A 69,350-nucleotide genomic window follows, 5' to 3' on the forward strand; every position below is an offset into this window, starting at 1 on the left:
ATCGCAGGGACAGACGCAGGACATTATATGTCCTGCCATAACCCACTGAATGGACTGGGGGAGAGTGTAAACTACAATGTAAACTATAATCCATGCAATGTAGCAGTGCTCCACAATGTATTCATCAAATGCAATGAATGTGCCAGGCTGATGAAAGAGGTGGTTGACGTGGGAGGAGTGGAGGGGTGGGGAGTGCGGTATATGGGAACCTTTTATATATATATATACACACATATTTTTTTTTTTTTGTCTTTTTTCTTTTTCCTTTTAGATACTGGGATCCAAGGATTGGACCTGGGATCTTATATTTTTTAATGTAACATTTTGTGTGGTCTATGTATCTTTAAAAGAAAGACAATAAAAATTTTTCATTTTCAAAACAAAACAAAACAAAAGAATTGCTTGGGGAATCTTGAATACTTCAGATTCCTGGGACCCATTGCTAGGTTTTCTGACTCAGTAAATCGGGGGGAGGGAGAGAGGGGCAGGAATCTGTCTTGCTAGCAAGCAGTTTTCTCAGATGTGTCTGGTTCCCAGGCCACATCTTCCAAAACATTGTCACAGAGTGATGTTTCATGGTTTTGGAGAGCGGAACACTTGGATCCAAGCCCTCCCTTTGGCAGTAAGCCAGTGGGAGTGATGGATGCCATCTCTTTTTAGAAGACCAATGAAGAAGGGCCAGATCCTATTTACCAGCAAAGTTCAATAGAGGCAAAGACCACAGCCAGGGACAGAAGTCCAAGAAAAGAAAAAAAACTTTTGGAGAAAGTACTCCATTAGTACATTGCCAAAAGGCAAGGTTAATGAATCAAAGTAAAACCGACTAGTATTAGGACATATAATAAATTTAAGTTATGGCTCTATTATTTACTAGATGTGAAACATTGACAAACCACTTCACCTCCCTGTGCCTCCAAGTCTGCAAAATGAAGATAATAATACCTAATTTTCAGGCTTACTACCCCATGTAAATGAGACGTTGTAGACAAAAAAATATGCCAGGCACTCAAAGATCTGTCAACTCCAAACTAAAAAATGAGAATTTAAAAAAGGGTTTCAGGCTGTCAAAATATTAGCTCAAAGACTGATGCTTCTGTGTCTCTACAGAAACAAGTTAAAGAAAACAGGAAAGTCAAGAATAATGCAATAAAGGTAAACCTAAGGGCAGTGAAAGATCATACAAGTATATTGTTTATATTCAATGTCTAAGAGATAAACTTCCCTATGAGGAGGAAAAGGGTTCAAAGACTAGGTTATAAAAGAAATATCATCACTCTTTACTGTGACAGTTTGAAGATGTGTGGACCCCAGAAAATCATGTCCTTAGGACTAATCCATTCCTGAGCCTGTAAACCTATTGTAGATGGGAACTTTTGATTAGATTAAGTTAAGGGACTTCCTTTAGATTAGATCACTTCAGTAGGATGACCCAGGGTGGGTCTTAGATTTCTTACTGGAGTCCTTCTTAAATGAAAGAATAAAAAACTGCAGATACAGAAAAATGCCCCAGACATTGAGCAGAACCACGAAGGTGAGCGCAGGCCCAGTTGTTGCCCACAGCTACAGGTCGGGGAGAAAGTGAGCCTGAAGGAGAAGGCAGAGACCAGCAGGTACCCCCATGTGCCTGATGTGAGAGGAATCCAGGACCCCCAGCAACCAGTCCTTGGTAGAAAGGATCTCTATGATGTTTTGATCTGGACACTTTCACAGCTTCACACTGTAAGCTTTTAACCTAATAAGTTCCCATTGGAAAAGCCAACCCACTTCTGGTGTCTTGCTCCCAGCAGTTTTTAGCAAACTAAAACAATTGCCTATAAGAAAAAATAGTTAAAACTAAAAGACTTTATAATAAAGACAAAGTGATAGATATATTTAAAGTTCTCTTAAGAGTGTGTAAAGAACATGGTATAAAAAAAATTAAAACCTGCTGTCTTAAATATGAAAGGTGATAACATACTTGGGGAATGGAAGCCTAACAATTCTCAAGTTTTAGATTCCAAATAATAAAACCATAAAGACACACAAAAGACGGGTAAAAATGAAAGAAAAAATACCTAATTGTATTTGGATTTCTTGGCACTTCATTAACCAGTTAATTTTTATTGTAAAAAGAGAGGAAATGGGGAAAATTAAATCAGGTATGAAAAAGGAAAAGCAATTTTTAAGCATGTAATCATATTTTTATAATTGTGGAAAAGGCAGTTTAATAATTTAATATTATTTAAATATTAAATAATTTTAATATTTATTACTTATTAAAGTTCTAGAATAAGGTGTGGAGATTTTAGAAGAACCAAATTCTTAATCTAAAGAGCCAGTGCAATACTTATTAAAGATGCACGCACAAGTTCTCCCCCTTAAAAGTGGGAGCAGAAAGTTCACCCCACCACGATTCTTTTCAACATGATATTAGAAAACCTGGCAATAGCTATTTGAGAAGGACATAAAAATATAAGGATAAAAAAATATGACTTTTTATAGTTGACATGATTATATGCCTGAAAGTTCCAAGTAAAGCAACCCTTAAATTACTAGAAATAATAAACAAATGCAGCAAAGATGTGAGCCAAAGAAAACCCACATAAAACAATTGCTTTTCTATCTCAGTGATATATAGCAGCCCATTAATAAAAAATTAAAATTTAAAAAGAGAGAAAGAGTCCATTCATAACCACCAACCAAAAATAAATTTACTTGAGGATTTTCCTTGAGCCGCAAGATTCATTCCAAGGAAATTATTATACCATAATGGGCAAAATACAGGAGGATGTGAACAAACGGGAGGCTATACCAGGTCTTTATTGGAAAAACAAAATCCATTCACGGTGATGGTGGAAGTTAATAGATTTACTGCAATTTTAATTTAAGACCTTGCAAAAGAATTATAGATATAGAATCATTGCTATCAATCTTAGAGAATGGGAAAAATTAGGAAAAAATTAAGACTCTCCCACAGAGTTTAAAAAGGCATGTTTATAAAATCTATAGGACCTCAAGTAGGGGAAAAAAAATCAACAGAACTTCATCACTTGGATGTCCAATAGCATCTCAAACTTATCAGGACCAATTCCAAATTCCAAACTTGTTTCTGCCACAGTCTACTTCATCTCAGTAAATGGTGACACCAACCTTCCAATGCTGTGGCCAGATTCCATGGAGTCATCTTTGACCTTCTGTCTTTCATTCCCTGTATCAAGATGTCATCAAATTCTATCCAGGGAAGTGGATTTGGCCCAATGGATAGGGCGTCCGCTTACCACATGGGAAGTCAAGGTTCAAACCCAGGGCCTCCTGTGTGGTGAGCTGGCCCACGCGCAGTGCTGATGCGTGCAAGGAGTGCTGTGCCATGCAGGGGTGTCCCACATGTAGGGGAGCCCCACGCACAAGGAGTGTGTCCTGTAAGGGGTGCCACCATGTGTGAAAAAAGTGCAGCCTGCCTAGGAGTGGTGCTGCACACACGGAGCGCTGACACAGCAAGATGATGCAACAAAAAGAGACACAGATTCCGGGTGCTGCTGCCAAGAATACAAGCGGACACAGAAGAACACACAGCGAATGGACACAGAGAGCAGACAAGTGGGGGAGGGGGAGCGGGGTGGGAAAGGGGAGAGAAATAAAAAAATAAATCTTAAAAAAAAAATTCTATCCAGTCTGCCTTCAAAATCTGTCCATGATTTCCGACTGCTCACCCCCTCTCCTCCACCTGCCTGACCAAACCACCCTCACCTCTTGCCTGTACCACTGCCAGGAGCCTCCTAACAGCTGCCGGCATCCAGTCTTTCTCAGCGCCGCTGCCAGAGTGACCCAGCCAGGTTGTTAAGTGCCTTTTCTTTGCTGTAAACCATCCAGAAGCTTCCCAGCTCACTCTGAGTAAACACCAAAGTCCTTACAGGGCAACTTTTGGTCTGCTTCCCGCTTCCCTGTCTGCCTCCTCCTCTGCTGCAGCCCTTCCCACTCTCTGTTGCATACACCCTGGCTCCTTACCTGCCTTGAACACAACGGGCATCTTCCTTGCCATGGTGCTTTCTACCTGGGACCCTCTTTCCCCCTGCAGTGTCATGGCTGTTCCCTTCCCTTGTTTGGGTCTTTGTTTAAACGTCAACTTCTTATTGAGGCTTTCCCTAAGTTCCCTGTTGAAAACTCCATCTCTCCCCGCCCCCCAACGCCAGGCTGCCTGTTGCCCTTTCCTACCTTACTTGGTATTTACTTATCCACCTATCATTGTCTTCCTTCACTAGAATGTGAGCTCCACGAGGGCAGGGAGGCTTTACTGTTTTGTTCACAGCTGGAGCCTCAGCACCTAGAACAGTGCCTGACACATAGGAGGTGCTCAATAAATATCTGTCGAATGACAAATAGAACAGGAACTCCTGTAGCACAGCTGTCCTATTTTGTGAAATTAATTTACATCAAAGCAGAAGCAACACAACAATGCAGAAAGATATCATTGCTTATCAATTGTTTGGGCAAAGAGACAGTAGAAGGGAAATTAATTACCTGAAAGTAGTACATCATACTCTATAGAAAAATTAATTTCAGATGGATTAGAGTGAAACATACACTAATGTCTTAAATTATGGGGAAAAATAACATGACTGCCTCATGTTTGAAGATGTCATAAATTTCTAACTACTAAAAAAATGAAGACTATTATTAAGGACAAGATAGAGAAAGAGGAATATATAAAGATTATTCTAAAATTTATAGTAATTATATATAAAAAGAGAACCGTGAATAACAATTAGAAGCTTTCTCCAAAAATAGGGCAGAACTGATACAAATATGTGGTTAGTGTGTGGACCCTGAGCCATCTGAGTATGAGGCAGTGCAAGTTGCCAAAGGAGAGGAATAGTTTATTCCCAAATAAAAAGGAAGAACAATCATCACATAAAACAATATATAACCTTGAAAGCAATAAAGAAGCATATTCAAACAATATTAAGGTATCATTTTAGAACTTTTAACTTGGAAAAGTTTAAAAACTTATTTAAAGATAGTAAACCCCAGGTTAACGGGAAGTGTATGTTGCTGATGACAATATGAATTGGCACAATCTCTTAAGTGATACATATCAAAAACTATAAAAATGTTGTATCTTCTGTATGTATTCCACTTTAGGAAGCTTATCTTGAAGCATATAAGCCAAAAGTAAGCAAACAAAAAGGGGACTAAAAAGCAATCTTTTAAGCAGTGCAGAATGGTGAAAAATTGGAAACAACCCAAGTGCCAAATGGAGGAATTTCTAAGCAAACTTTCTTTTTTAAAAAAAAGATTTATTTATTTATTTAATTCCCCTCCTCCCCCAGTTGTCTGTTCTCTGTGTCTATTTGCTGCGTCTTGTTTCTTTGTCCGCTTCTGTTGTCGTCAGCGGCACGGGAAGTGTGGGCGGCGCCATTCCTGGGCAGGCTGCACTTTCTTTCACGCTGGGCGGCTCTCCCTATGGGTGCACTCCTTGCGCGTGGGGCTCCCCCACGCGGGGGACACCCCTGCGTGGCAGGGCACTCCTTGCGCGCATCAGCACTGCGCATGGCCAGCTCCACACGGGTCAAGGAGGCCCGGGGTTTGAACCATGGACCTCCCATGTGGTAGACGGACGCCCCAACCACTGGCCCAAGTCCGTTTCCTGCAAACTTTCTTATGATAACAAGTGGGACTATTAAAAATGACAATGTGGGGGCTTTTTCTTTTAAACACGGGGGCATGTGAATGTCAACACGGCAGAGCTACCATCTGAGCTGTTGAACTTGACGTGTGATCCTTCTGTAACCAAGCCAAGAGGGAAACTTTTCGGATCAGGTTTTGAATATTTAGGACTTTGCACTTTCCAGGACTCAGTTACAAGGAATTATGAGTACTCTCCAGACTGACAAGGTTTGAGGCCGGAAGTTAGGATTTCATTTAGCTTCAGCAGGCGCTACTAGCCCATGGCCACACTGGTCTTGAAGAAAGTAAAAATCTTCCTGGAAAGGAAGAGGGCTTCTGGGCAGGCAGAATAAAGGGTACAGGGCCTGGGGCCAGCTGTGGAGGGAGCAATAAAGAGGCTCCATGCTCCTGGAAACTAGAGCCACGGCCCAGAAGCTGCCCTAGAGGCTTCAGAGTGGTAGGCCTTGGAGGTGGGCAAGGGTATGGGGCCAACATTAGGAAATCATGTGTGCACCCTGAGCTCTCTGTGTATGAGGTGGTACATTGGTCAGCCAAAGGGGTGCCGATGCAAAGTACCAGAGCTCTGTTGGCTTTTATAAAGGGTATTTATCTGGGGTAAAAGCTTACAGTTACAAGGCCCCAAAGAGTCCAACTCGAGGTTGCTTTCTCACCAAAGTCAGTTGCCACGTGTCGAAGCAAGATGGCGGGCGAGCTCTGTCTGGGCTTCCTCTCCCTCTTGAGGCTCCGTGGGCCCAGTTTCTTCCCGATCTCAGCTGCAAGCTGGCATAGGGCTTGTCTCTCAGGGCTTCCTCTCTCTTGGCATAAGGCTCGGGTCTCTTCTGTATCTGCTGCAAACTATCAGGCGAATGGCTCATCTCTCCCCCCGGGGCCCCAGGACCAAAAATGACAGAGCTCTCCCTCTCCCCAGGTGTCTTCTTGAGTGAGTGTCCGTTTATATCAGCCCACCAAGGGGGCGGGAGCTCAGCCTGAGTCACGCCTTACGGACGTGGTCTATTCAAAAGCCCTAAATTGATTTTATCAAGTTAATGCAATCAGAGGCCCCTCAACTGAATCCAATAGAATCAAAATGAAGTCAGAGCCAGAAGAAGACATTAGTTTACCAACATAATCTTTCTCTTTTTGGGGTCCACAAACACAATCTCAGACCACACAGGCAGGAGGCCAGAAAGCCCTAAAAAGAACACGCACTTGGCAAGGTGGAGCGCAGCTGCGATTTATTTATGTAGCCCAGGAATACAGATGCTTTGCCCAAGTGTGTGTCAGACTATCTAGATTTGAATTCTCCCTTTGCCACTCATTAGCTGTGTCACTTGGGGCAAGTCACTTCGGCTTGCTGTGACTAGGTTTCCCCTTGGGTAAAATGAGGGATAGTAACAGTAGCTACTTCATAGGGTGTCTGTGAAGATTAGGTGCGCTAAAGCAGATAAAGCAACTCCACTGGAAGGCTCATGAACGTTTAGTTCTTGTCATAATTATGCAGCCAGGGTCTCCTGCCCACCCAGCAAAGTACCGAGGGGCATGGCTTGGAGAATCAGCCATGGGGTGGACCGGGTCAGAGAACCAGGAGTTTATGGCTGAACCAACTTAGATTTCACCCAGACTCACCTCCTTGCTCGCCGTCATTTGGGAGGAGAAACAAGGAAGGCCCTCTAGGAGGACCGCAGAGGAGTTGACACTGCAGAGGCCCCGTGGGTGCGGGTGAGCAGGCCCCAAACTTCCAGACCAGGTGGGCACCAGCAGGTTTCCCCCTCCCAGAAGCCTCCTCAGAGCCTTCCTCGGTGTGTGTGTGTGGGGGGCGGCAGGTGGAGGTAGGTCCCCCTTGAGTTGTTTCTAGTGAGCCAAGGCTGGTCTAAAATGCAGTCATGGAACTACTGGGCGTGAATCCACAGGTGCTGCCTGGACCCAGTGTGTGTGCACAGCTCTGGGAACACACTCAAGAGTTTGAGAAGGGGAGAGGGCTTTTATTTCCCCATCCTGGTTATAGCCTGTCCTTCCAATCCTGTGGGAGGAGAGAGGGGCTGGGATGGGGAAAGGGCCCTAGATGCTACAAGTAGATGATGTCCCTTTTTTCTTCAATAGACATAAAGATTTCATTAGAGGGAAGGTGTTGGGAATGAAAATGTAAAGTATGATCATTTAACAACTCCTCTCTCCTTCCACTTCGGATAAAAAGAAAAAAATAAAACCCAGGAGCTTTTGTTGGGCTGCCTGGGGCAGTGGATGGGCAGGTGAGTGGAGAGAGTAAAGAGGCAAAGAGGACAGAGAGGGAAGTCTCCAGCACATTTTTTTGGAAGCTTTCCTGGGTAACACGCTCTGTAATCTCCTCCTTTCTGTCCCCAGGAGAACTTTGTTAAAGGTGGATATGGTCTTTCCAGGCTTTTTTTGGAGTTAGATTTAGATTTCTTTGGAATGAGGTGGGGCTGTGAGGCCCTTATGCCAGAAGTAATGAGTCTACATGCATGAGATTATTTATTCATATAATAAGTATTTATTAAGCACCTACTGTATGTGAGGCACTGTAATATCTTGGAGTTATGTACCCCAGAAAAACATGCTCTTAATCATAATCTATTCCTGTTGGTGTGAACCTTTTATAAGTAGGACCTTGTTTTAGTTTGCTAGACTTTCAAAATGCAATGTACCAGACGTGGGTTGGCTTTCACCATGGGCATTTATTAACTTAAAAGCTTACAGTTCTGAGGCCACAAAAGCATCCAGGTCAAGGCATCATCAGGAAATGTTTTCTCCCCAAAGACTGGCTGCTGGCAATCCTGGACTCCTCTGTACATGGCAAGGCACAGGGCAGTGTCTGCTGGGCTCTCCCTTTTCTTCCTGGTTTTGTCACGTCAGCTTCTGGCTTCCTTTCTCCTGTGAGCTTGTCTCACTCCTGTGGCTTCTTTCTCTGCATTCATCCCCTTTTATTAAGGACTCTGGTAAAAGGATTAAGACCCACCCTGGGCCAGGCCTTACTGGAGTAACTAATCAAAAGTCCCACCTACAATAGGTTTTCATCCACAGGAATAGATTAGCTCTAAGGACATGATTTTTCTGGGGTCCATAAAAGCCTCAAACTACCAAAGACCTTTTGATGAGGTTAAGTCAGTTAAGGTGTGATTCAACTGAATCAGGATGGGTCTCAAGCCTGCTACTGGAGTCCTTTATAAGTAGAATCAAATTCAGAGAATGCCACGGGAAGAAGCCAGAAGTCAATGGAACCCAGAGAAGCCAGGAGAGGCCACCATGTGCCTTGCCACGTGACAGAGAAAGCCAAGGACCAAGAGTTGCCAGCAGCCAGCCCCAGGATGCCACAGTCCTTTGGGAGAAACATCGCCTTGATGACACCTTGATTTTGGCCTTCTCCTAGCCTCAAAACTGTGAGCTAATAAATTCCCATTATTTAAGTCAGGCTGTTGCATGTTATTTGTTTTAGCAGTCAGGAAACTAAAACAGGCACCAATAGGAGCTGGGACTAGAGTGGTAAAAAAGTCATAGTCCTTGCCTGCAAGTTCCTCACAGTCTACTGGACAGAGAGGCAAATACGTAATTAAAAGGTGAATTGTGGTATAATAAAAGTTGTGTTTGACTGAATAATGCCCTCCCCCCAAAGATATCCAGGTCCTAATCCAGGGAATCTGGGAATGCTACCTTAATGGCAAAAGGGACTTGGCAGGTGTCGAAAGTTAAGGATCTTGAGGTGGGGAGTGCGAGGGTTGGGTTTGTGTGTCACCTTGGCCAGGTAATGGTGCCCAGTTGTCTGGTCAAGGAAGCATTGACCTAATTGCTACTGTGAGGACATTTTGAGGACTTACATCATCAGTAAGTTGGTTGCATCTGTGTCTGATTACATCTACAATCAACCGAGGCAATTGCCTTCAGCAAAGAGAGATGTCTCATCCAATCAGCTGAAGGCCTGGAAAGGAGAAGTGATGATTTCAGCAGGCAGAGGGCAGAATTTCCATCTCTTCCTCTGCCAGCCAACTCCTCCTGGGGACTCACTGGAAACCTTCTTTGGAGTTCCCAGCTTGCAGCCTGCCCTATGGAATTTGGACTTGTGCCCCCTCCCACAGTCGCGTGAGAGAGTTTTATAAAATCTCATAATATTTACAGTTACCTCCTGTTGGTTCTGTTTCCCTGGAGAATCCTGACCAATAGAGGGAGACTACCCTGCATTATCCAGGGGGGCCCTAAATATAACCTCAAGTGTCCTTACAAATGGGAAGAAGAGGGAGGTGTGATGACAGGGAGAGAAAGCAATGTGATGACAGAAGCGGAGACTGGAGTGATGTGCTTCAAAGCTGGAGGAAGGGGCCATCAACCGAGGGATTTGGGCAGCCTCTAGGAGGTGAAAAAGGCAAGGAAACGGAGTCTACTCTCAGAGCCCACAGAGGGAACCAGCCCTCCCGACACCTGGACTTTAGCCCAGTGAAACTGACTTTGGACTTCGGACTTTCAGAACTGTAAGAGCATAAATTTTTGTGGTTTTACGCTAGTAAGTTTGTGGTAATTACAGCAGTAAGGAAACTAATACAACAATGTTAAGCAGGCAAAGGGGCCCAGAATGGAACGGACGCCCTACCACCCTGCTGACCTGCAGTGCAGTCAGGTGCCAAAAGGGAATTCAAAAGGTGACACCCTAGAAACGGACTTGGCCCAGTGGTTAGGGCATCCGTCTACCACATGGGAGGTCCACGGTTCAAACCCCGGGCCTCCTTGACCCGTGTGGAGCTGGCCCACGCGCAGTGCTGATGCGCGCAAGGAGTGCCCTGCCACGCAGGGGTGTCCCCCGCATAGGGGAGCCCCACGCGCAAGGAGTGTGCCCCGTAAGGAGAGCCGCCCAGCGCAAAAGAAAGTGCAGCCTGCCCAGGAATGGCGCCACCCACACTTCCCATGCCGCTGACAACAACAGAAGCGGACAAAGAAACAAGACGCAGCAAAAAGACACAGAGAACAGACAACCAGGGGAGGGGGAAAATAAATAAATAAATCTTAAAAAAAAAAAAAAGGTGACACCTTGAGTCCTTCTAAATGGAAGGAAACTTCAGGTGATCTTGCCTAGCACATAACGTGCGGAGAGGTGGAGGCACTTGCTCAAGGTGCACACCCATCCATTGAGCAAACACTATTGAGCCTCTGCCCTGACCCAGGTCCTGCGTTGGGTTTGATGGGGATATAAAGATGAGGGCAGGGACCGCGGTCTTGGTCCGGTAGTTGGGGCGTCCGTCTACCATATGGGAGGTCCGCGGTTCAAACCCCGGGCCTCCTTGACCCGTGTGCAGCTGGCCCATGCGCAGTGCTGATGTGCGCAAGGAGTGCCGCGCCACGCAGGGGTGTCCCCCGCGTAGGGGAGCCCCACGCGCAAGGAGTGCGCCCTGTAAGGAGAGCTGCCCAGCACGAAAGAAAGTGCAGCCTGCCCAGGAATGGCACCGCACACACGGAGAGCTGACACAACAAGGTGATGCAACAAAAAGAGACCCAGATTCCCGTGCCGCTGACAACAACAGAAGAGGACAAAGAAGACGCAGCAAATAGACACAGAGAACAGACAACTGGGGTGGGGAGAAGGGAAGGGGAGAGAAATAAATAAATAAATAAGTCTTTTAAAAAAAAAAGATGAGGGCAGAGTTCATGCCCTCATAGAGCTGAAAGCACAGCATGGGAGAACTTGTCATGAAAGCCCTGGGTTGTCATTACATTGGACAAGTTACTTAACCTCTTTGGGCTTCAGTTCCTTCCTGTGTAAATCATAAAAAGAGCTACTTTGCCTGGAAGTGGGAGGATCAAGTGATAAAATATATGCAAAATTACTTTGTAACTTATAAAGTATTTTAGAAATAAAAGTATTTCTTATGTTACTAGACATGAGAAGAATAAGACAAGAATAAGACATGACAAGAATAAGAACAATAACTTCAAGGCATATAAGAAAGAGATAAGTGGCATAAGAGCGATTCAGATGGAGTGGGGATCAGGAAATCTTCTGTATTAGTCAGCCAAAGGGATCCTGATGCAAAGTACCAGAAATCTGTTGGCATTTATAAAGGGTATTTATTTGGGGTAGAAGCTTACAGTCACAAGGCTCTAAAGAGTTAGTTACTTCCCTCACCAAATCCTGTTGCCATGTATTAGGGCAAGGTGGTTCCCGGTCTCTGGAGGGTTCAGCCTTCCTCTTCCTCCTAAGGCTTCGTGGCCCCAGCTCCTTCTCTTCTCAGCTGTAGGCTGGCATAAGGCTTGTCTCTCTTCCCAGGGCTTGTTTCTTTTTGGGTTTTCTCAGCTGTTCAGGGCTCTGATCTCTTGAGCTGCAAACTATCAAGCAAACGACTTGGTTCTCTACCAGGGGCTCCAGCGTCCAAAACTAAACTCTCTGTGTTCTCCTTCTCCATGTATTCACTTCTCTGTGAGAGTCTGTTTTATCCCCACCATGGGGATGGGGACTCAACCCTGCAAACTTGAACGACGTGGTCAAATAAAAGCCCTAATCTTGATTTATTAAAATGAAACCTCTGAATCTAATACAATCTAATATGCCCAGAGAAGCAGACCAGTTTACAAACACAATCCGATATCTATTTTTGGAATTCATAAACAATACCAAACTGCTACAGCTACCTGGAGGATGGTGTTTTAGCAAGCCATGGTGGGACACGAAGGAGACATCTCATGTGGTTAGAGAGCCTGAAGAAAGGCAAGGAGAAAAAAAGAAAGAAAGAAGGAAAGAAAGAAAGGAAGGAAGGAAGGAAGGGAGGGAGGGAGGAAGACAAGGAGGAGGAAGAATGTTGCAAGATACAGACATGAGTGGCTGGAGTTATCATGAAGTTAAATGGTAGACTAGGCCCTAAGTGTGGAGGGGTTACCTGCCTCCTCTGTAGGTGACCGTGAGCTTCTGGGTGGTGGGGAATGACAATGGTGTGGATAAAGGAACTGTGGTAGTTTGAGGTTTTTATGGACCCCAGAAAAGATCATGTCCTTGAAGCTAATCCATTCCTATGGGTATGAATCTATTGCAAGTGGGACCTTTCGATTAAATTTCTTCAGTTAAGGGCTTTTGATTAGATCACCTCAATTAGGCATGGCCCAGTGTGGATCTTAATCCTCTTACCAAAGTCCTTTATGAATGGAATGAATACTGAGAGAGAGCCAGAGAGAAGAGGTCATGTGAGCTCAGGGAGGAACCCACTGCAGCTGAGAAAGCCACAGATGGAGCAGCCAGAAGCTGAAAGCAACAGAGCTGGAGGAGAAGGCAGAGCATGGCAGACTGTGACAGAGGAGTCTAGGATCTCCCACTGCCAGTCTTCAGGGAGAGAGCATTTGCCTGATGATACCTTGATTTGGACACTTTTTTCAGCTTGCAACCAATATGCTTCCATTGTAAAAGCCAACCCATTTCTGGTATATTGCTCTTAGCAGCTTTTAGCAAACTAAAACAGGTTCCTTCATAGGGCTGAATTCCAGTCTTTCCTATAGCCCTTCCTAACCCTCAGATGATTCTTTCGGCTTCTACCACCTTCACCTTTAGAGTCTACCCAGCTCCTCATTAAGGTGCCCAGATTTGAACCCAGGATATGTGACTCTAATCAGTGCTCATTTCACCATCAGTGCTACTTCAACACCAGGCAATCCGTTAGGGGCTGGTCTTTGTTAGACTTTTTTTTTTTTTCCTCTTAAAATGAGAAACATGCTCATTGTCAAACAATGTGAAGATTAAAAGAATAGACTCTGGAGAGAAGATCCATTATAGTAAGCCAATAAATCAAATGCTGTTTAAAGTACGTTCTATTTGATCTCTACTGACATCCCATATCAAATTACATTGTGTTGAAAAATTGGTGGAGAATGTTTACACTGGATCAAAAGTCCCGTTCAGAGTTTGATTCCACTTTAAAAAAATAGAAAAATAATTGATCTGGAAGTGTCATTTGTCTTCTCTTTCTGTTTTCTTCCTTTCAGCTTTACAGAGGTGAACTGGGCGTCCTCTCGGTGCCCAGTTCTGTTCCAGGTGGTAAGTAGGCCCTGGGAATAAAGTTCTCAGAAGGGCGGGTGGGGGGGTGGAGGTGGTCAGGCACTGTTCCTTGATCTCAGTATTTGAACTTTTAAATCTAAGAGTTATGATTGTTAAGGAAGACTCTGAAGTCCATTTGTGAATTCTTTGTGGATCTGTGAGGGCTTTCTCACTCTCTCCCTTTCTGTGTCCTTCCCTCTCTCCCCATTCCCTTCCTGGGAGGGGGTTTTTATTTCATATCTCCCAGGACAGTTCAGACTTCATATGTTTTGCCCCACAATCACCACCTTAGAATGTGCTAGAAATGCCAACATTTTGACAACCCAGCAACAGCTTCTGAAATACCTCTGTGTTCCCCATATTATAGCAGTGAATACTTACATAGCACTATTTCCCAGGACGGTTTAGAAGTGGGTATTATTCTCATCCCCAATTTACAAATGAGGAAACTAAGGCCCAGAGAAGTTAAATAACTTGCTTAAGGTCATCTTGGTTAGATTTCTCTTTTTTTTTTTTAAGATTTATTTATTTTTATTTATTTCTCTCCCTTTCTCCGCCTCCTCCCCTCCCCCCAGTTGTCTGGTCTGTGTGTCCATTCGCTGTGTGTTCATCTGTGCCAGCGGCACCTGGAATCTGTATCTTGTTTTATTGTGTCATCTTGCCTCGTCAGCTCTCCGTGTGCGCGGCGCCACTCCTGGGCAGGTTGCGCTTTTTTTTTTCGTGCTGGGCGGCTCTCCTTACGGGCGCACTCCTTGTGCGCGTGGGGCTCCCCTAACGGGGGACACCCCTGCGTGGCAGGGCACTCCTTGCATGCATCAGCCCTGCGCATGGGCCAGCTCCACACGGGTCATGAGACCCTGGTTTGAATCTTGGACCTCCCATGTGGTAGGCGGACGCCCTATCTGTTGGGCCAAATCCGTTTCCCTGGTTACACCTTATGGACCAATATTTAGCCAGAAAATAAGGTCCCCTTTTTTCCTAGTCATTTAAAGGAGCAGTGGGTCAATCAGTTGGACCTGCTCTCTAAACTCTTACCCTTTCTACTTTCTATTTGGTGGTGTTTTTTTTCCCCCAGTGATTCTTGCCTCTGTGGAAAACAGACATTGGGTCAATTAATCTAAGAAACACAAAATATAAGATTCCACAAAACCTATATTCAATGGATTCCAAAGGAACCCAGAAGATCAAATTTCCAGAACAGAGTTTTCCACTCTTCATCATGACATGAAACTCAGAAAGTTGTGAATTTGTAAAAGCTGCAGCTAGAATGATCGCTCAGGCTAGTTCAAGATACTTGGAGAAGGCACTAAGCTCATAATAACTCCTCCTGATAAAAGCCTATGCAGACATTTCCCCCAAATCCACTATGTTTCTTCTTTCAGTTGCTGAAACAAAATTTATAAGGCTGAAACATCTTTGTTTTCTTGAGAATTTCTTCCTTGATCTTATTAAAGTATATTGGAAAGGGGAAGCAGATGCAGTTCGGTGGTTGAGCGTCTGCTTCCCATGTACAAGGTCCTGAGTTTGATCCCTGGTACCTCCTAACAAACAAACAAACAAACAAAGTATATTGGAAAGAAAATGATGGCCATACAATTCTGGAATATCAGGGAAATACAATGAAGACTAATGATACATACATGAAATTCAGCTGGCTGACTGTGAACGGAAAGTCAACGAATGAAGAACAAAATGCGTGGTCGAGGACTTGGCCCAGTGGTTAGGGCATCCGCCTACCACATGGGAGGTCCACAGTTCAAACCCTGGGCCTCCTTGACCAGTGTGGAGCTGGCCCATGCGCAGTGCTGATGTGCGCAAGGAGTGCCCTGCCGCGCAGGGGTGTCCCCGCGTAGGGGAGCCCCACGCACAAGGAGTGCGCCCCATAAGGAGAGCCGCCCAGCGTGAAAGAAAGTGCAGCCTGCCCAGGAATGGCACCGCACACACGGAGAGCTGACACAGCAAGATGACGCAACAAAAAGAAACACAGATTCCCGTGCCGCTGACAACACAGAAGCAGACAAAGAAGACACAACAAATGGACACAGAGAACAGACAACTGGGGTGGGAGAGGAGGGGAAATAAATAAATAAATGAAATATAAAATAAAAATAAAAATAAATGTATGGTCGAACATGAGAATAATAAAGGAGGAGGGAAACGGACTTGGCCCAGTGGTTAGGGCGACTGTCTACCACACGGGAGGTCCGTGGTTCAAACCCCGGGCCTCCTTGACCCGTGTGGAGCTGGCCCATGCGCAGTGCTGATGCGCACAAGGAGTGCTGTGCCACGCAGGGGTGTCCCACGCGTAGGGGAGCCCCACGCGCAAGGAGTGCGCCCGTGAGGAAAGCCACCCAGCGCAAAGAAAAGGCAGCCTGCCCAGGAATGGCGCCGCCCACACTTCCTGTGCCGCTGATGACAACAGAAGTGGACAAAGAAACAAGACGCAGCAAATAGACACAGAACAGACAACCGGGGGAGGGGGGGATTTAAATAAATAAATAAATCTTTAAAAAATAAATAAATAAATGGGAGGAGTTGATCAAGAGATACTTTTTCCTTCAATAAATAAAGGTGTAGGTCTGGGGTTCTTAACCTTTTTTGTTCCATGGACCCCTTTTGCCAGGCAGGTGGAAACCACAGACCCCTTACTAAGTCCATACTATACTGTGTATTATTTAATAAATATACTGTGTATTATTTATCACACCTGCACCAATACATTCCCACAAGAATAATGTTTTTTTGAATTGCAAGCACACAGACCCCTTGTTAAGAACCCCATGTGTAGGTCCTACTGATTCTCTAGAAATTTGTTGGAAGGCTAACCGGGATGTCCTGCAGCTGCAGCTCACAAGCACCTGCATATTACACCTACCTCCTCCTCCTCAAGAGCGCCAACTAGGGAGTGGGTATAGCTCAGTGGTTGAGCACTTGCCTCACACGTATGAGGTCCCAGTTTCAATCCCTGGTACCTCCAAAAAAAAAAAAGTACTACCTGAACTTTTCTACCGGAAAAGAACAGTGGTCTATGGTCATGGAAAGTTTGTGACAGATGGTGGCAGAAAGAGTCACCCCATTTTTTTTAAAGATTTATTTATTTATTTTATTTCTCTCCCCTCCCCCCCCCACCCCAGTTGTCTGTTCTCTGTGTCTATCTGCTGCGTGTTCTTCTTTGCCCGCTTCTGTCGTTGTCAGCGGCATGGGAATCTGTGTTTCTTTTGTTGCGTCATCTTGTTGTGTCAGCTCTCCGTGCGTGCAGCGCCATTCCTGGGCAGGCTGCACTTTCTTTCGGGCTGGGCGGCTCTCCTTACAGGCGCAGTCCTTGCGCGTGGGGCTCCCCTACGCGGGGGACACCGCTGCGTGGCAGGGCACTCCTTGTGCGCATCAGCGTTGCACATGAGCCAGCTGCACACGAATCAAGGAGGCCCGGGGTTTGAACCGCAGACCTCCCATGTGCTGGGCGGACGTCCTAACCACTGGGCCAAGTTCGCTTCCCAAGAGTCACCCTTTTCTCATCTTTTTACCCTCCCTAAAGCTTTCTACTGAGGCTCTAGCTGGGTTTTCTTGTTGGGTTTGGGTAATTTCAGTTCGCATGTGTGCTTTTCTATTATGTCTTTATGGGATGGAGGTGTATTAGACCACAAAAGATACTAAAAAAGCTGTATAATAACAACAACAACAACAAAAATCTGCCACCCCTCAGGGGCAGGGCAGGGGGTTGCCCACGGAGCCGTTAGTCCCGCTCTCTATAATCCCCCTCAGCCTCTCCACGCCCACCCAATTGCACAACCTTCTGAGCAGGGACAACGTGAACTTCTAGTGACGTCCGTTAGTGCCTCTTAACCAGTGTGCCTTAGGGCACTGCGTTGTGCACAGCCTGAAGCCACCCTCTTTGCCACCTGTATTTTGTAATTTGTTTTTCATATATAGGCACAATAAATTTCAAAAATAAATATAAAAAAGAAAGAAAAGAAAAGAAAAAATAGTCCCCACAGTCACCCATCCTTCTCCCACTCTTCAAACTCTCATGGTCTCTTTCCTACCTGGCCTAGTCTGAAAGCTTGTACATGTATGTCTTTCATTTCCTTATGACTAGACATGTTGTTACCATCATACACCTTTGAATGTTCCACAGTGTCTTGCACATAGTAGAAGCTCAACAAATATGTGTGGGTTGGTTTACCAGCTCAGAAAAACCTAGAAGATAAAAGAATAAAAAGGTATCTATGAAAAATTGTAATGATATGGGGAAGTGGTCTTGATATGATATTAAGTGAAAAATTGATATAAAACTGCATGCACATTATGAGATTAACTGTAAAAATATAAATTATTAAAAATTCTGCAAAGAAAAACAACAAAATGCTGGCAGGGTTATCTCACATTGGTGGAGTTAAGAGTGCTTTTTATTTTCTTATTTATCCCTTTCCTTACTGTCCAATTTAGTTGTAATCAGGTTGTGTTAACTTTATAAACAGAAAAAACTTATAAAAATAATCTTAAAGTAAGAACAATCTGAAAGAGCCTGGCTGATGGAAGGGCACCCTAATGCTTTGGGGTCTCCCCTCGGGGTTGAGCTGCATGAGGGGAATTTGGGCTGTGGTGTGATCCCTCCGCATATCTCCAAGTAGGTGGCATCTCTGTTGCAATCTGGTTGGGCATACATGAGGACATATGCTTAAATGGTTACTTATGAATGAGGAAACCAACCATCTCTCCCTTTCATCTAGTTGAACTAACCCATGGACTTTGGAGGACAACTGGTCTCAGAAAATATTAGTGTGTTAGAGTTGCAAAGGGACCTCAGAGAGCCCGAACTCGGATTCCCTTTCCCTATAAAGCAATATCTGATGTCTCCTCTGTTCGGGGCATTGATTTCCATTCACCTAGACCCAGAAGGAGAAGAAGGTGGAAACAGAACTCTCCCTTTCTTCTCTGTGCAGGTCCCAGGTCCAACCTGCAGCCTGGCCCTGTTGTCCTGGGGCCTCCCTTGGCTGGCTGCAGGCGCCCCCAGCTCTGGGCACCTGTAATGGCTCGAGTTGTCCCTGCTGCTGGAGGAATGGCGTCCCGAAGCTGCGTGTGGGTGGCCTTGCGGTGAGTGATTGAGAGCGGAGAACGGGGCAGTGGGGCCTGCTTCCTGAAGGCCAAGTCCTCCAAGGAGGCCAGCTGATCAACTGCTCTCCACTCCCGCTAGGCCCGTGGGACTGGCAGAACGCTCCTGGTAACCAAAATGACTGGCTGCCCACCAGTCATTTGTCTGAATGGCCCAATTGCTTTATGTGTTTAGATCTTGCCTCCGAAGGTAGCATTTTGTGGGTCCTGTGGATGGCTTCAGAGAAATCACAACTTTACGTGCCGAAGTAGGAGTTTCTAACAAAATTTTAAAAAAAAATGCTTCTGATTATTAAAGCAGTAGAGAACATTGTTAAAAATCAGAAAATATAGAAAGAGTAAAGAAAGAAAACACATTGCCCACAACTTTAACTCTTGGTGAGAACATCTATTTACTGTTCATTGACTTTTTAAAAATATCTAATTGCTTTTCTTTCCTATTAGGAGTTCCTTCCAATCCTTTTCCTATGTGCAGGTACATGACACATTGTATATATTTTTAATTCCTGCTTTTTTAAAACCTCAAAGATAAGCATTTCCATATATCACTCAACATTCTTTGAAAACTGAGATTAGAAATAATTGCATAAAATTCCATTGTGCCACCATAATTATACAATTATTCTCCTACTATCAGACATTTAAACTATTTCCAAATTTTACTGCTATAAATGTCATGAGGAATAAAAGAGACAACCAGTCCTCTGTATCTCCTGGTCAAAATATATACCACCACCAATGAAGTATTCTTGTCCAAAAATTCAACCTAAATCTGATCAAGCCTCTAAATCTAACTTCCAATTTATAGAAAATAGGGGTGACAGAAGAACATGCTAATGACACACTACAGGGGCTGCAATCAGCAAAATCAAGATTCTGGGAAACTCTACAGGACAAACAAATCCATTTTATTTTAGCAGATAAATGCTGTGAGAAAAGAGTTGATGGGAGGCTTACGGATGAAAAAATGCTTAAGACACATAGCAACCAATTACAATGTATGAATGATAAAACATACATACAAAAATGTCTATGTTTGAAAGGTTAGAGTTGGGATTTGCTTCAAAATAATTGTGGAGAGGGAAGGGCTAGGGTGTGGGGATATAGGCAGCTCAAGATTGGCCATGAGGGGCCACGAGGGGTGTGAATTTGGTCCTGATGCAACCTGAAACCAAAAACAAACCAACAAGCAAACAAATGGAAAAAACAAAAACAAAAACAAAAACCAACTCAGGGGAACGGATGTGGCTTGGTGGTTGAGCACTGACTTCCCATATGTGAGGTCCCAGGTTCAATTCCCTTTCCTGGTACCACCCCCCCCCAAAAAAAAAAAGATTGGCCATGAGTTGATCATTGCTAGAGCTGGGTCACAGGTAATGGGTACCTGGGGATTCATTTTACCATCTCTTTACTTTTGTGCATGCTTGTCATTTTCCATATTTAAAAGTTAGAAAAAGGAACAGAAAGAAAAGGAACCGCTTGATCAAGTTTCCTTGGAGATGGATGAATGAGAACCTTTCTGCGTTTTGGCAAAGTGCGGCAGGCAAGCTCAGGCCAGCAAGAATGCCAGGGCCAAGGGTAAAAGTATGCGGTAAAAACCAAAGCTCGCCTCTCTTTTAGGCCATGTGAGTTCAGCCCTGCAGGTTCCCAGTGAGCAATGGAATATGCCAACCCTCAGAAACCCCGGGTAGCTTTGAGCATGCCCACCACTGCCCCCCCTACGTGCCTCCACGCCTCCGAGGACTGGTAGAACAGGGCTTTGGGCAGGGGCCCTGCAGGTCATGTGTGAGCAGGGGTGTGACCAGAACACCCTTTAGAGCCCTCAGTGTGGGAATGAGCACCTAAAACTCTTTGGCCATGAAATGGCTTCTTGGAAGTTTTCTTCCAGCTATTGGGCTGGGGCAGTAGCGTGGCATGGAATGGATGGGATGGGTAAGGGTGGGAAGAGAGGCAAGAGAGAACTGTGTCTGGAGAAATCCTAACAATGCCTTAAAACTAACTTCCACCACTGCCACCCTCACCCCAGAGGACAATTATAGCTCTAATGGTCTCCTTCAAAAGACCAGCCCCCAAAGAAGCTGCTGACAGATCAAGGGTGGGGAGCCTACTGCTCCCATCCGTGTAGGTAGGGAATATATGACTCTTCATCATCTCCATACACAGAAATCTAGAGCCTTCCTCCTGCTACCCCAACCTTGGCTATCTCATCTGAAAGCTGTAGACACCCACTCCCCGTTTTCCTGGGAGCTGAACCACATGGGCCCTTCAAGTTCTCTTCAGCTCTAAAATCAAGTGTTCTCTAACCCATGTGTTTCACGCACTGGGTGGATGTGGGACTCATTTCTCCTCTTGAGGAGCATCATGAACAAGGAGCCATTGGACTGAACTCCAGGAGGGCAGAGCTGCTCCTCATTTCACGCCAGGGTTGAGCCTCAGGTGGCTCAGCACAGGGGTAAGGATGTGCTTCATGTATTGATGGACCAGGGTTACAATCCTAGGTCCAGTACTTACTAGCTGGTGACTTCGGGTAAGTCACCGAAGTTTACTAAGCCTCTCTCGGTCTCATCTGTAAAATGGGGATGAGAGGAGCATCCACTTGCTAGGACTTTTGTGAAGAATAAATGAGATGCCACATGTACAACACTAAACTGGGCGCGACCCAAGAGCCGTCAAATGTTGGTTGTTCAGTGTGGGTTTAATTCTTCCCTACCCTATTCTTGTGGTTACCCATCGCTGCCCAGGTGGAATGACCTCGTGCTCCACAGGGGTGGAAGTTGGACAGGGTGTAACCAAATCCTGACTTCAGCCTAAGTACTAGCTAAGCCTTGCTCCTTCCCTGGACCTTGCCTCAGACCCAGATTGGGAAGCTCGAGGTAAACACCAGCATCTCCGATGGACAAGAGTTTAACCCCGTTGTGGAGGAAAGAGCCCTGGACTTGAGCAAAACAGCCCTCATGTTAGCCCAGGCCCTCACACTTGCTCTCTGTGTGTCTTTGGCACCTAACCTCTCTGCGCCTCCGAGTCATCATTTATAAAAGTGGTATTTACAAAGCCTGTCTCACAGAGATACCATGAGGAGGAAATATGATCCTATCTGGGCAAGTGCTTGGTAAACTAAGGAACACTGGGTGTTTTATTTTAAAGAGTGAGTAGGGCATGGAGTCATTCAAGCAGGAAGTGTGCATTGTCCCTCAGGAGGGAGTGACGTCTCCCCATTTTCTACTGGGAGCTGGAGAGTGAGGCTTTCATGGGAAAATACTCTGGTGTTCCATTTTAATTCCTTCATCGTTTCTTTTACTATCTATTGTTGTGTTGTTTTCTCAGTGGTTGCCATGGGGATTACAATTAACATCTTAATCTGTAACAATGTAGTTTGGATTAATACCAACTTAATTTCAATAATATAAAAAAAGTGGCTCCTATTATTGCTCTGTTCCTCCACCTCTTTTATGCTGATATCATCAAAAATTATATCTTTATGCTTTTAGTGCTCAACATAGATTTATAATTATTGCTTTATGCAGTTGCCTTTTATTTCAGATAGAAAAAATAAATTTAAAAAATACATTTCTGCTGTTTCGTTTTTTGTTTTTTTTTATCCATGTAGCTACCTTTACTGGTGGTCTTTATTCCTTCATGTGGATTTGAGTTACTATCTAGTATTCTTTCATTTCAGCCTGAAGAATTCCCTTTAGGATTTCTTATAGGTCAGGTCTGCTAGCAGCAAACTCTCTCAGTTTTTATCTGGGAACTTTTTTAAAAAATAGATTTATTTTTTATTTCTCTCTCCTTCCCTGCCCACCCCAATTGTCTGTTCTCTGTGTCTATTTGCTGCATCTTCTTTGTCCACTTCTGTTGTTGTCAGCGGCACGGGAATCTGTGTTTCTTTTTGCTGTGTCATCTTGTGTCAGCTCTCCATGTGTGTGGCCCCATTCCTGGATAGGCTGCACTTTCTTTCGCGCTGGGTGGCTCTCCTTACGGGGCGCACTCCTTGTGTGGGGGGCTCCCCTACGCGGGGACACCCCTGCGTGGCAGGGCACTCCTTGCGCGCATCAGCACTGCACATGGACCAGCTCCACACAGGTCAAGGAGGCCCAGGGTTTGAACCGCAGGTCTCCCAAGTGGTAGGCGGACGCCCTAACCACTGGGCCAAGTCTGCTTCCCATAACAGAGGCTTCTTGCATGAATGAAGCGTTTGTGACAGCCCAGTGGGCTTTGAAGGTCCCCGTGGCTTTAGTATCCTCCTCCTTCTCCCTTTCTGGCACAGGAAAGGCCTGGCCTAATACACACTTCTGTTCTCTCATCCCTGCGGCTCACCATAAACCCAGCAGGAAAGTAGGAAGGAACTCTCTTGGGCAGTGTACTCACTGCAGGGGCCTCTGGGGAAACCTTTTTTTTTACTACCCCTCCCTTTGGCTTCCTTTTACCTGGATCCTTTGTGATCCATGGGTTCTCTCCCTGCCCACCCTTCAGGCACATCCCAGGCCCCAGGTTAATTAGTTAATTATTGGCCCAGGTGATATCTGGGCACTGATCACTCCAGCTGCTAACAGGCTTTGGCATCATTCTTATTTTGCCTAATCTTGCCCTTCTTAGACAGAGAGCCTGGAATTTTGCTCCCCACACATGCAGCCAGATCTCCAGTGGAGACTGTCCAGGCCAGGGCTAGGGTTGCGTTAGCAGGACTTGGCCAGGACGACTGAGTGTGATATCTGCAGGTTTAGCATGTGTGACAGTTTGCTAACTGGTTGGACCCCAGAAAAGCATGCCCTTGGAGCTAGTCACTCCTGTGGGTGGAAACCATTTGCAGGTGGGACATTTTGATTAGATGACCTCAGTAGGGCATGGCCCAGGGTGGGTCGTAATCTGCTTACTGGAGTGCTGTATAAATGGGTTGAATACAGAGAGGGACACAGAGAGAAACACACAGGGGCTGAAAGAGGAAGCCATGAGAGCAAGAAGCTAAAATCAGTGAAACTCAGAAGAGAAAGCCACAAGAGCAGACACAGCTGGAGGAAGCCGGAAGCTGAAAGCAAGGAGACTTGGAGAAGGAAGAGAGAGAGCAGAGGCCACCACTGTGCCTTGCCATGTGACAGGGGTCTAGGACTTACTAACTGTGGAGAGAGAGGCGGAAGGCTGGGACTTGAGAGCTGGAAGACAGTGCTCCCATTGCCTGCAATGTCTGAGAGTCTTCAAACAGCCAACAGCCATCAGTATTGGGGTGCTCTGTGGGTGCTCAATCCATGCTGGGTTTTCTGAAACAAGCTCTACATCCACATACTGAAAGCCCTGTCTGACTGACTGCTTTTCTAAAGATAAGTGTCAGGCTTGAAGATAATTTGATCCATGACCTGTGTTATGTTGAGAATATTTTTGTACAGCTGCAACAACCACCACCCTGGGGAAAAGAATTTACTTTCCAGAATTACTGCATTATGCTATTTAAAATGTCCAGTTTTCAACAAAAAATTGCAAGGCACACTAAGAAACAAGAAAATATGACTCATACATAGGGAAAATATCAATCATTAGAAACTATCACTGAAGAAACCAAGACATTGGACTTACAAGGCAAATATTTTAAATCAGTTATTTTAAATATGTTCTAAGACTAAAGGAACCATGTCTAATCAACTGAAAAGTGTGAGAACAATGTGGCACCAAATAGAGGATATCAATAAAGAGAGAGAAATTATAAAAAGGAACCAAATGAAAATTTTGGAGTTGAAAAGTATAAAAACTAAAATGAGAATTTCATGAGTGGGGCTGAACAGCATATTTGAATGGGAAGAAGGAAGAATCAGTGAACCAGAAAATAGTTCAATTGAGATAATCCAGTCTGAGGAACAGGAAGAATGAAGAAGATGGAAAAAATTGAACAGAACCTTGGAGACCTGCAGGACTTCATCAAGTGTACCGATATACACATAATGGGAGTCTAAGAAGGAGCAGAGAAACATAAAGGGGCAGAAAGAATATTTGAAGAAAGAACATCTTCAAATCCCCAAATTTTATGAAAAACATTAATCTACACATCCATGAAGTTTGACAAATTCTGAGTAGGATAAACTCCAAAAAGATCCACACCTTGGCACATCAAAATCAAATTCTCAGAAGACAAAGATACTCTTGAAAGCAGCAAGAGAGAAGTGGCTCAGCAAGTACACGGAATCCACAGAAAGATCAACACATAATTTCTCATCAGAAACCACGAAGATCAGAAGACAGTAAGAAGACATATTCATAGTGCTGAAAGAAAAATGATTAACCAAGAATTCTATATCCAGCAAAATTATCTTTCAAAAAATGAACAGCGGAGCAGATGTAGCTCAGTGGCTGAACACCTGCTTTACGTGTACAAGGTTCTGAGTTCAATCCCCAATACCTTCTAAAAAAAAAAAAAGGAAGAACACATACCTCACCAAAGAAGAGCTATAGGTAGTAAATAACCACAGAAAGATGCTCAGCTTCATATGCCATCAGGGAATTGCAAATTAAAACAATAATGAGATACCACTATATACCTATTAGAGTGATTAAAATTCAAAGCACTGACACACCAAATGCTCTGGAATGTGGAGCAACAGGAACTCTCATGCATTGCTTATGGAAATGCAAAATGGTCCAGCCGTTTTGGAAGACAGTTTGGCAGGTTTTTACAAAGCTAAATATAGGCTCACCATACATTCCAGCAATCATGCTCCTAGATGGTTACCCAAAGAGTTGAAAATCTGTTTTTACACAAAAAAACCACACATAGAAGTTTACAGCAGCTTTATTCAAGATGTCCTTCAATAGGTGAATGGGGAAAAAGACCACCTGTGGTACATCCATACAAGGGAGTATTAATCAGCAATGAAAAGAAATGAGCTACCAAGCCATACAAAATCATGGAAGAACTTTAGATACAAATTGCTACATGAAAGAAGTTGCTCTAAAAAGGCTATCTACTGTATGATTTCAACTCTGACATCCTAGAAAAAGAAAAACTATAAAGAGAGTAAAAAGATCAGTGGTTACCAAGGATTAAGAGGGGAGGGAAAAGGGATGAATAGATTGAGCACAGGCATTTTTAGGAATGTGAAACTATTCTATATGATACTGTAAAAGCAGATATATGACATTACATATGCCAAAACCCATAGTTCATAATAATATATTAATATGTATTCATTTATAATAATAGATATTAGTATTAATATCAGTTCATTCAGTTGTAACAAATACACCACCCTAATGTAAAATGTTAATAATAACAATCATTTGCTGGGGCTGGGATATGAGAACTCTCTGTACTTTCTGCTCAATTTCTCTGTAAACCTAAAACTGCTCTAAAACTAAAATTTATTTTTAACATGAAGGATAAATTAAGATATTCCCAGGCGGCGGACTTGGCCCAGGGGTTAGGGCGTCCGCCTACCACATGGGAGGTCCGCGGTTCAAACCCCGGGCCTCCTTGACCCGTGTGGAGCTGGCCCATGCGCAGTGCTGATGCGCGCAAGGAGTGCCCTGCCACGCAGGGGTGTCCCCCACATAGGGGAGCCCCATGTACAAGGAGTGCGCCCCGTAAGGAGAGTCGCCCTGCAGGAAAGGGCAGCCTGCCCAGGAATGGTGCCGCACACACGGAGAGCGGACACAACAAAAGGAAACACAGATTCCCGTGCCGCTGACAGCAACAAAAGCGGACAAAGATGAGACGCAGCAAATAGACACAGAGAAGAGACAACCAGGGTGGGCAGGGAAGGGGAGAGAAATTAATTAATTAATTAATTTAAAAAACCCAAGAATTTAAAAAGTACCTGAGTGCTATAAATTTTTTTAAAAAATAAAGAAGCCTCTGTTAATTACCTGCTAGCGTGTGCTATTGTGGCAGGAACATGGCCTTTGCAAAGAGCCAGGCCTGGGTTCAAATCCAGACTCTTCTACGTGTCAGCTGCTATGAACTGGGTCAAGTTATTCCATTTCCTAAGCCTTAGTTTCTACATCTGAGAGAGGATACTAGCACCTACCTCACAAGGCTGTTGCAGAACAGAATAAGATTGCTCTTTATAAAGTGTCTCACATATACTTGATGTGGGCTATGGGGGGAGGCTGTTGTCCCTTCATACATAACCTGTCTGTGTCCTGACTTGCAGGTGTGGGACAGTAAGAGGTTGCACCTGCCCTTGGCGACCATGGCAACGACTCCAGTCTCGAGAAACAGTTTAGTCAAACTCTATAAACTTGAAATATTCAGGGAAAATGCAAACCAAATGTGCTAAAAGCTTAGCTAGAATGGATGAAGTCCACGCTAAAAGCTTACCTAGGATGTGGAAGATATATGCTAATTCAAGCCTATGGCGCACTGAAACGAAGAAACTTTTGGCCCTTCCTCTTTATAAAAGGAACTCAAAGATCTTGTTCCAGGCTTGGGTTTGCAACAGAAAGCTCCCGAGTCTGGCCGGCCATCAATAAATCATTTTTTCCTTCTCAAAATCATTCCTGAGTCCTGGCCTTTCTATATGCAAGTAATGGAACCTCTCTCTTCTTCTACAACCTCCCGGGTCATTAGTAAATGAAAGCTGTAAGTCTAGTCGGCGGCATTGGCTAATGGGGAGGGCCAGAGAGTGCCCTGCTGCTTGGAGCCTCCCGACGGCTTCCTGCTGCCTTAATCCTCCAAGGCCCGTGTGGCCCCGCGGCTCTCGTGAAGTCCCTGCTGTAAACTTGCACAGCTCCTGCGTCTTCCTGCTTCTCTTCCCACTTGACGGTCATACTCTTATTTGTGTGGTTTAACGGCTGTCACCCCACAGACTGTTTTGCTCGCCATGTTATTCTCACTGTCTCACCATAAACGGGGAAACGAATGCACGGAGATGGGGCTTCTGCCCTCTCAGGCCTCGCTCGGGGTACACTGTCCCAGCAGAGCGGCCGGGGCAGGCGTGCAGGACCTCAGGGTAGGGGCGGGGCCTGTGGGCTGGGGCAGTCAGGGAAGGCTTCTTGGAGGAGGGCAAGAAAGAGATTGGACAATAAGTGTGAGCAGCTCGGGAGTCCAAACTGGGGTTCTCACCCAGACCTCCAGGAATTCACCCGACATCCCTGACCCTCTTCCGACCACCCCAAATCCATACCCCCTCCTGTCTCACAGAAACCCAGTCCATGCGCTGAGTCAGTGTGGCCTCCAGATTGGGCTGAGGGATCGACTGGCGGGCTTTCCTTTGGATGCAGAGCAGGGACGGGTCACAGCAGCCCAAACCACCTGCAGGCCCCAGGAGCGCGCCTCTCTGTGGCCTGGCCGCTTTGCCCTGGGACTCTCCAGGCTGGCACGGTCCCCCTTGCTCCCTCAGCAGTCCCGGCAGCCAGCCGGCAGAGCCTGGTCATTCCCCCTGCCCGGAAACAGAAGAGGGGGCAGAAGTGCTGCTCGGGCACAGAGGAGCCTTTGCCAGGGTGGGGGGATACGTATGGGGGTGGGGGTCTGGCCAGGAATTGGTGCTGGGGGGCTGTCCTGGGCCTTGAATTGCCTGGCCGCTGCCCACCCCCTCAGGACCTTAGTGCTCTCCTCTCGGGGTCAGCAGGCGCCCCCCAGGCCCCATCCCGACCCTAGGTCCCCACCAACCCCCTCCCGGCCGCCGCCCACAGTCTGCCCGGGGTTAACCTCAGGCCTCTTCCCGGCTGACTCTGATCCACTTTCCTGCCTCTGGCTGGGTAGTGGTTTGGGGTTTGGCTGGGCCCCTCTGACTGCAGAAGAGGCCAGAGTTCCCGACCCTGCCCGCTAGAGAGCATTCTCCTGCTCCCCAGAGCCCCTTTCCCCTCCAGTCTCCTCCCTGCCCCCTCCCTCCCCGAGAAATCCCGGGGCTCTAAGCTACCTGGTCCTCAGGCGGCACCCAGCTCAGCCAGCTGCTGCTGACAGCAGCCCGGGACCTAGCAGCCTCCTGGCTCTCCCAAGCCCGCCCAGAGAGGAGATACGCGCGACCTGGGCACCACGGGACCACCTGGCACGGGCAGCACCAGACCACGCTTCATTTGGCGCCAGCCCTTCGGAGTCTGTTAGGGGTTTGCAATAATTAACAAGCTGTAGCTTCAGTTTCCCCTGGTAAGCAATGGGGAAAAGGCAAACCCTCTCCCCCCTGTCTGAGGGCTCGCACTTTCCCACAGGTGAAGCAAAGAAACTCTTAGAGACAGGAGTAAAGGGAGATAGAGATCCTCACCATCTACATATCAGAGGGAGATGGAGATCTTTACTACCTCCACCTGCATATCAGAGAGAGACAGAGATGGAAACCTGCACTGTTTACGTCTCCTTTAATCCCTACAGATGAAAATAGACATCTGCTCCTGCAGCATTCCAAGGAGCCATAAAGTCCTTCAACCCCCTCCCCCTACCTCACTCGGACCCTCTACCCCCTCCCCCCACTAACTCTCATTTCCCTGCCTAAAGAAGTTCTGTTTTAATTCAAGCCCCTCCCCCCCCACCCCCCCGCTTCCAGGAGTGGGCTGAAGTCTGTTCTTCAGACCCCCTCCGGTGGGAGAGCCTCTCAATAAATTCTTTGCTTACGGTCAATCAGTCTCCATGTTCCAGTAAACGCCAGTTTTTCTCCAACAGAGTCCAAAGGTGCTTTGGGATTCGTCACTTCACTTAAACCTCAGACCAGGTTTAACTGGCTTGCACCCTTAAACCACTTGTACAGATGAGGAGAATCCTGAGGCTCAGAGAGGATGAATACTTGCCCGAGATCACACAGCTAGGCTGTTTAAGCCAAGGACCTAAATTCTCTTGTTCTAAATCCAAAGTAAACATTGCTTGGTAGGTATGACACCTCCCAGGCAGGGCGCCCCACCCCCTGCGCCCTGAGGCACTTGAAGCCCTGGGAAAGGCCTTTCTGGATCTTCCTGGGGTTTCTGAGAGCGAAGTAGCATTTTGTTTGGTCTGATTTGGGCTAATCCTTGTGTCCAGGCCTAGAAATATACTTTCCATCCTCCGCCTAGTGACCAGGTAATCTTCTAACCTTCATCAGAAGCCAGGCCCCACCTTCATCAGAAGCCAGGGATTTTTCTCTGCTGAAATCTCTCTCCTTCTTGGCTGCTAAACTATAGTTATTCGAGATTCATTCCATTGGCTACTGCCAGTAAGGTCCCTAGAAAAGGCCACCCATTAAATCTGGTCAGTATTTGTATGACTGTGTGCCTTTGTTCATGCGTTAATCATTACCCTTTTGGCGCACGTTTATTGAGTACCCACTGTGTGTCAGATAAGCCTAGGGATAAGCACTGGGATTCAAGGTTGGATATGGCTCAGCTTCTGCCACAGTTTATGGCCTGGTGGAAAAGACAGACAAATAAACACGCTCACAGTCTGCGGGAGCATGGAGGAGGGAGGAGCTAAAGAAACCTGAGTCAGGCTGGGAAAGTTTCTCAGAGGAGGTGACTTTTGAGTTAGGTCTTAAAAATGAAACAAGCTTATTCAAAAATCTTTTGACAGACAGGGAAGAGCTAGCTCAAGAGAAATGATGAAGGTCAGGGTAGGGGGGTAAGGACACAGAAAGGGGTGAACTCAGTTTCTGGCCAAGTTTGCTAGTCCTAGCCCTACAGCTTTGGCCTCCTAAGTCCAGGACCCCAGCCTTTGCACTGCACCATCCAATACAAGTTCTGCAATGACACAAATGTTTTATTTCTGTACTGTCCAGTATGGTAGCCACTAGCCACATGCAGTTACTGAACACTTGAAATATAGCTAGTGTGGCTGAGGAACTGAATATTCAGTTCCATACTGAACAGTGCAGCTCTAGATGCTTCTCGCTCCTGATAACTTTTAAAACTTATTATATACATATAAATATGTAATTTTTTTTTAGGAGGTGCTGGGGATTGAACCCGGGATCTCCTGTATGGGAAGCAGCACTCAAACACTCAATCACTTGAGTTACACCCACTCCCCTGATCACTTTTTTTTTTTTTTGCAGCTCCTAAGTTTGTGTCATCAAGACACTACAATGCAGATTTCTCTCTCAAAGAAGGGTCTTTCACAGAGAGAGACATCATCCGTGAGTTGCTCATTTGTCATTTTCATAGGCAGCTGGATTCTTCCCTTGGATTTCTCAAACTCCTGGTTCCCCCATGTGTAGATAAGATAAAAAGCCACAAATGGTGGCATGACGCGAAGGATGGATGCTAAAGTGCAGCGCTGCATGCGCGGGATGCCCTTGCCGAAGTAGTGCAGGAAGGTGTGCTGCTCAAAGGGTGACAAGCTGTAGGTGATCACACACCACATATGCGTCAGGTTCCCAAATCCACCACCCATCATCGTGGCGGCAGCTTGCCCCCACGGTCGGGAGATCTACCGCCCTGATTGCTTTTGAATCACTTCAGAAATATTCTGAGCCTCCATTCTGCACTGTGAACGCATATTTTAAACTTTGTTTGCTAATTATATAAACCCTTCTTTTGCATTGTTTCTGGAAAGTTAAAAAATCGAAACCTGCTTATTTCTTTGCCTTAGTAGACGTTTTTATGGATGGCATATTACACTAGACTTGATTTGGAACCGGTGCTTAGTATAGGTAGGTCTGTAAAACCAATCATAAACTCCTGTATTTGATAAGTAGTTAGGTTTGTGCCTTTAGAGTTTGGGTCCCCCGTGTCCCTACTGCTGGTGGTGAGCCGTGGAGGTCCAGCACTGATGGCTGCCATCCCCCAAGGGGGCTTTACCCAGGTTTAAACTTAGTTGTTTCTGTTTATTAACTTTTAAAATTAATGACTATAGACATTGGCTAAACTGTGTATTACAAGGAAATAAAAATTGTATATTACAAGGCTTCACTGTTTGAATGTCGCCCCAGAAGCTGTGTTTTCTTGGAGTTTCAGGATTATGAAAAATAGAACGTTGTGTGAATGCATTGGTTTTGCATTTAAATGAAACTTCATTATAATCCACAAGGTAAATTTAATCCAAGTTTAAATTTTGCTTCAACTGAGCTTATAATCAACTGTGTAAATGTCCTTGTTTTTCATCGTCAGTATCTTAATTGGGTACTTTTTGAAAGTAAAAACAATAGAAAAACTGTGCCCACGTTAAAAAAAAAAATCTGAGCCTCTGCCCAGAGATTTTGATTTTGTTGATCTAGGGTGGGGCTCCGGTATCAGCATTTCTTGAGATTGCCCAGGTGATTTCTAAGGTGCACCAGGGCTGAGAAGAACTGATTCAGAACTTTGTCACCCACCCTCCCAGGGGTGGGGAGGCCCCTTTTGTCACAGGCTCTGCCCAGGGTGCATCTGGGCTATGCCCAACCTCCAGTCCCTCGGACCCTTCCCAACACCCCTCTCCGCCTGGAAGCCCCATCCTGGGGCAGGCTCCTCTCCATTGACAGGAAAAGATCAGGTCCTGGGGCTCCTCACACAGCTTGCGGGTTCTCGCTCACCACTGGCCTCACCCACTTCCTCAGAGCCCTGCTGGAGCTGGCCAGCACCCACTGTCCTGACGACAGGGCTCAGCCGGCAAGGAGGTGGCACGGAGGTGGCCCTCGCCGGCCCCCGGGTCCTTGGACAGAGCCCAACCAGCCGTTTTCCCAGGCTGGGCTAGGCTGGGCTGGCGCAGGGGCCGCGCCAGGCCTGCGGTTTGCTAATTCCTGCCTGCTTGCCTATTAAACAGATGCGCGGATGAATGTGTCGCGGGCGCGGGCGGCAAAGTGGCAGGAAGTTTTGGTTAAATGAGACTGAAACCTGGAGAGCAGCCTCCTTCTCTGTATATCTTGGAAAAAGTTTTCTGAGCTCACCCAAAAGTGGCTTCTGCCTGCCCCTTTCTCGTCCCCATACCCCAAAAACAACTTTTCCCGTGACTCACGCGTGGCAGCTTGTGCACTCCTTTTATTATTAAATATATAAGCAGCTTCCTATTTTTTTTAAATAGATATTTAAATGACTTTATATAAAATAATTACCACTTCCAAGTATAAAAACGAAATCTCACAGTGCGTGAGCCAATGTTCCTTCTAGGCTTTCTCAGAAAAGGAGGGGTTATGTGCGGTAGCTGGGGGGGACCCCCAGAGGAAGCTCTGGGGCCCCTCTTGCTCCTCCTGTGTCACCCAGCGCCTGCAAAGAGCTTTCTGCCATGGGTTGGATTTGCTTTGCTGACTTTAAAAATACTGTATGCATAAAGGGGGAAATGCCTTTTTTTTTTTCCTTTTTCCTCCAAGCTTCCTTTTAAAAATACATATTTTCTAGCATCAAATACAGAGTCTGTGACTAGAAGAATGAGTCCCCAGTGGAAGTTCTCTGCTGCCCCACCCTCAGCGGACCGCTGCTTTCTGGGGCAGTAAGGGAAGGTCCGGGCCCGGGCAGGATGGGGTGTCTCAGTGGAGGGGCCGGGGCAGCAGTAGAGCAGGGACACAGCAGCACAACAGGACCAGGGGGCCATCGGCAGCCCTGCCCTCTACTGCCCTGGGTCTCAGCACCTCGACCACGGGCCCAGGAGCCTGAGGCCCCAAGAGGCTGCAGAGGAAATCGGTGCACACTCTTCCCTCCTGTTCCTCCCCTCCCCTGCCCTGCCTGGCCAGAGGTGGGGGGGGGGGTTGCAGGGGTGAAAGCTGCAGGGTGTCCATTGCCTACTGGGGAAGAAAGGTGAGAAGAGGGAGCGGGTGCCAGGGCAACTTGCAGAGACCACCACGAGCTCAGCCCCGGGTGGCTGCCGGCAGCAGCAGTGATGCTGGGCCTGGGGCTGGGGACCCAGGGCAGGGGAAGGAGACTGGCCTGGGGACACCGGAGCACAGACACCTCCCCGACCTGGGGGTGGGCGCATCATTTCAAAGACCCATTGTTAGTCAGCCTTCACCCTGCAGCGTCTCAGTCTCTCTGCCCTTCCCTCCTCCTCCCACGAGTTGTTTTCGAGTTGCTTCCCTCCTGGGAATGTCAAAGTGCAAGATGCAGAAACCTGGCGAACAGGGGCCGCCGCCGAGAGACCAGCTCAGGCTGGCGGCTCTCCCACGCAGCTCCAGCAGTGGGGAGTCAAAGGCCGGGCCCCGGGGGAGGTCAGGGCTTAGGGACTCCCTCGGTCGGTGGACAAGCGAGGCCAGCTCGGGCACTCCGTGCAGAGGCTGGAGGGGCGGGAGGACAGACGGACGCTCGTGCACGGGGGCGGACTGTACAGCAGGCAGGTTCAGTGTTCACAGTGCAATGGCTTCCTTGACGAGCGCGGCCTCTGCGCGGCCTCCAGGAGAAGCTCTGGCTGGTGCTGGGGGCAAGGCGGGGCGGAGGCCAGAGCTTGGGCCTCCCCTTGGCATAGGAGCCAGTCCAGGCAGGTCCTGAGGGCAGGGCTGGCCTCCCCTCCCCGCCTGCCCTTAGGCGAGCGGAGGGTGTAGCCCTCTTGGGCTGCAGGTGCATGCGAGGTCCCCCCTTCCAGTCTTTGGGCTACACGCCTTGCCTTTTCGGGAAATCCAGCTGACGCTGTCCTACCCTGCCAGTCTCACACTCCTCTCTCCGGGGACAGGTCCCTGCTTGTCAGCGTTGGCACCCTTGGCATCAGGCAGATTCTCCGGCTGCAAGGGCTCTTCAATTCCTCAGCCCCTGCCCTTCCCCATCCCATAGGCCTCTGGGTTCCTGGCCCAGATGTCAGCTTGCAGGCGAACGACGGGAGGTGCAGCCCCTGCACGTAGAGGGTCCTGAGCTGGGCTCACCAACCCTCCTCCAGTGGACGGGGGCCTCCAGGGCCCACAATAAATATCAGGAGTTTGGGAAGCATCCTCTGGCCCTCTCTCAGCTGGTCGAAGGTCAGAGGGTGGTGGGCAGAGAGACCCAGCCTGGCCACTCCGGCCCGGTCCTGGCAGGCAGGTGCTCTCATGGGGGGGCAGGCCATCGTCTCCGGAGAATGGCTGGGGAGGGGTGGTGGTGGACGCCCCTGTAACTTCTCCTCCAGTGGAGGGACTGTCCTGTGCGCCCAGCTGCAGAGGAGAAAAGGAAAGCTGGTCGGCTGGAGGGGTCACCGAGGACGTGGGCGGGGCAGGCGAGGCGTTCCCGTGGGCCCTTGGTGAGGCTGCAAGGCTGCCTCCTGCCCCCACCCTCGCCTGCCCAGCCACCCGGCCGCCACGGGGGACCAGGCGGACGTCCCTGGCAACAGCCCAAGCCTCTGGCCAGAACGGCCTCACCTCCTCTGTCCCTCTGGGGAAGTGGCAACCACGGGGGACGGTAACGGGGCCGGGTAGAGGTTGGAGCGCCGGGTCATTGCACAAGCAGACGCATCTGAGAGGGAGGGCAGGGGGCACCGGAGTGACCTGGGACCCTTCCTCGGGCAAGACCATTTCCCTGGCCTTGGCCAGGGAGCACACGCCTGATTCCTGCTAACGCCAGGAAAGAAGAGGAGCTTTCTGTTTGCACCTCCACACGAATGGTCAGAGAGGGTCATCACAGATGATAACTGAGAGGGAGCTAAGGGAGGACAGGAGGAAAACCTAGGCCAGGGCAGAAGGGTTTCGAGGCAGCGCCGGGACGCGCCATTCGGCACGCTAACCCCGGAGCACCCCAGCCTCCTCCAGGATGGGCCTCCCCCACCATCCAGGGAGTCAGGGCCCTGCCCTCGTCTTGTCCCCTTGCCCAGCTTCCTCAGAACGCTTTGTTCCCAGAGCAGAAATCCCCTGGACGCCAGCCAACAGCCTGACTCTTGACCCTGTGTGGAGCCTCTCTCCCTGACCATCCACTGGTCCGACTGGCAGGGCCCCTGATGGGCCAGGAGGGAAGACGGGACCACAGCCTCTGGCTCCCCGCCCATTCCCATGCTCCGGAGGGTACCCATAAACTGGACACGAGCTGCTGGGGGCCTAGGAGGAGAGAAGGAGCGACCGGGCAAGCTCGGGCCCGCTGCCCAGCTCCCGGCCCCCTGAGATTGCGGTGCTCGAGTCTGGGTCTCGTCCCGTGCCCCTGCGTTGCTCTCTCACCACGGCAGTCTGGCTGGCGGGTGCGGAATTTCTCTGAGGCTCCTGGGAGCGGTCACAGTGGGGACTGCCTGGGGACAGGACCCTCTGATCTAGCCAGGGTCTGGGCTCCCTCTCTAAGGAAAATGTTGAGGGGAGGAAGGGGAAAGCATAAGGAGAATGGGAGTGAAGAGGGGATGGGGCAGAGGGCCAAGCCTAAGGGGGAGGCTGGGGCCAGTGGAGAGAGGGGCGCAGCACTGAGCCAACCTCCGGGGGCCCTGACCACCCCCTGCGTACCAGTCCCAAGTGGGCCTGAGTCACGCTCCCAGCCCTGCCCGCCCCAGCAGGCCCACTCAGCTGCCTTAGGCCACCCTGCTGGCAAAGTGCACCCCGGGGTTCCAGATGTGGTATTTTTCGTTCCTTCCTAAATAGGCTCCCCTGGTTCCAAGCATTCGCCAGATCCCCTGTCTCCTAGGAGTGGCCCAGGCCTGTCGCTGTACGGACAGGGACGCCCCAAGGTTGCTGTCTTGCACTCGGCAGGGGTTGTGATTGGAAGCTTGAATGGGTCACCCCGCCTAGTCAGCCAGTTAGCCACTCAGCTGATCAGCCAGGCAACCAGATCACCAGCCAACAAGCTAGTCGGGGAGGCAGCTACCAGCTGGTTAGCTGGTTGTCAGCTGGTCGGTGAGTCAGTTGGAATCAGTTAGCTGGTTGGCCAATTGCTCAGTTGGAGAGGACGGTCAGCCAGTCGGCCCCAAAGCCAGCCAGTCCACATTTGCTGAGTTCTCAGCGAGTGTGGAGGAGCCCTCTCTGTACTAGAACCTGGTGTAGAAGAAACGCCCAAAAAGTAGAAGGCACAGTCCCTGCCATCAAGGAGCTGACGACCTTTTTAGGGGGAGCAGAATGTACATATACCCATAAGAAAGTATTTTGCAACTCAGAAAAACAATGTACAAATAAGTGCAAATCAATGTACTGTTAACCAAATACAAAATTTTGAGCAGACGGGGTAGGAACTAGAAGAGTCCCCAGAGGGCCCCTAGAAGAGTGCCCCGAGGGCCACGGGGGTCATTAGGAAGGCTTCCCAAGGGCTTGGGGGTAGCAGAAGGGAGGGGAGTAAGGGCCACATCTTTATGCAGCACCAAGAGAACACAAGGCACTCGGCAACGTGCAGGAAACAAGGTTGGAAGGGCTATGAAGATGGCAGAACTGGATTTAAAACCATTTCAGGAGGCTCGGGCAATGGGCAAAATCCCACGAGCTGGTTGTGACAAGGGTTAATATAAGCTCCTGAATCCTTGTCTAAAAGAAAAAATTAAACTGTCCAAGCACAGGACAGAGACGGCCCACCCGGCTTCACAGAGATTACAGGAGAGGGAAGGAGGGCTTTCCAAAGACTCAGAGAGCAACATGTGACAACTGTACGCTACAGTGGTTTAAAAACCAGTGCAGGGAAACAGACTTGGCCCAGTGGTTAGGGCGTCCGTCTACCACATGGGAGGTCCGCGGTTCAAACCCCGGGTCTCCTTGACCCGTGTGGAGCTGGCCCATGCGCAGTGCTGATGCGTGCAAGGAGTGCCGTGCCACGCAGGGGTGTCCCCCGCGGGGGGGAGCCCCACGCGCAAGGAGAGCCCCACGCGCAAGGAGTGCGCCCCGTAAGGAGAGCCGCCCAGCGCGAAAGAAAGTGCAGCCTGCCCAGGAATGGCGCCGCCCACACTTCCCGTGCTGCTGACGACAACAGAAGTGGACAAAGAAACAAGACGCAGCAAATAGACACAGAGAACAGACAAACCGGGGGAGGGGAGGATTAAATAAATAAATAAATAAATCTTTAAAAAAAAATAAAAAAAATAAAAATAAAAACCAGTGCAATCGTAATCTGCACGAATAGGAGAATACTGTCCAGGGCAAGGAAGGGACAGTCCCACTGTCCTCTGAGCTGGTCAGATAACATGTGAGTACTGTGTCCAGGGCTGGGTGCCACATTTTCAGAGGGACAGTGATAAGCGGGTGTGTCCAAAGGAGGGCAACCAGGATGGTGAGGGGTCAGCAAACCACATGGTATAAGGAACGTTTGAGGGTCTTGGCCACACTTAGCTTGGAGAATTCTTAGAGAAGATGTGGGTTAAGTGTTCAAGGGCTCTCCTGAGGATGGAAGGAGGATGAGCGTGGAGGGAGGGGGCCAGCTCTGCCTCTCTGAGGCATCTCCTATCTGGAGATGGCGTGGGCTGTGGCTAGGCAGGGAGCTGGCCTGGAGCTGGGATTCTGTGGCAGGGAACTGGCTGGCTCCCCGTCAGCGGTGCGGAGGAGCTGGGGTGGGACGCCAGGCCCGGCGAGAGCCCCTCCAAGACTAAGCTTCTACGGCTCCGTGATTCTAAGGGCAGGGAGGCAGAAATGGCCGGGCCTGGGGAGAAGGGCTAAAGAGCCGAGCCAAGAGAGGGGAGGCTGGTGCGAGGCATGCATCCAGGGCGGCCGCTGTTGGAGGGGCTGGGAAGCCAAGCTGAAAAGCGGCCGGCACGGTAGAGGGCTACTGAAAACTCCCCGGCAGGCTAAAGACCTCACACGAGTTACATTTGTGGTGGAGGATTTGGGCTGTCCTGGGATCGAAGGTGGCAGCAAGACTAGAAACCCAAGGCAGACGTGCGGCTAAGAGGGAAGAGTGCCTGACCGCAGATGGGGTGGAAGGAGGGGGCAGGTCACAGAGCTGGCAGGCAGCGGGCGCATCAGACCTGACGACGGAGGGAAAGGGAAGCACGGGAGGGAGGCGGCCACCTGTGTGGGCCTCAGGGGAGCTGGTGATGTGGTCAGACGGTGAGGGGCACCGGAAAGGCTGCAGCTCACTTTATGGGGTGGCGGGTGATCAAACCAGACTCTTACCTTGGAATTCCCTCTACACTGGCACTTCCACTTGTCTGTCCTCATCCTGGGTCAGGGGGCTGCAGGCAGAGCACAGGGCCGGGGTGAGGCTTCGGCGGGGGCAGGGGATGGGGGCAGCCCCCACCTCTCCAAGGCTGCTGTGCCGGCTCTCTAACCCTCTCGGATTTAGGCCCCGAGGCCGCCCGACGCTGGGCAGAAGCCAGGCAAGAGCCCAGGCTTCCAGGGAAGCCGAGGGGCCCTTCCTCTCCAGCCTCAGCCTCTGCTGCATCTCTAACTCCTCGGTGCAAGGGGAAGAAGGCTGTGCCCCCCGGGGCCCCACCCCGAGGCACACTCACCTGCCCTCTGGCTGTTCCGTGGAAGAATCCGCTGTCTGGTGCTGTCGCCGGCTCTGGGGACAGGGCAGAGAGGCTCGCTGAGGGCTGGGGAAGGAGCCCCACCCCCAGGCCGTCCGTGGGGGGTGACAAGCGTCCCAGCCACCCAGGGGTGTCAGCCAGAGGGCCAGGGGGGATTCGTGAGGCCTCTCCGCTGATGAGCCCCCCGACACCCTCTTTCCTGCTCCCCATGCAGCTGTCTCCTACTGGTCCTCGGGCCCCAGGAACGCCCCCCTGCCCTGACACCCTTTTGCACAGCCCCACTTCCTCCTCCGTCACCCCTCCCGTCTGGCTTCCCATCCTGCCGCTGATCCACGAATATTCTCTCCCACTTCCACCCTGGCCCCTTCCAGATGACCAGCCTGAGCCTTCTCCATTCTGGAAGAACCCTCCACTTCAACCTCCCCGTACACCCCTACCCCGAGCTCGGGCAGCCTCCTGTCACCCTCTGCGTCCAAAACACCCAGGCCCGCCCTCCCTCGCCGCTGTCTTCTCACCCGCCGTCTGCGCCGGTAGAACAGGAGGCCTCCCACGGCCAGCAAGACCAGGAGGGCGCTGGGTGCCAGCAGGTGGAAGGCAAATCCGGGGAGCTGGGGCTCGGAGGCGCCCCCGTGCTGCCTCTCGTCGCCTGCGGCAGTCAAGGGAACGGGGTTAAACCGGGCCTGGGGCCCGCGCGCCCCCCGGCCTGCTGGGCCTCCATCCGGCTCGGCCGCGCTCCTGCGGTCCCTGGTGCTCCTGCCCTCCAGCTCCCCGAGGGGCTGCCTTCGGGGAAGCCTTCGCTGAGCAGAGGGGCTGGGGGTGCCGCCCAGGCCTCGCTGGCGTGGGGGCGCAGTCCCGGGAGAGCCATCCAAGGGGGAGCCAGTTCCTGGGGCCGGCAGCCGGCGCTTCCTTGGTCCAGGTGGCGGAGGAGACACTCCCCGGAGGATGCTGGGCCCGGCGGCCGGGGCCTGGACACTGCGCCGTCCCGGCCCGGAGGAGGGAAGCTCTGACCCTTGGGGCACTGGGCTCTCACTGGCCTCTCCAGAGGCCTCTTCGGGGGCCCAGCTGGCGCCCGGCGCGGGGTCCAAGATGTCGCCCAGGGTGGGTCCAGATGCATCGGCGGCCAGGCTGCCCTTCACGCCCGGGCTCTCCGGGGGCTCGAAGCTCTGGCAGGTGCTCCTGGGCGGTCGCTGCTTGGTACTGCCTGGGTCCACCATGCGGAGGGGCTGCCCCCCGGGCAGGAAGGAGCCGCCCTCTGTCCCCGCAGCATCAGCCTGGGTCAAGCCAGCCAGAGGGGCCACGGAGGGGGCGAGGGGCTGGTGAGAGGGGGCAGAGGCCAGCTCGCGGCTAGGGGTGGTTTTGGGGTACAGGCAGTTGCAATCAGGCTTGGTCGCCACATCTGAAAGAACCACAGAGAGAGAGAGAAAGACGGGGAGGAGATAGAGTCACCAGCCTCCAGCACAGTTTTCTCAGAGTGGGGGGCAAGAGGGGGGATATGGGTCTGGGGGCCCCTTCCTCCCCTAACCCAGCCCTGGGGCTGAGCAGAGGATGGGGCTGGGGGGGGTGGGGATGCTGAAGACGTGGGCCTCAGGCCAGGCAGGTGCAGACGGCAGGGACTCGGGGCAGAGAACAAAGGCTGGGGCTCAGATGAGCAGCCGGGGGTGTGGGGGACAGGGAAGACGACAGAGAACAGGCAGACAAGGGTTCCAGCGGCCAGACGCCGAACCGGGAGTGAGCAGCGGCCAGGCCGGCAGGGTGGCTCCCAGGTCACTAACACAGGACACCCTTATTACAAAGCAGAGAGACAGGATCATGCACCGGCAGAAGCCACACCCAAGCCACAGGCAGGAACGGGGCACAGGATGTGGCCAGGGCACAAGGCCTTGGCATGGAAGCCACGAGACTGGACTTGGCAACTGTCAGGGCGCAGGGCCTCAGCTCCTGCCCCAGCGAGCAAGGCGGGACAGAAGAGGGCACATGCGGCATGGGCCGCGGAGACGAGGACACGCAGGGCACACATGTATGCAGCTGGGAGAGTCTGGATGACGCTCAGACTTCAAATCCAGCCTTGTCCCTTGAGGGGACACTCAAGGCATCCTGGGGACTTCTGAAGCCAAGGCGTCCTGGTGATGCACAGCAGGGCTCCTGGACCAAGGGCCCTGGCTCCAGGTGGTGCCTCTGCTCTCTCCGCAGAAGCCCCAGAGGTCCAGCTGGCCTGCAGAGCCCACGGGGAAAGGCTCCATGCCTACAGGCCCCTTCTCCTTCTTGACGCGTTGACATGCAGACATACGGGTGTGCATGCACGGATGGTCAGGAAAGACGTGCCCAGAGGACCCCGAAGCCGCCCAACGAGCACATCTGCACACACAGGAGCGCCAGCAGCGGCCGAGCTGCCTCCCCGGGGTTTCCCTCGAGCCCCCCTTCTCACCTCCCAGCCCGTCCCATTCCTTACGGCCTCCCACCACTGCCGGCGGAGGCCCCTTTGGTGCTTACTTTGGCTGGAGCATTTGGCAAAGCTGTTGCTGCAGTTCTTGCTGAAAACGTTCCAGTCATTTTTAAGGAGATTCTTTGTTTCGTTAAAGACATTCTTGATCTTCTCCAGCAACTGGAGGGGGGTCTCATAGAAAGTCCGGACACAGGTCTAGAAGGAGAGCAGGGGCTCTGTTTGGCGAGCAGGGCCCTGGGCCCCACGTCCCCACCCCTTCTGTTAAGCTCTCTCAGCCCTTCTCCCACCCCACTTCTTTTTCCTTCCATTTCTGCCTGCCCCTGTCCCCTGTGGTGCAGCAGCACCAGTCCTGAGGCCATTGGATGTGTCATTTATCCCTGGATCTATTCATCCTTGGTCATGGGCCAGCCATATAGTAATTACCTGGGGACTGTGCAATCGAAAGGAGAGGGGTAGCCTCTGCCCAGTTGGGCACTGAGTCCAGCAAGGGCATTAGCCTTAAATGCTCCATTACAAGTGCGATGAGTCCTATGAAGAAGTACTGGGGGCCCTGAGGGTGGCTAACCAGGGAAACTAAATGAGACGGAGGGCTCATGGAGAATTTCCCCCAAGGAACTGACCAAAGGATGAGTAGGAGCTAACTAGGATGGGGGCGGGCCATGGAGAGAGCTGTCCAGCCAGTGGGAGCAGACTGTGCAAAGGTCCTGAGGCAGGAAAGAAGGTTAGAGTGGCTGCAGTGCTATCACCTAGGAGGAAAGTGGTGAGAGCTGCATCTGGACAGAGGTCAGCAAGGGCCCTGCTGGCCATGTCAAGGACTTTTAACCTTATCTATAGAGCAAAGGAAAAACATCTGAGAGGTCAGTGGGGAGGTGAGTGGTGCACGGGAAGTCTTGGGTTTTAGAAAGATCAGGCTGCTGGGATATGGAGAACGGGACTGGGGTGTGGGTCCTTCCGTGGCCCTGGGGTGCCTCGGCAGGAGGGCTGAGGGTGTGCAGCCCTAGGGGGCCGCTCTCACTGTCTGTGGAGCTGCTCTCCTCTCTGCTTCTGGGATGCGGGTGCCCCCCCCTGCCCGAGCCTGACCCTGATTTTCCTCCCATCGCTCAGGCTGCTCCTTCTCAGTATGCCTTCCTCTGCCTGACTTTCAATTGCTGGGGCTCAGGCCTGGACTCGCTTCTCCTTGCGCACCAGGCAAGGTCAAATGCCACGGCTTCTCTGACCGCCACCTTGCCAAGAGCTCCCAGACGCCGAGCTTTTCCTTAAACTGAGCTGCCCAGGGAGGAGCTCTAGCCTGCGTGGTGAAGGCATCTCTAGACCCCGTGGCCTGGGCACGTCAGGCCCTTCATACAAGAGTCTCCTAGACGACGAATGAATGAATGAGCGGGTGACACTGGCCAAAGGAGTCATCCAGGTTGGATGTGACCTTGCCTGCAAAGCTGACAATCCCTGCCGGCCTCTCCCCCAGGCTGTCCAAAGAAAGAGGTAAGCCGCTGGCTCTAGCACCTCTCTTCAAAAACCTCTCCCACACTTCACTTCTCACGCAAGTCACAGAAGAAACCAGAATCCTCCACAAGTCCTGCTGTCAAAAGAGCAGCGATGCCGCATTCCCTAGCAGCTCCCACTCCCTCCCCAGCCGCTCCTGCTCCCTCCCCTGTCTTCTCAGGAAACTGTAGCCTAGGGCTAGCTCCACTAGCTCCAAAGCTCTGTCCCTCCTGGAGTCCACCCCCTCTGCATTCAAATCCGTTCTAGTCCAGGGCATATCCAAGTGGGGTCCCCGGGCCCCTTTCCGAGAAGAATGGTTGGGGCAGCTTATTAAAATGTGAATCCCCGGGCTTGCCCTCAGACCTGGTGAATCCAATCTTCTGGGCGTGGGTCCTGGGAACCTGCATTTTAAACAAGCCCCCCAAATAATTCTCATGAACTTCATAGTTGGAAAACCCCACATTTAAAATGTTAATTTAGTGCCTCTCTATTATTAAATACTACTACTAATAGGAACCTCAGCCTTGCAGCCCCTCCAGCTATGTCTCTCTTTTCCTGCCCCAAGTTCCTCCACTTCCTCTCTTTCTATTCCCCCTGATGACACCTGCCCCCCAACACCGACCTCCCCGTTGCCAAATCCAACGGACCCAGGCAGCCCTTCCCTTATCTTACTTGGCACACTTGCCCTTATCTTGCTCTGCTCAACGCCTTTTGATAAAGCTGGCTGCTCTGTCCCTGCTGAAGCACTCTCCTGGGTCCAGGGACGCCAGCTCTCCTGGTTCCTCTCCGGCTGCTCCTCCCCTGTCTCCGCTCCTCTGCCTGACTTCTAAAGTTTGGGGTTCCTCTGAGTTCAGGCCGAGCCCGTCCCCCTTCTCACAGTGGCGCTGCTTCACTGGGGACCCGCACGCTGGTTCCTCTTCCATCGAAGGTCCCCAGGCGGCCTCAAAACCTGCTCAGCATCTCCACTCGGTCATGCCACAAACATCTCACATGGAATGTGCCAGAACTGCACTCAGGCTCTTCCCCCCAAACCTGCCCTACCCTCCGGCCCTCCCCGTGTCAGCATCACCAAAACATCTGGGTGCTCACGGCAAAAAGCCTGGGATTGGTCCTTGACTCTCCCTCCCCTCAGCTCCTCACCTCCACTGTACTTCCCAAGTCCAGTTCCTTCTGCCTCCCAAACCTGTCAGCGCGCAGCTGCCTGCCTCCACGTCCACAGAGGCACCCTCGCCTCTGGCCTGGACCCCCGCGGTCGCCTCCTGCTGGGCTGCCAGCCTCCGTCCCTGCCCACTCCAGCCCACTGGCCACACAGCAAGCAGCACGGCCTTACCACCTAAGCCAGATCAGGCCGCTCGCCTGTTCAGGCTGGTCCGTGCTTGCTCTCAGGGCACATCATTAAGACCCCAAACAATCTGGCTCCTGCCTCCTCTGCAGTCTCCCCCAGCGCCCGAGCCCCGGCTGTGTTGCCCACCCTTGGGGTCCCTGAATGTGCTCGTTCCTGTTCACCTCCGGCTTTCAGCATAGCAGCCTCTGCTCTGGAATGCTCTTCGGGCTTATTGCTTATTGCTAATTCTTACTCATCTTTGGCTCTCATATTAAAATGTTCTTACTCAGAAGCCTGTCTCGTCTTCCCCACCCCATTTAAATTAGAGGCCCCGGTTTCTCTCTCAGAGCCCATGTTGATGGCAGGAATCATGTATTTCTTGCTTACGGTGACATCAAGCCTAGCGCTGTGCCTCTTGCAAAGTCACTGCCCGTAAAGGTTTGTGGAATGAAGAAATGAAGAAATGGAAGAATGAGCAAATGATGGCATGAGATGAGGTCAGTGAATGCATTCTGCCCTGGGGGAAGGGCTAGCGAAGGCCAAGGCCGGGCAGCCAGGGGCCACAGGGCCGCCGATGGTACCACCACTGCTTGCGGCCCGCACGGCCGCCCCCTGCCCTTCCTCGGTGCTCCGGGCTCTAGGGCCCTCCTACCTTGTCCTTGTCCTGCTCGTCGTCGTAATCCTTGGTGAAGCAGCTCTTCAGCCGCAGAGAGAGTTCCTGGAGCTGCACGATGGCGATGGCATTGGGAGTGTTGTCTTTGAAACGCACGGTGTCTTCCATTATGTCTTGCATCAGGAGAAATGCCTTCTTAAGGTAGCACACGGGATCACTCTGAAAAAGGCAGACCTGCCGATTATGGCCTGGCTGGTGCAGTCTGGGGGCCTGAGCTGTACAGCAGAAGGCCCCCCCCCCCCCAGGCAGATGGAGGGCTGCAGCCTGCCCCAGCCCTGCCGCTGGGGGGGAAGGACCACACAACTCCAGGGCTAAGGAGATGCTGCAGGCAGGTGTCTCCCTTTGGCACCTGGCACCCTTGGGGGCTGGTGTAACGGGAAGGACATGTGCATTCTGATCGGGGAGACCTCTGGGTTTCTGGAAGATGGGGCTTTAATCAGGAGGGGGGGCAGAGGGAGCATAGGATCTGGGCACCCGCTCTCCTTCCTCTCAGCTTCGTCTCACCAAAGTCTTTTACCATCTGGCCCCTTTAATCCCCACGGGGGCCCAAAGAATGACCTCAGTATTTCAATCACTCACGCCTTTAATAAGCATTTACTAGGAACCCATCGGGCCAAGTGACAGGACTAAAGGATTCAAGTGGCCTGGCGTCTCTGCCTTCAAGGAGACCACCGTGTCTTCAGAGAGACAAAGAAAACCACGAGTAACGGTGAAGCGCAGGGCTCAGTTCTAACAGGCACGTGCTGGCCAGGTGTGTGAGGGCTCAGCCAGCAGAGCCCCTTCCTGGCGCTGGAGCAGAGGTTATGGTTAAGGCACAAAGACGGAGGAAGGGCTGGGGTGGGGGCAGTGGGCGAGCGCTGCAGGCTCAGGAGGTTTGGGGGCAGGAAGGAGCACGGAACGGGGGTGGTGGGCAGGGCTGTGTGACCGAGGCTGGAGCCTGTAAGCGCCAGGCTAAGCAGCCTGGGCTATCTCCAGCGGTAGTGGGGTCCCCGACAGGGTGTAGGGGGTAGAAGTGAAGGCCACAGGCTGGGGATTCAGAAAGCAGCCCCCTAATGGAGGTCTGAGGGGTGCCCTGGAGGCCAGAAGGCTCCTGAAATCGATGGGGAGGGCGGAACCCGGAACCACGAGGGAGCAGAAACAGCTGGCTGTGCATGGGCAAGGAGGAAGAGGGGAAGGGCTGGACTGGCTGCTGGCGCTGGCTTGTCCTGTGGATGCAGGTGACACCCCTAAGCAAAGCATGTGACCGGGGAGAAGTATTGCTCAGGCCATACGGCCCGTCTCCCAGAGTTCAGATTAGGCCTCTGTCTACCAGCCGTGCTCTGGGAACCTCTCGGAGGATAAGAAGCACTAGCAGTGTCTTACGTGGTGGCACTGTCTAGATTAAACTGGGAAAAGTCCCTGGCACATGGGAAGTACTTGACATGTGGAGGCAGGAAGGGCCTGAACCCTGCCCAGCCCTGGACCCGGGCACCCCAGACTAGAGCCCCCGGGGATCCCAACACCCCCACCCTGCCCAGGTCAGGGGCTTCTGCCACCGTCGTGCCAGGCTCCCGACCTTAGGAGGCCCACACGGGCTGGCACGTGGGCTTCTAAAGAGCCGTCACTCACCAGCTGCTCCTGGTCTACAAACTCAAAGGCAATTTGGCACGAAGTCTCCATCTGACTGTCGATCTGTAAGAGAGCACAGGCCAGGGGTGGCTGGGGGTCTGCGACTGGCCGGAGCCTGCCTCAGAACGGGGACTCTGGTTTCTGGGGGGATCAGGGTCTGAACCCCAACCACTTGTCCCCAACCCCACCAGGGAAGACGGAGCCAAGGCTTGGGAAGGGCCCGTGCTTTCTACATGGCTGAGGGAGGGCTGTGGAAGAAAAGTCTCTTCCTTCTGCCTCCCACTCCACGAAATCTGACAGGTGCCAGTTCGTTACAAGAAAGAAGTATCGAATGGCAGATATAGACATTAGCTCCGTCAGAAGGTAGTGAGCTCCCTGTCACGGCAGGAATTCAAACAGTGGCTGGCCAAGCTTGGGGGATTCAGGATCTGCAGGGCCTGGGGCTAGGTATCCTTAAAGCCCCCTTTAGTCCCCGGAGCAAGGTTCTGGGATTCTAAGCCTCTTGATCCAGGCTGGACTGCTGCAGCAGCCACAAGCAGAAGTGGTGGAGGGGCCGGGGGGCGGGAGCCTGGCACGCAGTCCCCAAGCGAGGGCCCTGGAGCTGGCCTTGGCCACTGGTGCCCCACCCTGCCTGCATGGCCAGTGGGATGGTAAATTCCCATCCAAGCAGCACAGCAGCCTGATTCCGGGCCTGGTTGGACCACGTTTGGAAAGAGGCAGCAGGCCCGAGTAGAATGGGGCGCAGACTCCTTCACGGCCTGGATGAGCAGGCCATCCCGGCCCCCGCGCTTGGGCAAGAGTTGGGGAAGTGGGGGTGGAGGGCTGGGAGTAAGGCAGGCGCCTCCCCTCCAAATCTGGCTGGGGCCCTGGTGCCAGGCTGGCGGCAGAATTGGGAATCCAGGAGCCAGAGGCAAAATCTGGCCTTGGGCAGGCTCCCTGGAGGAGGCATCCCATAGAGCAAGAGCAAGTCATAGAAGCCTCTACCCAGCCCAGGACGGATGATCTTGGGCAATCATTAACCCAGGCAACCGGCCGGAAGCCCACCCTGTCCCCCACCTGCAGGGGAGTTAGAGGGCTTCAGGACTGGGGAGTGGGAAGCTCTGACCTTGGGAGGTCGGTGGGAGGAGCCTCTGTGACGCTGGGGGAGAGCCGCAGCCGTGTCCTGCACAGCCCCGTTTCCCTGCCTGCAGCCCTCCCTGCGATCCTGCTCCCCGGCTCCCACCTCGCTTTCCCCAGTGGGGATAAGGTGGGGGCCTGGGCGCACACCACACACTTACCAGCTTCTGCAGGAGCGCCAGGTGGCCGTTCCCAATGACGTGGCTACAGTGTTCCAATACCTCCTTGGCAACACTCCTGCTCACCAGGAGACAGGCCAGCAGCATCCAGGGGCCCAGCCATGTCTGTGACAGACACAGTGTCATTCTCCCCTCCCCCTCCAGGAGCCCCCATGCCTTGCCGAGGGTGGCAAAACAGAGGCCTCCTACCTACAATGCTACAGGCTCTGCCCCTCGCCCCAGGATGCAGTGTTCCCCAAATCTAGCTTTCCCAGGATTTCCTAGCCACCGTGGCACAGCCTCGCTCCCCCTGGTTGACAACCCCAATGTCACCTCCTCCAAGAAGCCTTCCCAGATGAACCCAGGTCAAGCCTGACCACACATTGAACTCATGATGACATGGGTCATGTGCCTGCCAGTCTAAATTCCTCATGACACTGGAAACCTCTCGAGGGGGAGGACTTGCATCGGGCCCTTATCTGACCTTGATGCATCAAACACTGAGCTGGGGGACCTAGCTTCCAGACCACACGCCAGAGACATTGCCCTGCCTAGCCCTTCTTCCCACCTGATTCCACACAGGACTGGCTCTGCCACTGCAAAAACCAGGGACCTAAACTCAGTTTCACGGGGAGCCCATCCCCTGCCAGAGACCTCCCGGAGCCCTGGGTGTGTGCTTCCGAAGGGGCCCGATCTCTCATCCCAGGCAGCAGTGCCGGCTACGGGCCACTCCTGGCTGGCACCTGCCTCTCGGAGCCCCATCAGGCTCGACATCAGCCGTGCCAGCCTTTCTCCTGGCAGGGAAGGGTGTCTGAGATCTCTCCCATTTTGACACGCACCTGGCCCTGTAGCTGCTCACCCTGGCTACTGGCTCCTTGTCATTCCTCCTTCCTTCCTCCCTCAGTCTCCTCCCCGAGGTGCCCTCAGCCCTCTCCCTGACTTCAGGTCTTCCCTTCTCCAGCCAGAGGCAGAGAGAGGCTTGCACTTTCCTCCTCCAAATTTGGCTTGCCTCCTGGGTGCTGTCAGTCTCCTGGCAGCCGATGCCCACAGATTCAGGGAAATGCTGGCAGGGCGGGGTGAGGGCTGGCACCCTCCTGGAATCTGGACTCTGGGTTCTGCCCCCAGTAATCCAGAAGTTGAGTCAAATACTGCAAATAAGTAGCACATTGGAAAACTACAGGGAGGCTATGGCACGTTGCTTTACGTAGAACCAAGAGCCTACATGCTTGCCAGCTCTTCCCGGGAGGAGAAGCAGCTCTGGATGGGCTACCCAGGAGGCTGCAGAGAAGACAGGCCTTGGTGAGGCTTTGAAGGATGAGGACAAGTTGGATGGCAGAGAGGGAGGAGGAGGCCTGGAGGGAGGAGACACAGGCTGACCAATGTCATTCAGCACAGGGACCCTGAGGGTCCTGGCTTGCCCTGAGGCAGGGGAGTTTGGGAGAGGGGATGGGCAGTCCTGGTGGAGACTGTGGGTTCTGCTGGGCGGTTGGGGCTGTAGCCTTGGGTGGGGATGGCTGCTCAGGGCCTCGGAAACTGCAAGTTCAAGACCCATCGGAGGAAACCGGACCATGCTGCAGGTGTGACTCTGCTCCAGGCAGGATGGCTCTGTGGCTCTGAGCCCCCGCGCGAATGGCATGGAGGAAAGGGCCTCTGCGGAAGGGGATGCCCAGAAGTCAACCTCGTCACAGGCATTTCACGACACGGATGTTTGAGGATGGCAAGGTGAGGGCGATGCCCTGCCCTGAGGGCTGCCTGGCTTTTGGACAGACTTCTGGCATCAGCGTGAGAAGCTCGCCGCCACCACTTGGGAGGCCGGCATGGAAAGTGGCCAAAGGGGGCGACTCCTGGATCTGGGACCCCAGCTCTGTCTCAGAGGAGGATCTGGACGGGCACTGAGTTAAGGCTCTCATTGGCTGCTGGCTGGCTGGCTGTTCTCTCCCCTGCCACTCTCCATCCTCTGCCTCGGCCGGGCTGCCTCGGAAGGAATCTTTGCGGTGGGCTCAGAAAGATGCTGGGACATCTCAGCCCAGCCGTCCACCCTCACCTGCCTATCATCCTGCTCCATCTTCTCCATCAACAAGGCCTCCTGAGAGACCCTGGACCCTTGAACCACCCAGGCCTGAAATCAGACCTTTTTTTCTTTTCTCCTTTACTTTCCGAACTCCTCTGGGTGTCGGCTCAGCGTTCCTCACCCACTCGCCTCCAGGCCTTTATCTTGATTTTGCTGCTCTAGCCTCTCACCCTTCTCCCCTTATCAACTCTTATCTTCTCTCACCGGGTTGGGCTTTTCCTCCCAGGTAGACCTGCTCTTCTCCCTCTCACCACACCTGCAATCCTTTCACCCACCCCACCCCAAATATTTTTCTGCATTCTCCCTTCCAGGTACCTCTTCCCATCTTCTCCAGGGCTTCTTGGAGGTAAACCCACTGGGAGAGCGCTTACTGCTTATGAACGATGCCGTCGGGCACTTTCTAGGACTGCAGCCAGCTGCTGCCCACAGTTGGGGCAGGGCATCATAGCCCTGAGCCGCCCCTGCCGCTATCCGCAGCTCTGCAAGAGCAAGCCCTCCTTCCATCTTCCTCAGCCAAGCCCAGGAACTGCCCAAATGACCAAAACCAGACTTTGCAAGAAAAAGAGATTCGGAACTAGCGCCACCCACGTCAGGGGTCAAGGCAGCTCTGGGGCCTCATATGCTCCCAGGCCGGCCTGACCCAGGCGTGCCAGTCCCCACCGGCTCCTGTCTGTGGACGAGAACAAGTACAGGCTTGCCTGTCTCCCCTCCTCTGCCAGCACGTTGCTCCCACACAGGCCCCTTGCTCGACGTGGTCCCTGCGCTCTCCCCACCCGTAAGCCCAGCTGTCCGCGGGCGGCATCACAGCCCGTTAAGCGGAGGGCAGTGCAAAAGGAGAGAAGACGTTTGAGCCAGGGACGGCTTGGATTGCACCCCTCCTTCCCGCCCGAGGGGCTCAGTGTTCCATCCCGTGCAATGGGGTGAGCAGCCGTTCCCTTGCAAGGGAAGCGCCGCAGCCCCAGGAGCGGCTGCTTGCAGCAGCGCCGCCCGCCGCCGCCCCAGCGGCCTCGAGGCAGCTCCGCGTGCAGAGGCGGGAAGGCCCCCACCCCGGAGCCCGCGGCGGGGGGCGCCTGGGCTTCCGCGCGGCCGCGCCGAGCCCCCGGCCCGGGCGGGCGCCGCGCCGCGGCCCGGCTTACCTGGGGAGGGCAGCGCCCGGCGGCGCCCCGCGCGCTCATACGGGCAGCTGGTCCCGGCCCGGCGCGCCGGCCGCCCGCGCTCGCTCCCGCGCTGCAGAGTCCTCGCCCGCGCCGAGGGGCCGCGCCGCCGGGCCAGGGGTGCCGGGGCGGCGGCGGCAGGAGCGGCGACGCGAACTTTCACTTTCCGCAGCCGAGCTCCACTGGCCGGCGCCTCGGCACAGCCTTTTAAGCTCGTGCAGCGGAGCATGTGGTTTATGGGAAATCACCCTGGACGGGCGCCAGGCGCGCACACACCAACACACACACACACACACACACGCGCGCGCGCCGACGCAGGCACACACTCTCCGCGGGCCCGCGGAGCCGCCTCCCCCCGCGCCCCTCCCCCCGGCCTGTCGCGTCTTCCCCGCTCGCCCTCGCCGTCGCCCTCTGTTCGCTGAGCTCCGCTCCAAAGCCTCCCCGAGAATAACGCCGCCTGGCTCCGCCGCCTCCCCGCCCTGCTCCCGCGCCCGCCTCGGACCGGGCCTTTCCTTCTGCGCTCTCCGGGCGGATCCCGCGCGATCACCCTCTTTCTAATATTTGCCCCGAGGGACTTTCCCTCCGGGCCTGAAAATCCCCAAATCGGAGCAGGAAATAGGCCGAGAGCAGGGCCGGCAAACACTGCAGGCTGGGGCCTCTGCGCTGCGCGCCGCAGCCCCTCCGAGGAGCCTGACTCAGCGGGTTTGGGCTCCTTCCCTGCTAGGCAGCCCCCGAGCATGGCCTCTTATCTCCCGTTTTTGGGGGTAGGGTGCAGGCTGGGAGGGCCAGGAGGGGAGACAAATGATCCTGTGGCTGACGGGAAGCTGGCAGCCTCTGCTGTCGGTGACAGGACACATTCAGGGCGCTTGGCCTGCGGGTGATGTACAAGCCGGCGGGTACCCCATGGCATCCCTCCTGGCCACCAAATGCAGGACGGATGGGAGGCTGGGCACCTGAGCCCTAGAATTCCCTCGATCATTCTGAAAATACACTCACAGAGTTGTTAATCACATTTTATGCTTCTACGTGAGAATGAATCTAAATGAGCCCTGAAAGGATGAGCCTATTAATTATAACACCAACCTCAAGAGCTTTCCCTTTCTTCCGTTCACTATAATTCCATGTGTTTCAATCCCTCCGTGAGGTCGCCCACCCCCTGGAAAACATCTGATATGTGGCCTGGCCTCGAAGAGGCATCTCTTGTCGCCTGCCCCACCCCTCCTCTGCTCCAGCCCCACGCGGTCCTTTAAACTTCCCCATGCCTTTGCTCACACCGGTCCTTCTGCTTGGAAGTCTCCTTTCCCCATTTGTCCGTACGGTGAACTCCACATCCTTCCAGCTGAAATCCCACTATGTTCCCCAGCCAAGCTGTCCAGGACTCCCCCAGCAGGTCAACAGCCCCTCTTCCTGTGTTCCCACTGGACTCCGCACCTTCCTTCATGGTGGCCCTGCCATCCGTTCATTCCTCACAATATTTTAAAAATTACTTTAGACGGCGCTGATGGGTATATTCTGCCCCCACCCCAGACTGAGACTTCCTTCCCTGTGGCACTCGTGTTAGCTCTGACTCCGCAGAGCCCTGTGTGCAACAGGAGCCCAGCTAGTGGTGCGTGAATTGACTGAAGCCTTCGGAGAGTGTTTCATTCATTCGACAAATCTGCTACGCTCGGCGGTGGACGCTGGGATCTAGAACATTGAAGCCGAGGAGTGTGGGGCAGTGCCTGGGAGCTGAGAACCTTCGGGAAGGAAGGCGAGAGACAGAAGCCCTGCCCGAGGAAGCAGGTTGAGGGCTTACTTCCCCTGGGAAACGTTCTTTCAAGTGCCTCTGTACAATAATGATCTAAGAGACCATGTCAACACCACAGCAGTTCTTAAGGCTGATAAGGCATTAGAGGAAGGAATGCAAGAAAAACAAAACTGGGACTGTCAAGAAGGGAATCAAATTTTATCTGCTCTGCTCGCTCCCTCACCACTCCAGCCCTGCCCCAGGCTCGCTGGGGCTAGAACCCAAGGCCGCCTCTGCGTAGAGAGCAGTCATCTTCCGTGTCAGCTCAAGGCCTGGGTCCTCGGTCCCTCTCAGCTGAAATTCTTTATGCAGCCAGGTTTGAACCCGGGCTCCACCACCTATAAGCTATTTGACCTTGACAGCTCTGCTCCGTCCTTCACTGTGTGACTTTGAACAAACCTCTCTCAGCCTCTGTGTTCTCTCATCTGTAGGCTGGAGAAATTCGTTTTTCCTCCTCACAGAGGGATTGTGAGGATCGAGTGAGATGTCTGGGAAGTGTCGGGCACCGTTGTATTATCATCGTCAGTACCTGGCGGCTCAGGCAGTGATGCCATGGTGCCGCCGTGCACTTGGGAGTCCCACTGCCACACTGTCCCACCTCTGCCACCCACTCGCTGTGTGACTCTGGACAAACCCCTTAATTCCTCAGAGCCTCTCTTTTTCCATCTGTACCAAAGGCAAAGAGGAGAACTTCCTCTAGGGTGGTCATGAGGTCAAGTGGGACAACGTACCGGAGGTTTCCAGGGCGACGGCCAGCACAGAAGAGCTGTTTGGAATCTGAGGCTGGGGGGCACTGGGCGGCAGGGCTGGAGGTTGGGAAGCCCTGTCTGCGCGAAGCCACAGAGGGAAGTGCAGGGCTCTCGGAAGCTGGGACGCCACAACTGGGCTTCCAGCTGTCTCCCGGCTATGACTTTAAAAGGAGAAATTGCGAATCTGCTTGGCCCACACGGCTTTACCAGCAGACATGGGGGAATTGAGACTGGAAGAGCTCGTGGCGTGCCTGGCGCAGCTCCCCTGAGCAGCTTCTCCCGGGCTCGCCCCTGCACTGGGGGAGCCTGCCACCTCCTGTCCCTGCCTGGCTGGCTCGGGGACCCTGGGAGGCAGCTCCTATTGGACCTCGGGGCCAAGCCAGCTGCACGAGGCTCCCAGGGCGCCCATAACCCGGGCCTGGGGGCGCCCATCCGCGCGCTGGGAGGGTTGGAACAAGAGTAGGAGAAGCTCTTCCACCCCCACCTGGCCTGGCAGGAGGAAACGGAGGCCCGGGTGCAGGAAGCCGCCTCCTCCAGAGGCACGCGTGAATCTGGGGAGTCGGGGGTGGGGGCCTCAGGAGAGTGGCCTGGAGTGAGAGGCCTTCTCTGGGCTCTGGGGCGCACACTGGCCGTGTGAGCCGCGGCCCCCCTGCTGACTGCTGATGGACTCATGTCCGGAGCCGAGGCTTGTGGGAGGCACAGAGGAATTTGGAACGATCGGTGATGTGGGGTTGCAATGATTTCCTAATGTGGCATCATCAAGAAGGCAGAGCTCAGCTGACCCCGGGGGAAGGCAGAAGGGAGTACAGGAGGGATCCTTTTTGCCAGAGGAAGGAACCACGGGTGGGAGGAGAGAGACTGAAGAGAGAGAAATGGAGATGGATGGCAGGAAGTGGGAGGAAAGTCTCATTGGCCGATTATCAAAATGTCATTTCTTTGGAATTATTTGACAGGCAATTTCCCTTTGAAGAGGTCTTTTCTAGGGAATGGACTTCACAAAGGGATTTTCTTACTCTTTTCTCTCTTCCTTCCTTCCTTCTTCCTTCCTCCTTCCCACCTTCTCCTCCTTATTTTTCCTCCCTCTCTCTCTGCCTCCCCTCATTTTTTTTGTTCCTCCCTCCCTTCTTTCTTCTGCCCCTGCCTCTCTCTCTCTTTTTCTTTTTCTCTCTTTCTCCTTTTCTTTCTTTCCTTTCTCCCTCCCTCCTTCCCTCCCTCCCTCCTTCCTTTCTTCCTTCCTTCCCTCCCTCCCTTCTTTCTTTCCTTGTCTCCCTTTCTCCATCCCTCCTTCCCTCCTCCCTCCTCCCTCCTCCCTCCTTCCTTTCTTCCTTTCCTCCCTTCTTTCTTTCCTCCCTTCTCTTTCTTTCTTTCTTTCTTTCTTTCTTTCTTTCTTTCTTTCTTTCTTTCTTTCTTTCTTTCTTTCTTTCTTTCTTTCTTTCTTTCTTTCTTTCTTTCTTTCTTTCTTTCTTTCTTTCTTTCTTTCTTTCTCCCCCACCTCTCTTCCTTTCTGTTCCCCCTTCCCTTCCCCTCCCTTCCCCTCCCTTCCCTTCCCTCCTTCCTCCCCTCTCCTCCCCTCCCCTCCCCTTCCCTTCCTTGTGGCCTTTCGGGGATACATAACAGCAACTCTGGAAGCTTGGTGCTGCAGAGGAGATGCTGCTCTTGTGCCCCACTGCTCCTGGCAAAGTGCTGCCGAGAGGGCCAGACTTCCAAAGACCCCTGACTAAGCCGGCTAGGGAAGGAGAAGTCAGACCCTGGACTGTCTCACCCACCATCCTGCCCTACCAGTGTCTCTTGCGCTGCAGCTCTTAGTCATGTCTTCTCCCTCTTTATTGGAGTGGAAGAGACAAAAAGGGTGGTGATGGAGAGGTCCTTGGGTTGGGACCTGAGTTTCCCCATCATTGTTGAGGGCAGGGAGAGGGAAGAAGAGATGAGATGTGGGGGCATTTTTAGGACTTTGAGTTGTCCTGAGTGATATTGCAGGGACAGATGCTGGGCTTTGTATATCCTGCCATAACCCACTGAATGGACAGGGGGAGAGTGTGAACTACGGGGTAAACTCTTATCCATGTGGTGCAGCAGTGCCCCAAATGTGTTCACCCAGTGCGATGGGTGTGCCACAATGATGGGGGAGGTTGTTGGTGTGGGAGGAGTGGGGGGGGTGGGGAGTATACAGGAACCTCTTAAGTTTTTTAATGTAACATTTTTTTTGTGATATATATATATTTTCAAAAAAATACAATTTACAAAAATGATGGGGTGGGGGGGGTGGGGAATGGGTTATAAGGGACCCTCTTATGCTTTTTTATGTTTTTTAACGTAGTGTTCTTTGTGATCTATTAACTTTAATTAAAAAGTATTTTAAAAAAGAAAGGAAAAATTAATTAAATTTTTAAAAACTTACTGAGCAAAAAAACAAACAAACCCATAATGTAAAGTAAAATGGGAAAAAAAAAAAAAAAAGGAAATGGTAGCTCCCGGGGCTGCTGTGAAGGCCTCCCATTGGGTAAACTATCAAGTGCCAAGGTTTGGTAATTTGGAAAACCACCGACGTAGAGGTTGAGGCACTGCGCCTCTGGGACCCCGTGTCCTCCCCACTGCAGACACCTGTGCTGGCTCCCTGGCTCCCTCCTGCCGGGAGCCTTGCCCCAGGACAGGCACGGCTGGAGGCCTGCATCGGAGCCCAGCTGCCTTCCCTGTTCCTGAGCTTCCGGCCCCGGCCAGGCTGGGTGCTGGCTCCCTGGCCTGGGCAAGACAGGCTGACTTGGATCACTCTCAGGAGCTCTTCAGACCTGATAAATCTAACCCAGGAGAAACCAATGATCCACAGTGACTTCTCGCTTCCGGAGCATCCCTCTGTATCCCCTAGAGTCACCAACTCCTTAATTGAGGACCCTTCTAAAGGCAAGTTTGTTTTAACATTCACCAAAAAAAAGGAATCACAGAGAGGACGATGTATCTGCTGGTGCCCCAACAGCAGACCAGGCCCATTTCAAGGTCAAAGGAGCTAGCCTGGGCCCTGGGTGACTGCAGAGCAAATGAGACCGAGAATTGTCTGGAAACAAGAAAAGAGAACCTGTGCCATTCATATTCATTTGCTAATTCAGCTAACATTTTGCGTGTCTGCTTGTCCCAATCAGTTGGACTGCATGCCCTCCCTGCTCAGACTCCGGAGGGACGGACGTGTCAAGGGGTGCTGTAACACGAGGCAGCTGGTGTGACGAGGGAGAAATGTGCCGCGTGTCCCAGGGGCACAGAGTAGTTTGACTTCCAGAAGTCCCTTGACGGGAGCCAGAAACCTGGGGCAGAGACGAGACTTGGGAGGCAAAAGAGTTAGTGTCCCAGATGTGGCTGGGGAGACAGAGCCCTCCATTCTACATGGACGGGCTTAAGGGCGGGCCTTGCCTCGGGTCTCCGTGTTGGATTGCTGGGGGCCATCTGGGAGATCCTCCCGTGGGGGCCAGGCTGGGAAGGGGAGGGATGGGAAAGGCCCGGAGCAGGGGCTTTCCCCCCAGGGTTGCCCTATGGGGGGAGGAGGGGCATGGGAGACCCCCACCCCCGTCAGCAGCTCCCATATCTATGGGCTGCCCTAAGCTGCAGACGGGGGTCCCATCCCAGCTCCAGTCCTCTAAGTGGCAGATCTCCTTCCCGTTGCCTGGTGCTAGGAATTCCTCCCCGGAAAGCAGGAAGAGTCACAGCAGCCCTCATGGCCTGGCAGGGGTGGGGGTGGGTAAGAGCATTAGCTCCATGGCCAAACTGCTTGGGCTGAAATCCCAGCTCTGCCTCCTGCTAGTTCCGTGACCCTGGGCAAGCTACTTAACTTTTCTGTGCCTCAGTTTCCTCATCTGTAAAGTGGGCATAATAATGGCACCTTTCTTGTAGGGTGGTTGTAATTATTACATGCAAAATGCCTTATCATTGCCTGGTGTGGCAGAGGGAGTCCTGTAAGGGGCAGAGCTATCGTGGCCAGGGGTCACTGCAGCCATTGTGCGGTCAGTGTGACCTCAAGCTCGATCACCGAGCCCTCCAGGGCGGGCTGTGCCGATGCCTCCTCATCGGCGCCCCAGCCGGGGAACCAGTGGGGAGTGGGCACGCGGCTGGTCCCACCTCGGAAAAGCCCCTTTCCTGCTAAGAACGTTTTCGGGATCCTGCTGTGGGGAGAGCCCCTGCTCCGGGGGCCAAGAGGACGTGGGGGCAGCTTAACCCTGGAGCCGAGGGGGGTGGGAAGGCCTGCCCTGTTCCTGCCAGCCGTCCCCGAGCTCTCAGAGCTGCTGACGGGAGCAGGAATGCAGACTTTCTCAGGAGCTTCCTTCCTTCCCTAACCACACTTGGCCGGCAGAACAGCAACCGCCAATGGGCCCTTTTGATTGCCGGGAGCCCTGGCCAGCTCCCTGCCCCCTCTCACTCAGCTCCAGCAGCTGCACACCGTGACCCCCAGAGCAGCCCGGCCATCGGACCTGCAGTCCCTCCTCCCAGGGACAGAAGTCTGGGGCAGAGGCCAGGCCGGGCCACGCAGCACGGCGTGAGGGCTCCTTGGGGCGGCTAGGTGAGAAACCTATTCCCGAAATTAAATTCTTTCAACAAGACTGCAGTGCCCCGTGCTCTGCTAGAAGCGGCGAGGGAGCCAAAAGTAGATGAGCCAGTACTGGAGAAAGAACAGGGACCTTGGCATCAGAGCAAATCCCGGGGATACCCTTTACTTCCTGAGCCTCAGTTTCCTGGGGAGTAGAATGATGTTGGCCTCACAAAGTTAGGGACAGGAGCAAATTAGAAATCGACTGGCGGACACTAAGGTTGGAAGGGCCGTGCGGATGGGGGCTGTCAGCGCCGAAGGACTCTGGGTTTGAGCTCCAGGTATCTCCAGTCAGATCCCAGCTCCGCTGCTTCTAGCTGCGAGACCTCCTTGAGCCTCACGTCTCTCATGCGTTACATGCCTCTGGGTGTTGTTGGGAAGAGTTGGAACAGTACAGAACCCAGCCCTCGTTCCGGCGTGGGCGCCGGGTGAATGTAAACTCACCACAGAGAGCAAACCAGACTGTTTGTGTTCCTCTCCACGGCAGCTGCACGTTGTGATCACTCAGCAAGTATTTGCCGACCAGCTGAAGATGATTGATCCTGGATCCTGGTGCCAGCATCCCTCGAGAAGCTGGAGACTCCCAAGGATCCTGGAGCTCCCTCCGCATGTCCTGGGCCTTCTCTAGCAGAGATGGAGCCGCCACGTCTGAACCCCCAATCTCCCCTCTTCACCCCCACCTTAGGTCAGATACTGGCTTTCCTTAAAACTCTTAAGAGGCTATTTGGTTGAATTGCCTTTTCAGTTTTGCCAGAAGACTGTCACACCAAAGCTCTTTTGGTGTGAAGGAGGAAGACTCTAAGGCAATACAATTTTATGACACTATAGAAATCGTATTCCAGTGCATCCCTGAATTTAAAAAATAAAAGCAGGAACTCTATGACTCTGTCGTAGTTATAGCAATGCATCATTGATTAATGATGACATTTCTGCGGAGATCAAAATGTGAATCCTAACGCTTTGTGTCAAGCAATAATTAGTGTTCGACAAATGACAAAGGAGATTTTGAAAGGATACCATCAATGTATGTGTCTAATTTTGCAACCATCTTAAAAGAGGGGTTTTCCTAGAGCTGAGATTTTGGGGATACTGGACTGTGGGCTCATACAGTCTTGGGCACTTTGTACCCCTAGGTTCAAAGGTGGGAACTGGGACTCAAGAGGAAAACTGGGCATGTGACTCTGGAATCACTAGCACCTCTCCGCTCATTAATTTTTTCATTTAATGATCAGTTACTGAACACCTACTGATTGCTGGGCTTGAGGCACTAGGGCTACTCACTGAACAAGGCCCATCCTGTCCCAAAGAAGCCCACAGTCTGGAAACCCCACTGTTCCCACAGTGCCACCATGCTGGATGGGAGTCAGCAGGGGTGTCAGGGTGGGAAGCCCTCCTGGAGTAGGAGACCCTCAGGCTGAGTTGGAAAAGGAGAGCAGGAGTGCACCAGGTACAGAAGTGGGAACGGATCATTCCAGAGAGAGGAAACAGCATGCACAAGGGCCAGGAGAGGCCAGCGACCGTGTGGTGGGCTCCATGCAGTACTAGTATTTGGGGATGCTTGCAGCTGGGGAGGAAGAAAGGAACGCGTGGGGGAGAACCCAGGCCAGTGTTTCTCGGGCGTCTCATGGATCTGCACGTGCCACCGAGGAAGTTGGAAAGCGGTAGGATCAGACCCATCCTTCAGTGGACATTTTCTGAAGTTGGGGCACTGCCCTTAGGTCCCGAGGGGCCCGCAAAGAGGCACCTATTGTGCTGTGCGGACTCCTGTCCACAGGAAACACAGCATCTAATCAGGAAGTGTGGAGTCTGAGGATGCCAGAGACTTCCTCGGGTTTATCAGCTGAAGGAAGGAGGCTTCAGAGGAAGAGGCTAAATGGCAGGAGAGACAGAGGCCACTGAAGGAGCAGGGTCCCAGGGATGGAAGGAGAGTGGATCAAGGGTGCGGGGGAAAAGGTTTGCAAGACCAGAAGATTCTGCCTTTGAGGTCCAAGGTTTCTTGAGGCTTGTGGGGAGGGGGCTGGTGAGGGTGGGAGTTCACAGACGCGGGCCCCCGTTTCCTCTGTGAAGTGGTTGGTGGACAAGAGGGCTCGCCAAGGTAGGAGAAAGGAGCCGGCAGTTCAGGAGAGGGAGGGAGGCTGGCAGCACTTCTGAGGGGCATACCTTTGAAGCTGCAGAGGAGCAAATCAAGGCCCTGTGGTGGCCAAGGCATCGTGGGCTTGAGAAAGAATTCATCTGTGATGTGGGAGGTTGGGGCCCCGATCTGTGGTTGGGGTTGTTTTCTGTGGGTTCAGCAGAAGGAAAGGAGCTCAGGGGAGTTTAAGTGCTGCTAAGAGAGAAGGTCAGGTGGTGGGTACAGGTCCAGGTGGAGCAGGAAGGAAGAGAGGCTGGGACAAGTTGGTTCCCTCATTCCACAGAGGATTACCGAGCACCTGCCGGGGACCAGGGACAACCGAGCACCAAACCACCGAGCACCAAACCACACGGTCCTCTCCCCCGGAAGCTCATCCTGCCCTTCTGCCTAGTCCGCCCACCCCTCCCTACTCTTCCCACATCTTCCCATTAAACCCATGCTCTTCTTCCCAGGCTGGAAAGGGGCATCCCCAAAGCTACCCAAGTCAAATCCCTAGAACCTATGAATGGGCCTTTAGGTAGAAAAAGGCTCTTTGCAGATGTGGTTAAGGGTCTGGAGATGAGGAGATCATCCTGGATTATTCAAGAGGGCCCTAATCCAATGCCAAATGTCCATGTGGAGAAAAGTAGGGGGGATTTGAGACAGAGAGAAGAGGAGAAGACACTGATGCACGGAGGAGAAGACAATGGGAGCAGAGAGAGGTGCAGCCTCACGATGTTGGAAGAGCATGGACAAGTCCTCCCCTAGGGTGCAGCCATGCCACCCCACCCCCTTTTAGGAGGCACCGGGAATTGAGCCCAGGACCTCGTACAGGGCAAGCAGGCGCTCAACCACTGAGCCACGTCCGCTCCCCAACCCCTTGATTTTGGACTTCTGGCCTCCAGAACTGTGAGAGAATCAGAGAAGCAATCGCTGTTGTTGGAAGCCACCAAGTTTGTGGTCATTTGTTACAGCAGCCTAGGAAATGAATGCACCACATCACTTGGTGAATCATCTCATGTACTTAGGGTAGCTTTGTATTTCTTCACGCCAAAACTGCTTCATAGTGAGTGGCCCTTTCAAATCTCCTGCCTTTCAGATTTGTTCCTTAGCAGCCCTCAGCGGGGCACAGTGCCGCTGACCCCTTCATCTCAGACGGCTGTCCTGCAGGACGGTGAGAGACGCCGTGTCTGCAGTCAAAAGCCACCCCATTGGTTACCAGGGAGCTAGCGTGAAGCCCACCCGTGGGCCTCCTCCAGGAAGCCTTCCCCACCGCTCTCACCAGCAATGCTTTCTCCTTCCTCTGGACCCTAAGGGGCTCTGGTCTCTGTGCCTCTCTTGTGTGTGTCTCCCCCTTGGTCTGTGCAGTGCTCAAATTCTTCCAGCTAGACCAAGAGGTTCCCGTGGCTGGAAAGAGCATCTTAGCTCCCCAGGTCATGGTCACATATATGCGAAGTGCTCAAGGCAGGTTTGTTTGTTGAATGGGTGAAGTAAGGGATGAATGAGCGAAAGAAGGGTATTTGAGAACCCAGACCGTTTCCCCAGCTGGGAACTCCCTGCCCTCCCTGTTTCTAAGCTGAGCTCCTCCCTTCCACCTGCCTCTGGCCAGTCCAAGGGCAGGCTGCAGGGCCACATGATTGTCACAGGCCCCTGCCCTTGGGTGAGGTCATTGGCTCTGGCAGGGTGCCAGAGCTGCCATCAGCACTTGCTCTGCCGCTGAGCCCAGGTGTGCAAGGAAACTGGGGGGCTTGTCCAGGCTCACAATTCCTTGGGAGAATGCATGCTGGGGCTGCCGCTGTCTTCCTCCCTCTTGGCCTTTCTTCACTCAGCTCTGGCCACCTGTCCCTGCAGAACCATCCTGTGAGCAGGTGTGTTGGCCACACAGCGGCCTGGCGCAGCAACTCCCGGGCCTCCCACCCCCGCCACATAAATCCCGGCGTTCTGGTTTGAAGACCAGGGCGTTGCAAGTTTGCCCCCCATTTGCGCCACATAAATGAAATACCTATCCTCTCAAAAAATCTTTATTGAATGTCTGCTAGGCACCTGGCTCAAGGCTAATTGCTGGGCTTTCCAAAATCAGAGACATTCCACTCTCAAGGAGCTCACAGTCCAGCAGGGAGGAGAGGGGTAGGCTTAGAGCTTTTGGGGAAGCAGCCCAGGTTGCCGTCAGAGCCCCCACAAGAGGGTGGGGGTCAGGGCCACATCCAGGGGGGGTGATGGGTGAGCCAAGAAAAGAAGACATGAGAGGGGAAGGGTGCTCCAGGCAGAGGGAGCCACAAGGGCAGAGGGGCAGTGGGGAGAATGGCTCAGGGTGGCCGAGTGGGGGACAAGCAGAGGGGCTGATGGGAGGAGGCTGGAAAGGCCAGCAGAGGCCGGGTCATGGAAGTATTCAAGAACGCGTGTCTCCACCTCCTCCGTCACTGTGGAACTAAACCCCTCCTTAACGCCCTTCTGGTTACCACCTGCTCCAAGAACCCCCATTCCCCCAGCCCAGGTGGTCCCGTCCAGCCCCAGAACCCTGGCAGCCTTTTTTTTTTTTTTAACAAATCAAGTTTACTGAGACATAGCAATAAAGCATAAATTCACCCAAAGCGTACAATCAATGACCTTTGGTACAAGCACATTATTATTATTCCAGCAACAATAACAACACTAAAAGACAAAAACCAACCAACCAAACAACCACAACGCATCGCCTCTCAATCTCTCTATGCTTCGCCTGCTGTGCATAGCTGCTTTCCTGTTTCCTTCTCTCTATTTGTATTTATATTTTGTAAAAACAGCCTTCTCTATGCAGTATCACCCAGATTTGTATTTTCCGTGAGGTTTCACTATATTATACAGTTCCAAGTTATGTTTTTAATTTTCCTTCTAGTAATATAACCATCCTTAGGCTTTCTCTTTCAACCACTGTCACACCCATATAATAGCTCTGCTAGTCACAAACAGCATGATGTGCTCTCAACATTTCCATTCATTTCCAAAGATCACAGCCTTTTAACCAGTTCTGCACAGATTAACCACCAGCTTTCCATTCTCTTTTCTATATTCTGACTATTAATTCCATGAGTTGGCATAGTATATTTAGTTCATAGTAGCATAATCGTACAGTATTTTTCCCTTTTGTGTCTGGCTTGCTTCATTCAACATAATGTCCTCCAGGTTCATCCATGTTGTCACATGCTTCACGACTTCATTTCTTCTTACCGCTGCATAATATTCCATTGTGCATACATACTACAAGTTGTTTATCCATTCATCAGTCGATGGACACCTGGGTTTTTTCCAGCTTCTGGCGATCATGAATAATACTGCTATGTACATCGGTGTGCAGACATCTGTTTGTGTCACTGCTCTCAGTTCTTCCGGGTATATACCTAGTAATGGTATTTCTGGATCACACGGCAAATCTATATTTAACTTCTTTAGGAACCGCCAAAGAGTCCTCCACAGTGGCTGTACAATCTACATTCCCACCAACAGTGAATAAGCACTCCTATCTCTCCACATCCTCTCCAACATTTACAATTTCCTGACTTTTTAATACTGGCCAGACTAATAGGTATGAAATGGTATTTCATTGTAGTTTTGATTTGCATTTCCTTAATTGCAGGGATGGTGAACATATTTTCATGTGTGTCTTTGCCATTTGTAGTTCTTCCTTGGACAAGTGTCTTTTCAAGTCTTTTGTCCATTTTTAAATTTGGTTGTCTTTTTATTGTTGAGTTATATGATCTCTTTATATATCATGGATATTAAACCCTTATCAGAAATGTGATTACCAAATATTTTCTCCCATTGTGTCGGCTGCCTTTTCACCATTTGACAAAGTCCTTTGAGGTGCAGAAGTGTTCAATTTTGAGGCAGTCCCATTTGTCTATTTTTTCTTTTGTTGCTCTGCTTTGGGGGTAAGGTTTAAGAAACTACCACCTACCACAAGATTCTGAAGATGTTTTCTGGTATTTTCTTCCAGGAGTTTTCTGGTTGCTGCTTTTATATTTAGGTCTTTGATCCATTTTGATTTAATCTTTGTGTAAGGTGTGAGATAGGGGCCCTCTTTTTTTCTTTTGGATATGGCTGTCGCGTTCTCCCAGCACCATTTGTTGAATAGACTGTTCTGGTCCAGGTGGGTGGGCTTAACTACCTTGTCAAAAGTCACAGGGTCTATTTCTGTGTTCTTGGCTCAGTTTCACTGGTCAGTCTGTCTGCTTTTATGCCAGTAACATGCTGTTTTCACCACTGTAGCTAAGTAATATGCCGACTGCATTTTTAAATCTCTCTTGTGGTTTTTTTTCATGTTCTTGATTTTAGGGTTAGATATGTACCCGCCCTTCCACTTCTACCAAAGTGGAAACTCCTCCAGAGTGGGAACATGTCATTTCAATACTCTTGACAAATATTTATAGAGGATCTACATTGTGCCAGGTTTTGGATACTCAATTGCAGAGAACCAGACAGACAGATTGAATTGAAATACCTGTGTCCACCACCCAGATAACTGCTGTGCTTTATCAAGCTCCCCAGTGAGTTATCAGGAGGTTGCTCAAAAAGCAAGGAGTCAGTCCAAAGCCAGGGCAGTTTACCCTGTGCCACTTACTGTGATTTTTGGCAAATCATGTAACCTCTCTGATCTGTAAAGTGGAGATAAAAATTACTCCTCCGTCAGGACTTGTCATGAGCAAATATGAAAATGCCTGGTATGGATGGTTCTCAAACATGTTCAAATGGTGGAGCCCCTGGGAGCCTGTAGAACTCCAAAAAGAAAAGAAGAGAAAAGAAGAGGAGAGGAGAAGAGGGGAGGGAAGGGAAGGGGAGGGGAGGGGAGGGGAGGAGAGGGAAAAGGGAAAGGGAAAGGAAAGGAAAGGAAAGGAAAGTAGCATGTTAAGGTCAAATCACCAGTGCTAAATAGGAAACCCACTTGTCTTTGATTCTTGTGTTGACAAGCCATAGCAGGGCTTCAAAGTTTTGAGAAAACCGTAGGGACCTCCGATCCTCAGTGGAGAATAGTCTACACTTAGTCTTCAGATTGAGGGAAAGGGGTCTTTAATTATGTCTTGGGGGGACTCGTGCTCCAGGGAACACGATCCAAGAACTCCAGGTCAGGGTCCGGCCAAGTCCCACAGACGAGGGTCTGCCAGCCGCCGGGAGGCCCCTTTCGTTTCCCTGTCCTCTCTGCGTTCTGTCTCCGCGAAGCCTGTGATCGCCCCAGCCCTCTCTCCTCCCATCCCCTCTCCCTCCTTCCGTTCTTTCCTAGAAAGTCAATGGAACACGGGCCCTTGGAGGAGCCTGGGCAAGACTGTCTGGGTTCAAATCCAACCTCTCTTCTTCTTCCTCGCTGGGTAACCTTGGGCAAGCTCTCAGTGCCTCAGTGTCCTCATTTGTACAAGGGTCATAGTAATAACCCTGGCCGCAGTGGTACTGTGGACTGGAGGATTACACGAGGCAATAAAGAGGTGGGCAAATTTTTCTATAAAGGGCCAGAGAGTACATTTTTTTTTGTCTTTTATATGTTATTTTTAAATTTTTTTATTATCTCTTTTTTTTAAAGATACATGGATCACACAAAATGTTACATTAAAAAATATAAGAAGTTCCCATATATACCCCACTCCCCACAACCCCCACTCCTCACATCAGCAACTTCTTTCATTAGTGTGCTACATTCATTGCATTTGATGAATACATTTTGGAGCACTGCTACACAGCTTGGATTATAGTTTACATTGTATTTTACACTCTCTCCCAGTCCATTCAGTGGGTTATGGCAGGATATGTAGCGTCCTGCATCAGACATGTGGGATCTAAGCCCCCTCTTGATTTAGAGCTGGAGTGGACATCGCCATCCCAGTGTCTTCAGGATGAAGGAATAAAATATGGATTAGAGTGGACTTAGATAGAAAAATTGTGACTCTAGCAATGGAAGAAATTATATCATTGATGTGGAGACAGTGGCCACAAGAGTTGCTGAAGGCCGAGAGAGGGAAGAAGAGGTGTGATATGGGGGCATTTTCGGAACTTGGAGTTGTCCTCAATGATATTGCAGAGTAAATATTTTCGACTTTGCCAGCTATATTGTCTCTGACACAAACACTTGGCTGTGCCATTGTTGCATGTGCTCCAATAAAACTTTTGTTTACAAAATTTGTCGCACAGCCTGTAGTTTGCTAAGTTAATACATGAAAAAAAAAGGGTTTGGCATGGAGCAGTAAGCACTCAATAATTGTAGGCTATTAGCATCCATTCGTGAAGAAACTTAATATTTGGGCACCTACTCTGTGCCAGGCCCTGTTCTAAGTGCTGAGGATATAGCTGTGAGCAAGCCAAAGTCCCTGCCCCCATGGAGCTCACATTCTAGATGGGGCAGACAGATATATAGCAGGAAACGAGTAATCGACCAAGAAAATGGCAGGTGGTGGCAAGTGCTATGATGAAATTAAAATCGGGGCTGCGATAGAGCTGTCAAGCTGGGCTGCCTTACAGGGGTGGACAGGGAAGGACTCTCGCAGGACGTGGCATTTAGGCCAAGTCCAGTGTGAACAGAAGGAGCCAGCTGGGAGAAGAGAATTCCAGTCACAAAGACAACGCCGCTCCAGCTCCTGCTTCTGCCCTTAGCCCCTTTCCGAGCCAGCTGCAGGGTCTGCAGAGCCTGCAGGGCCAGGAGAGGGGAAGTGGGGAAAGGGAAGAGGAGGACAAAGGGTGGAGAGCAAGGAAAATCCTGGTGTCTTGCTCACCTTGCACGTCAGGGTGCTTGGTGGCGGTGGCAGCTTTGGAAGGGAGAGGCTTCAGCGCCCAGCCCCGCTTCCCCCTCACCTTTCTCTAGTGCGGCCCACAGGCATGGCCCCTCTTTCTGCTCGTCACGTTGTCCCTGAGTCCCGGCTTGCTAAGGCCAGTCACCCACGACGTTCCCGCCATCTGCCAGGTGAGGAGTGTCTCGATCCTGCTTCCTGCGGTCGGGGTGGGGGTGGGGGGAGAGTGGAAGGCCACATTACGTGATCGTATCGACCCCAGTAACAGAGGGAGGGGGTGGGCTTCACTGCACCACTGTCCCCCACCCACCCCACCACAGGTCCTGCAGCCGGCAGAGAACTTGAAGTTCCCTTCTTGGTCCAATGCTTCCTCAACAAGTTGTTGATTGAGAGAACACCTGAGCGCATGCGGAGTCCAGAGGCTGCAGGTAATCCAAGGACCTGCCTCCCCCCGGACGCCCACCTGCAGTGTGCAGCCTCCTCTTCTTGGCCAACACTCTGGCTCACACAGAATTCTTTGGGATGCCCCAGCGGGGTACTAGACCGTCACAGGTGACAGACGTTGCTCTCCTGGAGAGAACAAATGCGAAACCTCGCGTAAAACGCGAAGATGGGTGATATTGCTTATGTGAGCCTGTTTTTACCAAATACAAATACAAAGAAACTAGAGAGAAGGAAACAGAAAAGCAGCCATGTAAGCAGGGAATGCCTAGAGAGATGGAGAGGTGATGAGTTTTATTTGTTTGTCATTTATGATTGTTATTTGAAATAATGAAAAGACTCTAAAATGATTGCAGTGATGAATGGCCCAACTATGTGATTATACCAAACACCATTGATGGTTCACGTTGGATGGATTTATGCTTTATTAATATGTATCGATAAAATTAATTTTTTAAAAAGCAAAAAAAAAAAACGCCAAATACCAACCACTTTCGGAGTTAGAGCCAGTCTGCCAGCCCTCTGCCACAGGGGTTATCTATTGCCAGCTTTCTGCCAGAGGGACAGGTTTCCTGACCCAGGGGTCCCAGGTTATACTTTCTGGGGTCCTGTGGCCCTCTGTCTCTTCCTTCAATTGTCACGTCCTTCAGAAGCCTTGCCAGACCTCGCCCCAGCTCCCACCCCCACCGGCCCCAGCCTTCCCCTCAGGACGCCTCGGGGGCAGCTCTGGTGGGTGCACAAGCGCCTGGGGCCACGCAGCCTGCGCCGTGGTTTCCTACTGGTGGTGCGGCGCCTGCCCTCCCCCGCCTGCCTGGGGCGGCGTCTCCCCTCTCCTTCGTGTCCCCCTCTGCTCAGCTGGCCGTCAGCATTCCCGGGACTGCCTGACTCACTGACAGCTGCCGCCAGGCTGGCTATCACGCGGCACCGCGGGCCCTGAGTGGGCAGGTGGGCGGCATGGGTGGGGCCGGGCGAGTCCTCGGGCCTGTTCCGGAGGTTTCCTCCCCACTCTTCTTTGGCCGGCGTTGTTGCCTTGATGCCCAGGAAGCCGGGGGGAAGGGAATGTCTGACCCCTCTTCCAGTCAACAGTGACTTTCTGCTTGGAGCTGACCCCTTGGGGTGAGTCACCGGGAAGGGGAATCAGTTTCTGTCCAGGGGAGGAGGAAAAGTAGAGTGTTTCTGCACCATCAAGGCTGTGGAGGCTCGCGACTGGATGGCAGAGTTCGGCTGAAAGCGGGGAGGCTGCTGGCGCCCTGAAGTGGGGGTCTCCAAATTCCTTCCACCCCTCCTAAGCTCCTGCGATCCAGCCTGCAGGCCACACCAGACTGACGTTCTTAAACATGGCTTTGACCATGTCACATCTTGCTCCCCATCTTTGGAGCCTCCTCGCTGCCTCTAGGATAAAGTTCAAATGTCTTAGCTTGGCTCCATCCTCCCTTTTCTGGCCGCATTGCCCTTCACTCCCGTCATGCTCTCTGCTGCAGTCGGGCTGCCCTTGCTCGTCCTGATCAAGACATAGAACACGTGGCCATCTCCACACCTTTGCCATGGCCCTTCTCCATCCTTCTTGATGATGGAGTGCCTTTTCCTCTCCAGATGCCACTCATGATTTCCATGATGACCTCATCCATCCATCCATCCATCCCTCCATCTATCCATCCATCCATTCAAAAAGCATTTACTGAGCACCTTCTGTGTGCCAAGTCCTGTTGCCTGAGCTGAGATCTCTACCCCCAATAAGCACTCATGGAGGGTGCGGAGACGTCAACAGATGCGTGCAATGCAGCCAGGTGAGCTCAGGGTGCCTCGAGAAGGTCGGAGAAGGCTGGCTGGAGTCAGTGATATCTCCACTGATTCCCTGAGGCTCGAGTAGGAGTTGGGTGGGCCAGGGAGCCAAGGGGGAAGGACACAGTAAGAGTGTTTGAACTGGAGGAAACAGAGTGGAAGGGTCTGAGGCAAGACAGAGTGCATTCCAGGAACTGGAAGTTGGTGAGTAGAGAACAGGAGAGGGAGTGGTCAGAGAAGAAGCTCGGGAGTTATCCCAGGGGCCCAGTA

At 51.6% G+C, this 69,350-nt stretch overlaps 1 protein-coding gene and 1 long non-coding RNA gene across 4 annotated transcripts; both read right to left on the reverse strand.

Annotated features, from left to right (window-relative positions):
- Nucleotides 1-16,786: 16,786 nt before the first annotated feature.
- LOC131279692 (uncharacterized) lies at nucleotides 16,787-29,839 on the reverse strand. Of its 2 annotated transcripts, none has more exons than XR_009187095.2 (3): nucleotides 29,304-29,839; nucleotides 18,547-19,030; nucleotides 16,787-17,857 (listed from the first exon to the last, which is right to left on the reverse strand). It is a non-coding gene; the product is annotated as an uncharacterized lncRNA (long non-coding RNA). The 2 variants fall into 2 exon arrangements; XR_009187096.2 differs by lacking the exon at nucleotides 29,304-29,839 and adding an exon at nucleotides 28,615-28,700.
- Nucleotides 29,840-32,588: 2,749 nt separating this feature from the next.
- On the reverse strand, nucleotides 32,589-51,083 carry CSF1 (colony stimulating factor 1). Of its 2 annotated transcripts, none has more exons than XM_058303071.2 (9): nucleotides 50,882-51,083; nucleotides 47,678-47,800; nucleotides 46,401-46,463; nucleotides 44,772-44,951; nucleotides 41,364-41,511; nucleotides 39,389-40,269; nucleotides 38,856-38,908; nucleotides 38,521-38,579; nucleotides 32,589-34,677 (listed from the first exon to the last, which is right to left on the reverse strand). In XM_058303071.2, the coding sequence occupies exons 1-8, from the start codon at nucleotides 50,918-50,920 to the stop codon at nucleotides 38,534-38,536; spliced, it is 1,533 nt and encodes a 510-aa protein (XP_058159054.1). In that variant the 5' UTR covers nucleotides 50,921-51,083; the 3' UTR covers nucleotides 32,589-34,677; nucleotides 38,521-38,533. The 2 variants fall into 2 exon arrangements, with proteins under 2 accessions (XP_058159054.1, XP_058159055.1); XM_058303072.2 differs by having other exon boundaries at nucleotides 34,549-34,677; nucleotides 39,389-39,519; nucleotides 50,882-51,027.
- Between the last annotated feature and the right edge of the window lie 18,267 nt (nucleotides 51,084-69,350).

The sequence above is a fragment of the Dasypus novemcinctus genome, chromosome 9 (genome assembly GCF_030445035.2).
Source record: "Dasypus novemcinctus isolate mDasNov1 chromosome 9, mDasNov1.1.hap2, whole genome shotgun sequence".
NCBI lineage: Eukaryota > Metazoa > Chordata > Mammalia > Cingulata > Dasypodidae > Dasypus > Dasypus novemcinctus.

What these genes read in the sequence shown, in the direction of transcription:
- CSF1 (XM_058303071.2), bottom strand. Translation starts at nt 50,920, where the DNA reads ATGAGCGCGCGGGGCGCCGCCGGGCGCTGCCCTCCCCAG. An exon ending in TGCCAAATGCTCCAGCCAAA is followed by an intron (nt 40,270 to 41,363) that starts GTAAGCACCAAA and finishes TGGTTCTTTCAG; the next exon opens with ATGTGGCGACCAAGCCTGAT. An exon ending in ACGGAACAGCCAGAGGGCAG is followed by an intron (nt 38,580 to 38,855) that starts GTGAGTGTGCCT and finishes CTCTGCCTGCAG; the next exon opens with CCCCCTGACCCAGGATGAGG.